Source organism: Hordeum vulgare, chromosome 1H (assembly GCF_904849725.1).
Source record: "Hordeum vulgare subsp. vulgare chromosome 1H, MorexV3_pseudomolecules_assembly, whole genome shotgun sequence".
NCBI lineage: Eukaryota > Viridiplantae > Streptophyta > Magnoliopsida > Poales > Poaceae > Hordeum > Hordeum vulgare.
The window spans coordinates 8,971,043-9,043,131 of NC_058518.1; the positions used below are offsets into that span (position 1 = coordinate 8,971,043).

Here is a 72,089-nt window from a genome sequence, read left to right on the forward strand (position 1 = left end):
GCTTAAAATAGAGGTTTGTGACTCCTCGATTCATCCATCTCATGGTCATCGAAAGAAATCCGTCAATGAGGTTGATCAAATCTTCTTGACAAAACTTTTTCGAATCGCAAAAGGGAAAGGAGAATTTTCGAATAGTCACTAGGTTACCTCAATGGGGATGTGTATTTCCCCAACAAGCAAGTCATACTTCATCTTGACAGTAGGTATAGAGCATTCAAAGCTCCCAATAAGAATCTATGAAGTTTTTCCGATAGCATTGATGCAATGTACTCGATATTGTTTCTTCGGAAAGTGCATCGTGTTCTCATTACCGTTGACATGGAAAGTGACATTGCCTTTGTTGCAATCTATAACAGCCCCTGCGGTGTTTAAAATGGGTCTTCCAAGAATGACCGCCATGGCATCATCCGCGGGAATATCCAGGATAACAAAGTCCGTTAAGATAGTAACATTTGCAACCACAACAGACACATCCTCGCAAATGCCGATACGGAAAGCAACTGATTTGTCGGCCATTTGCAGAGAGATTTCAGTGGGTGTCAACTTATCCAGTTCAAGCCTACGATAAAGAGAGAGAGGCATAACACTAACACCGGCTCCAAGGTCGCATAAAGCAGTTCTAACGTAGTTTCCTTTAATGTAGCAAGCTATAGTGGGCATTCCGGGATCACCTAGTTTCTTAGGAGTTCCACCCTTAAAAGTGTAATTGGCAAGCATGGTGGAGATCTCAAGATCAGGTATCTTCCGTTTATTAGTCACAACATTCTTCATGTACTTAGCATATGGAGACATTTTAAGCATATCTGTCAACCTCATCTGCAGAAAGATGGGTCTAATCATTTCAACGAAGCTCTCAAAATCCTCATCATCCTTTCTCTTGGATGGCTTGGGAGGAAAGGGCATAAGTTTCTGAACCCATGTCTCCCTTTATTTACCATGCTTCCTAGCAGCGAAGTCGTTCTTATCGTATCTCTTATTCTTAGGTTGTGGGTTATCAAGATCAACCGTAGGTTCAATCTCCACATCCTTATCATTGCTAGGTTGAGCATCATTATGAACATCACTATTGATATTATCATTAGGCTCATTTTCATCACGAGATTGTGTTTCCGCATCAGACGCAGAAACATCATTTGGGTTCCCAGGTGTAACAACGACCGGTGAACTAGCGTGTAGGTTCCTATCATCCTTCTTCTTCTTCCTAGGATGACTAGGTGTTTCAGCATTGACTCCTTGAGAATCTTGCTCAATTCTCTTAGGATGGCCCTAAGGATACAAAGGTTCCTGAGTCATTCTGCCTCCTCTAGTAACAACTCTAACAGAATTGTCATTCAAGTCATTGAGCAAGTCATTCTGAGCCTTAAGTACTTGTCCTACCTGAGTAGTAACCATAGAGGCATGTTTACTCAGAAGTTTAAGATCATTGACATTTCTGTCCTCACAAGCACTTAAATGACTAAGCATACGAGCATTCTGTTCCAATTGTCTGCTAACATAATCATTGAAACTTTGTTGTTTGGCAACAAAGTTATCAAACTCATCAAGGCATAGGCTAGCAAGTTTGTCAAAAGGAATATCACTCTCATCGAATCTATGCAGAGAATTTACTTCTACTACCTGTATTGGGTTATCGAGACCATGGATCTCTTCGATAGGTGGTAGATTTTTGACATCTTCAGATTTAATGCCTTTCTCTTTCATATATTTCTTGTCTTCTTGCATATCTTCGGGACTAAGAAATAGGATACCTCTTTTCTTCGGAGTTGGCTTAGGAGGTGGTTCGGGAATATTCCAAGCATTATCATTGATCAAGATGTTAATCAGTAGAATCTCAGCTTGTTCTACAGTTCGTTCCCCAAAAACACAACCGGCACAACTATCTAGGTGGTCTCTAGAAGCATCGGTAAGTCCATTATAGAAGATATCAAGTATTTCATTCTTCTCAAGAGGGTGATCAGGCAAAGCATTCAGCAGCTGGACGAGCCTCCCCAAGCTTGTGGGAGACTCTCTTCTTCAATTTGAGCAAAGTTGTATATTTACTGCAAGGCAGCTTGCTTCTTATGGGTAGGGAAATATTTCTCAGAGAAGTAGTAGACCAAATCCTGGCGACTACGCACACATCCAGGAGCAAGAGAAGTGAACTAGGCTTTAGCATCATCCTTTAGCGAGAAAGGAAACATCTTAAGGATATAGTAGCGGCGTATCTTTTCCTCACTAGTGAAGAGGGTGGCTATATCGTTCAGTTTGGTAAGATGGGCTACAACCGTTTCAGGCTCATAGCCGTGAAAAGGATCGGATTCAACCAGAGGGATTAACTCAGGATCGACAGAGAATTCATAATCCTTATCAGTGACAAAGATAGGCGAAGTAGCAAACTTTGGGTCGTATTTCATCCTAGCGTTCAGAGAATTTTCTTTCCACTTGAGCAGTAATTTCTCAACATCATAGCTATCCTTACACGCAAGAAAATCCTCAGCTATGTCCCCCTCCATAACATAACCTTCTGGTATATCAGGCAATTCTTATCTAGGAGAGCTAGGTCTAACAAGAGTAAAAGCAGGTTCTATCTCAATAGTATCAACAGTTTCAGAAGCATCATAAGCATCAACAGTAACTCTAGCAATGTGAGCATCAAGGAATGCACCTAGTGGCATATCAGGCAAAGCAGCATCATAAACAGTATCAAGCATAGCATCATCAGGCAGAGCAGTATCATAAGCATCATCAGGCAGAGCAGTATCATAAGCATCATCAGGCAAAGCAGTATCTTAAGCATCATCAGGCAAAGCAGTATCATAAGCATCATCAGGCAAAGCAGTATCATAAGCATCATGGATAGCAGAAGTAGCATCATCAAGCACAGGCGACATATCAAATTTCTAGCAGGAGGTGGTGTCGCAAACTTACTCATAACTAAAGGTGAATCAAGTGCAGAGCTAGATGGCAGTTCCTTACCTGTCCTCGTAGTTGAGTGCAAGACTTTAGTTCTTGGATCTTTTAGATTCCTCATAGTGATCAGCAGATATAAATCCCAAGTCACTCAGAGAATATAGCTATGCCTCCCCGGCAACGGCGCGAGAAAAATGTCTGTTGACGGATTACTATTCCTATCTTGATGCTTGCAACGGCGCCAGAAATAGGTCCTGATAACCCACCAGTGTATGGGATTGAGGCAGTTTTCGAGGGTAGAGTATTCAACCCAAATTTGTTGATTCGACACATGGGGAAGCCAAAGAATATTCTCAAGTATTGGCAGTTGAGTTGTCAATTCAACCACACCTGAAAGATTTAGTATCTTCAAGCAAAGTATCAGTAGCAAGGTGGTACGGTAGCAACGGTAGCTGGTAACAGCAGCAGCAGCAGGTAACAACAGTAACAACAGTAGCAAGTAACAGCAGTGGCAAGTGTGACAACAGTAGCAATAGGGTAACAGTAGCAGCGGTGACAGCAGTAGCAACAGAGTAACAATAGCAGCAGTGACAATAGTAGCGGCAATGTAACGTAGCAAGGACCAGTAGGAAAAACTCGTAGGCACTGGATCGGTGATTGTACTGGATGGCATTCATCAAGCAACAGTTATAACACGGAGAGATATGTAACTAGCTCCAGTTCGTCAATGTAATGTAGGCATGTATTCCGTATGTAGTCATACGTGCTTAGGGAAAAGAACTTGCATGACATCTATTGTCCATCCCACCCGTGGCAGCGGGGTCCAAATGGAAACTACGGGATATTAAGGTTCTTCTTTTAATAAAGAACCGGACCAACACATTAACACTTGGTGAATACATGAACTCCTCATACTATGGTCATCATCGGGAGTGGTTCCGGTTATTGTCACTCCGGGGTTGCCGGGTCATAACACATAGTAGGTGACTACAACTTGCAAGATCGGATCTAAAACACACATATATTGGCGACAACATAATAATTTCAGATCTGAAATCATGGCACCCGGGCCCTAGTGACAAGCATTAAGCATGGCAAAGTAGTAGCAACATCAATCTCAGAACATAGTGGATACTAGAGATCAATCCCCGTCAATACTAACTCGATTACATGATAGATCTCATCCAACCCATCACCGTCCAGCAAGCATATGAATAGATTACTCACGAACGGTGAAGAGCATCATGGAATTGGTGATGAGGAAGGTTGATGATGATGATGGCGACGATCTCCCCTCTCCGGAGCCCAAAACGGACTCCAGATCTGCCCTCGAGGGGAAGAACGGGAGGTGGCGGCGCCTCCGTATCGTAACACGTGATGAACTCTTCTCCTTGATTTTTTTCCGTACGGAAGGGAATAAATACAGCTGGAATTGGAGGCGGCGGAGCTCTGTGGGCCCCACAAGCCTGGTAGGCGCGGCCAGGGGGGGCGCTGTCACGCCCAAGATGCGATCCTATCCTCAATTTGGCACGAGGGCCTCGTCAGGGATAGAAGCGCATCTCATCGTGTCGCCAGAATGGATATCGTTACAAGTACATGGACTGAAAAGAAGAGATATATAAAGAGTTGGCTTACACTCGCCACAAGCTACATCAGAGTCACATCAGTACATTACATAATCATCAAGAGTAAGAGCAGGGTCCGACTACGGACGAAAACAAACGACAAAAGAAGAAAGACGTCCATCCTTGCTATCCCAGGCTGCCGGCCTGGAACCCATCCTAGATCGATGAAGAAGAAGAAGAAGCAACTCCAAATGAACAATCAACGCGCTCGCGTCAAGTAACCTTTACCTGTACCTGCAACTGGTGTTGTAGTAATCTGTGAGCCACAGGGGACTCAGCAATCTCATTTCCAAAGGTATCAAGACTAGCAAAGCTTAATGGGTGAGGTATGGTTAAGCGGTGAGGTTGCAGCAGCGACTAAGCATATATTTGGTGGCTAACTTACGAGTACCAGAAATAAAAGGGGGAAGATCTACGCATAACGGACGTGAACTACAGATGATCAAATGAATGATCCTGAACACCTACCTACGTCAGACATAACCCCACTGTGTCCTCGATCGGAGAAGGAACTCACGAAAGAGACAGTCACGGTTACGCACACAGTTGGCAAGTTTCAATTAAATTAACTTCAAGTTATCTAGAACCAGTGTTAAACAAAGTTTCCACGTTGCCACATAACCGCGGGCACGGCTTTCCGAAAAGATTTAACCCTGCAGGGGTGCTCCATCTAGTCCATCACAAATTACCACAACCACATAGAAATCCTCAATCACGAAGCTCGCGATCTCGTCGGATTCCCTAGTGGAAAACCTCAACTCTGAGATTACCCAAAGCATCACCGGAATCCCGATGCACAAGATATCTCGTCAAAGGTAAAACTAATCCAGCAAGGCCACCCGACGTGTCGACGATCCCGATAGGAGTCGCGTACCTCGTTCTCAGGACACGACGGATGAGCGATGGTTACCACGCCAAACGCCGAGTTGACCCGGGTAGCGTTAATAAGCTGCTCTGTTTTGGACCAACACTCATGAGGAGCACTGGCCCGGGGGTTGATTAAAATAGTCCGCGGGTGCCGGCGGGACCCTATGCAATTTTATTAGGTGATTAGGCAAATGTAGTACCAATGTTGGGCCTTGCCAGACCAGCTTTAATCTAAAACAAATTATCAAGGGGGTCCCCATAACAACCCCGATCGTGTTAGGAGCGTTCGATTATGGAACATAACACCGGTGGCCGGTAACTAAGGGGGCAAAGGTGGAACAAAACACCAGGCTAGAAAGGCCGAGCCTTCCACCTTTTACCAAGTATATAGGTGCATTAAATTAAATAGCAATTAATATGGTGATATAACAAGGAACCCATGCTTTCGCATGGAAGCATCTGCACCTGCAACTAGCAACGCTACACAGGGTTAAGCAAGCAGTAACATAGACAATCATGTTGGAATTATGCCCTAGAGGCAATAATAAATATAGTTATTATTATAATTCCTGTATCAAGATAATAGTTTATTATCCATGCTATAATTGTATTGAATGAAGACTCATTTACATGTGTGGATACATAGACAAAAACACCGTCCCTAGCATGCCTCTAGTTGGCTAGCCAGTTGATCGATGATAGTCAGTGTCTTCTGATTATGAATAAGGAGTTGTTGCTTGATAACTGGATCACGTCATTGGGAGAATCACGTGATGGACTAGACCCAAACTAATAGACGTAGCATGTTGATCGTGTCATTTTGTTGCTACTGTTTTCTGCGTGTCAAGTATTTATTCCTATGACCATGAGATCATATAACTCACTGACACCGGAGGAATGCTTTGTGTGTATCAAACGTTGCAACGTAACTGGGTGACTATAAAGATGCTCTACAGGTATCTCCGAAGGTGTTAGTTGAGTTAGTATGGATCAAGACTGGGATTTGTCACTCCGTGTGACGGAGAGGTATCTCGGGGCCCACTCGGTAATACAACATCACACACAATCCTTGCAAGCAATGTAACTTAGTGTAAGTTGCGGGATCTTGTATTACGGAACGAGTAAAGAGACTTGCCGGTAAACGACATTGAAATAGGTATGCGGATACTAACGATCGAATCTCGGGCAAGTAACATACCGAAGGACAAAGGGAATGACATACGGGATTATATGAACCCTTGGCACTGAGGTTCAAACGATAAGATCTTCGTAGAATATGTAGGATCCAATATGGGCATCCAGGTCCCGCTATTGGATATTGACCGAGGAGTCTCTCGGGTCATGTCTACATAGTTCTCGAACCCGCAGGGTCTGCACACTTAAGGTTCGACGTTGTTTTATGCGTATTTGAGTTATATGGTTGGTTACCGAATGTTGTTCGGAGTCCCGGATGAGATCACGGACGTCACGAGGGTTTCCGGAATGGTCCGGAAACGAAGATTGATATAAAGGATGACCTCATTTGATTACCGGAAGGTTTTCGGAGTTACCGGGAATGTACCGGGAATGACGAATGGGTTCCGGGAGTTCACCGGGGGGGGGGGGGGCAACCCACCCCGGGGAAGCCCATAGGCCTTGAGGGTGGCACACCATCCCTTAGTGGGCTGGTGGGACTGCCCAAAAGGGCCCTATGCGCCTAGGAAAGAAAATCAAAGAGAAAAGAAAAAAAAAAGAGGAGGTGGGAAGGGAAGGAAGGACTCCCACCCACCAAACCAAGTCCAACTCGGTTTGGGGGGGAGAGACCTTCCCCCCTTGGCTCGACCTTCCCCCCTTGGGGCTCCTTGAGCCCCAAGGAAAGGTCCCCTCCTTCCCACCTATATATACGGAGGTTTTAGGGCTGATTTGAGACGACTTTTCCACGGCAGCCCGACCACATACCTCCACGGTTTTTCCTCTAGATCGCGTTTCTACGGAGCTCGGGCGGAGCCCTGCTGAGACAAGGTCATCACCAACCTCCGGAGCGCCGTCACGCTGCCGGAGAACTCTTCTACCTCTCTGTCTCTCTTGCTGGATCAAGAAGGCCGAGATCATCGTCGAGCTGTACGTGTGTTGAACGCGGAGGTGCCATCCGTTCGGTACTAGATCGTGGGACTGATCGCGGGATTGTTCGCGCGGCGGATCGAGGGATGTGAGGACGTTCCACTACATCAACCGCGTTCACTAACGCTTCTGCTTTACGATCTACAAGGGTACGTAGATCACTCATCCCCTCCCGTAGATGGACATCACCATGGTAGGTCTTCGTGCGCGTAGGATAATTTTTGTTTCCCATGCGACGTTCCCCATCAGTGGCATCATGAGCTAGGTTCATGCGTAGATGTCTTCTCGAGTAGAACACAAAAGTTTTTGTGGGCAGTGATGTGCGTTTTGCTTCCCTCCTTAGTCTTTTCTTGATTCCGCGGTATTGTTGGATTGAAGCGGCTTGGACCGACACTACTCGTACGCTTACGAGAGACTGGTTTCATCGCTACGAGTAACCCCGTTGCTCAAAGATGACTGGCACGTGTCGGTTTCTCCAACTTTAGTTGAATCGGCTTTGACCGAGGAGGTCCTTGGATGAGGTTAAATAGCAACTCATATATGTCCGTCGTGGTGTTTGCGTAAGTAAGATGCGATCCTACTAGATACCCATGGTCACCACGTAAAATATGCAACAACAAAATTAGAGGACGTCTAACTTGTTTTGCAGGGTATGCTTGTGATGTGATATGGCCAACGATGTGATGTGATATATTGGATGTATGAGATGATCATGTTGTAATTGAAAATATCGACTTGCACGTCGATGGTACGGCAACCGGCAGGAGCCATAGGGTTGTCTTTATACTAACGTTTGTGCTTGCAGATGCGTTAATATTTTGCTAGGATGTAGCTTTAGTAGTAATAGCATGAGTAGCACGACAACCCCGATGGCAACACGTTGATGGAGATCATGGTGTGGCGCCGGTGACAAGAAGATCGTGCCGGTGCTTTGGTGATGGAGATCAAGAAGCACGTGATGATGGCCATATCATGTCACTTATGAATTGCATGTGATGTTAATCCTTTTATGCACCTTATTTTGCTTAGAACGACGGTAGCATTATGAGGTGATCTCTCACTAAAATTTCAAGACGAAATTGTGTTCTCCCCGACTGTGCACCGTTGCTACAGTTCGTCGTTTCGAGACACCACGTGATGATCGGGTGTGATAGACTCAACGTTCACATACAACGGGTGCAAAACAGTTGCGCACGCGGAACACTCGGGTTAAGCTTGACGAGCCTAGCATGTGCAGACATGGCCTCGGAACACATGAGACCGAAAGGTCGATCATGAATCATATAGATGATATGATTAGCATAGGGATGCTTACCACTGAAACTATACTCAACTCACGTGATGATCGGACTTGAGCTAGTATAAGTGGATCATGAACCACTCAAATGACTAGAGAGATGTACTTTTTGAGTGAGAGTTTAGCGAATAATTTGATTAAGTTAAACTCTAATTATCTCGAACATAGTCTAAGTCCACTTTGAATATATTTGTGTTGTAGATCATGGCTCACGCTACAGTCATCCTGAATTTTAATACGTTCCTAGAGAAAGCTAGGTTGAAAGATGATGGAAGCAACTTTGTAGACTGGGCTCGTAATCTTAAGCTAATCTTACAAGCTGGGAAGAAGGATTATGTCCTTAATGCTGCGCTAGGAGATGAACCACCCGCTACGGCTGATCAGGATGTTAAGAACGCTTGGTTAGCATGTAAGGAGGACTACTCAATAGTTCAATGTGCAGTCTTGTATGGCTTAGAACCGGGACTTCAACGTCGCTTTGAGCGTCATGGAGCATTTGAGATGTTCCAGGAGTTGAAGTTTATCTTTCAGAAGAACGCCCGGATCGAGAGGTATGAGACCTCCAATAAATTCTATGCTTGCAAGATGGAGGAAAACTCGTCTGTCAGTGAACATGTGCTCAAAATGTCTGGGTACTCAAACCGTCTAGCTGAGCTGGGGATTGAACTCCCGCAAGAGGCTATCACTGACAGAATCCTTCAATCACTGCCGCCAAGCTATAAAGGCTTTGTGTTGAACTACAACATGCAAGGGATGAACAAGTCTCCCGGCGAGTTGTTTGCGATGCTGAAAGTCGCAGAGTGTGAACTCCGTAAAGAGCATCAAGTGTTGATGGTGAATAAGACCACTAGTTTCAAGAGAAACGGCAAAGGCAAGAAGGGTAATTCGAAGAAGAGCGGCAAGCCTGTTGCCAATCCGACGAAGAAACCCAAAGCTGGACCTAAGCCTGAAACGGAGTGTTACTATTGCAAGGGTATGGGTCACTGGAAGCGCAATTGCCCCAAGTATCTGGCAGATAAGAAGGCGGCCAAAGAAAAGTCAGGTATATTTGATATACATGTTATTGATGTGTACTTAACCGGCTCTCGTAGTAGTGCCTGGGTATTCGATACCGGTTCTGTTGCTCATATTTGCAACTCAAAACAGGAACTGTGGAATAGACGAAGGCTGGCGAAAGATGAAGTGACGCTGCGCGTAGGAAATGGTTCCAAGGTTGATGCAATCGTCGTCGGCACAGTTTCACTTCAGTTACCATCAGGATTAGTGATGAACTTAAATCATTGTTATTTAGTGCCTGCATTGAGCATGAACATTATATCTGGATCTTGTTTATTGCGAGACGGTTACTCTTTTAAGTCAGAGAATAATGGTTGTTCTATTTCTATGAGTAACATCTTTTATGGTCATGCACCTAATGTGAGAGGATTGTTCATATTGAATCTTGATAGCGATACGCATATACATAACATTGAGACCAAAAGAGTTAGAGTTAACAATGATAGCGCCATATTTTTGTGGCACTGCCGCTTAGGTCATATTGGTGTAAAGCGCATGAAGAAACTCCATGCTGATGGACTTTTGGAGTCACTTGACTTTGATTCACTTGACACGTGCGAACCATGCCTCATGGGCAAGATGACTAAGACTCCGTTCTCCGGAACAATGGAGTGTGCAAGTGACTTGTTGGAAATCATACATACCGATGTGTGTGGTCCGATGAGCGTGGAGGCACGCGGCGGATATCGTTATTTTCTCACCTTCACTGACGATTTGAGTAGATATGGTTATGTCTACTTGATGAAGCACAAGTCTGAAACATTTGAAAAGTTCAAGCAATTTCAGAGTGAAGTGGAAAATCATCGTAACAAGAAGATCAAGTTCCTACGGTCTGATCGTGGGGGTGAATATCTGAGTTTCGAGTTCGGTACTCACTTAAGACAATGTGGAATTGTTTCACAGTTAACACCGCCTAGAACACCACAGCGTAATGGTGTGTCCGAACGTCGTAATCGTACTCTATTAGAGATGGTGCGATCTATGATGTCTCTTACTGATTTGTCGTTATCGTTTTGGGGTTATGCATTAGAAACAACTGCATTCACTTTAAATAGGGCACAATAAAAATCCGTTGAGACGACACCATACGAACTGTGGTATGGCAAAAGGCCAAAGTTGTCGTTTCTTAAAGTTTGGGGATGTGATGCTTATGTCAAAAAGCTTCAGCCTGAAAAGCTAGAACCCAAAGCGGAAAAGTGCGTCTTCATAGGTTACCCAAAAGAGATAGTTGGGTACACCTTCTATCTCAAATCCGAGGGCAAAGTGTTTGTTGCTAAAAACGGAGCTTTTCAAGAGAAGGAGTTTCTCTCGAGAGAATTGAGTGGGAGGAAGATAGAACTTGATGAGGTTGTCGAACCTCTCATCCCTCTGGATGGTGGCGCAGGGCAAGGGGAAACCTCTGTCGTTGCGACGCCGGTTGAGGAGGAAGTTAATGATGATGATCATGAAACTCCAGTTCAAGTTTCTGTCGAACCACGCAGGTCGAAGAGACCACGTGCTGCACCAGAGTGGTACGGTAATCCCATCTTATCAATCATGTTGTTAGACAACAATGAACCTGCAAATTATGAAGAAGCAATGGTGGGCCCAGATTCCAACAAATGGCTAGAAGCCATGAATTCCGAGATAGGATCCATGTATGAGAACAAAGTGTGGACTTTGGAGGTACTACCTGAGGGCCGCAAGGCTATTCAGAACAAAGGGATTTTTAAGAGGAAGACGGACGCTCACGGCAATGTGACCGTTTATAAAGCTCGACTTGTGGCAAAGGGTTTTTCACAAGTTCAAGGAGTTGACTACGATGAGACATTCTCACCCGTAGCGATGTTTAAGTCCGTCAGAATCATGTTAGCAATAGCTGCATTTTTCGATTATGAAATCTGGCAGATGGATGTCAAAACGGTGTTCCTTAACGGTTATCTTAAGGAAGAGTTGTATATGATACAACCCGAAGGTTTTGTCGATCCTAAGAATGCTAACAAGGTGTGCAAGCTCCAGCGATCCATTTATGGACTGGTGCAAGCATCTCGGAGTTGGAACGAACGCTTTGATGAGGTGATCAAAGCATTTGGGTTTATACAAGTGGTTGGAGAATCTTGTATTTACAAGAAAGTGAGTGGGAGCACTGTGGCGTTTCTAATATTATATGTGGATGACATATTACTGATTGGAAACAACGTAGAGTTTTTGGAGAGCATAAAGGGTTACTTGAATAAAAGTTTCTCTATGAAGGACCTAGGAGAAGCTGCTTACATTCTAGGCATTAAGATCTATAGGGATAGATCAAAACGCCTGATAGGACTTTCACAAAGCACATACCTTGATAAAGTTTTGAAGAGGTTCAAAATGGAACAATCCAAGAAAGGGTTCTTGCCAGTTTTACAAGGTACGAGATTGAGTAAGACTCAGTGCCCAGCAACTGATGAAGATAGAGAGCATATGCGCTCTGTCCCCTATGCTTCAGCCATAGGTTCTATCATGTAAGCAATGTTGTGCACTAGACCGGATGTTAGCCTGGCCATAAGTATGGCAGGTAGGTTCCAGAGTAATCCAGGAGTGGATCACTGGACAGCGGTCAAGAATATCCTGAAGTACCTGAAAAGGACTAAGGAGATGTTTCTCGTGTATGGAGGTGACGAAGAGCTCGCCGTAAAAGGTTACGTCTATGCAAGCTTTGACACAGATCCGGACGACTCTAAGTCGCAAACCGGATACATATTTATTCTTAATGGGGGTGCGGTAAGCTGGTGCAGTTCCAAGCAAAGCATCGTAGCAGATTCTACATGTGAAGCGGAGTACATGGCTGCCTCGGAGGCGGCTAAGGAGGGTGTCTGGATGAAGCAATTCATGACGGATCTTGGAGTGGTGCCAAGCGCACTGAATCCAATAACCTTGTTCTGTGACAACACGGGTGCCATTGCCTTAGCAAAGGAACCGCGATTTCACAAGAAGACCAGACACATCAAACGACGCTTTAACTTCATCCGCGACTACGTCGAGGGAGAGGACGTAAATATATGCAAAGTGCACACGGATCTGAATGTAGTAGACCCGCTGACTAAACCTCTTCCACGGCCAAAGCATGATCAACACCAGAACTGTATGGGTGTTAGATTTATTACAATGTAATTCACATGATGATGTGAGGGCTAGATTATTGACTCTAGTGCAAGTGGGAGACTGTTGGAATTATGCCCTAGAGGCAATAATAAATATAGTTATTATTATAATTCATGTATCAAGATAATCGTTTATTATCCATGCTATAATTGTATTGAATAAAGACTCATTTACATGTGTGGATACATAGACAAAACACCATCCCTAGCAAGCCTCTAGTTGGCTAGCCAGTTGATCAAAGATAGTCAATGTCTTCTAATTATGGACAAAGTGTTGTTGCTTGATAACTGGATCACGTCATTAGGAGAATCACGTGATGGACTAGACCCAAACTAATAGACGTAGCATGTTGATCGTGTCATTTTGTTGCTACTGTTTTCTGCGTGTCAAGTATTTATTCCTATGACCATGAGATCATATAACTCACTGACACCGGAGGAATGCTTTGTGTGTATCAAACGTTGCAACGTAACTGGGTGACTATAACGATGCTCTACAGGTATCTCCGAAGGTCTTAGTTGAGTTAGTATGGATCAAACTGGGATTTGTCACTCCGTGTGACGGAGAGGTATCTCGGGGCCCACTCGGTAATACAACATCACACACAAGCCTTGCAAGCAATGTAACTTAGTGTAAGTTGCGGGATCTTGTATTACGGAACGAGTAAAGAGAGTTGCCGGTAAACGAGATTGAAATAGGTATGCGGATACTAACGATCGAATCTCGGGCAAGTAACATACCGAAGGACAAAGGGAATGACATACGGGATTATATGAACCCTTGGCACTGAGGTTCAAACGATAAGATCTTCGTAGAATATGTAGGATCCAATATGGGCATCCAGGTCCCGCTATTGGATATTGACCGAGGAGTCTCTCGGGTCATGTCTACATAGTTCTCGAACCCGCAGGGTCTGCACACTTAAGGTTCGACGTTGTTTTATGCGTATTTGAGTTATATGGTTGGTTACCGAATGTTGTTCGGAGTCCCGGATGAGATCACGGACGTCACGAGGGTTTCCGGAATGGTTCGGAAACGAAGATTGATATATAGGATGACCTCATTTGATTACCGGAAGGTTTTCGGAGTTACCGGGAATGTACCGGGAATGACGAATGGGTTCCGGGAGTTCACCGGGGGGGGCAACCCTTCCCGGGGAAGCCCATAGGCCTTGAGGGTGGCACACCAGCCCTTAGTGGGCTGGTGGGACAGCCCAAAAGGGCCCTATGCGCCTAGGAAAGAAAATCAAAGAGAAAAGAAAAAAAAGAGGAGGTGGGAAGGGAAGGAAGGACTCCCACCCACCAAACCAAGTCCAACTCGGTTGGCGGGGGGAGCCTTCCCCCTTGGACTCGGCCGACCCCCTTGGGGCTCCTTGAGCCCCAAGGCAAGGTCCCCTCCCTCCCACCTATATATACGGAGGTTTTAGGGCTGATTTGAGACGACTTTTCCACGGCAGCCCGACCACATACCTCCACGGTTTTTCCTCTAGATCGCGTTTCTGCGGAGCTCGGGCGGAGCCCTGCTGAGACAAGGTCATCACCAACCTCCGGAGCGCCGTCACGCTGCCGGAGAACTCTTCTACCTCTCTGTCTCTCTTGCTGGATCAAGAAGGCCGAGATCATCATCGAGCTGTACGTGTGCTGAACGCGGAGGTGCCATCCGTTCGGTACTAGATCGTGGGACTGATCGCGGGATTGTTCGCGGGGCGGATCGAGGGACGTGAGGACGTTCCACTACATCAACCGCGTTCACTAACGCTTCTGCTGTACGATCTACAAGGATACGTAGATCACTCATCCCCTCTCGTAGATGGACATCACCATGATAGGTCTTCGTGTGCGTAGGATAATTTTTGTTTCCCATGCGACGTTCCCCATCAAATCAGTGGTTTGCTAGGTTGACCAGGTTGAAGGTTTCATGGCATTGTTGAGAAGGCTGATATTTAACATGTGGTAGGCAACGAGACACAATCGATTGAAGTGATAAAACTAGCATGGCAATGATAGTAATGGTATATGGGGAAATGATCATCTTGCCTGAGATCCCGCATGGAAGAAGAATGCCTCCGTGAAGCAGACGAACCGACGTAGTCGAACGGGTCATCAAATCCGACACGCTTGCGGAACTCTATCGAGACGAAGCAGACCGGAAACACAAATCAACACACGATATTCACCACACGAAGCACAACACATATGATGCATGAATAGTTCAATACATGCAAGTCACGGCATGACGATTCACACAATCAAACACTACACATTAAGTGAAGTTCAATATGCATCGAGTTGCATATTGACGAAACTCCACGTTAATTATTTAGTTCTATCCCGATTAGATACACGGCAATATTAAGTGTGATTAAACATGGCAAGAGGTGAAGCCTAACTATTCTTCCTATCTAGGCATTTTAAATGAGGTCGGAAATGACATATAGCACCTCCGGGACGACCTCACATGTTAATTTACAATTCTGTCCAGATCTGAATTAACACCTTTAATTAGTTGTTAAACAGCAAAACAAATAGGTTCATGTGATTATACGCGTCAAGGCAAGCAATCTACACGTAAAGAACATCTCCAACGGAGCTACGTATCAAAAGATACAAGCACCGCAAGATATGATGGCATGAATGCACTATGTGTTCAACGTCGGTCACGAGCACTTCAAAACATTCAAGCAGCAAGAGAAAATGAAACTACACGAGATTCTAAGCAAGTTACATGTAGGACACGATCAAATCGGAGCTACGGTTCAACAACTACGAGCAAAACAAGAAATGACTACGATCTGCCAAAATCAGCCACATAGCATTTTCTACGCCCCACAACTACGAGCTACACAACTCCGATATGCTCAAGCAAGGCATGGCACGGAAGAGGGCAAGAAGCAGTACTACGAACAACTAACAACAAATAGCATGGCAGCAAGGAACACTAGGGAAAGAAGTCACAAAATGGCTTCCCACACACTATTTCAGACTTGGAGAAAATTACACCTCCTGAAAGTGCAGTTTTCGATCTGAAGCAATATTGACAGCAGAAAAACCCATAGCTACAGGACTCAAAATGGCATGAAAATTTACAGCATGCTAGAGAAACACAAGGGGTACAACTAACTCCATTGGACCAACCTCAAAAGAGCTACAGATCACAAGATGCAAGCAAGACAAGACAGCAACAAAATATAACAGATTCCAGACTTAGAAATATTTCAGCTCCTCTAAAACAGCACTATTTCTAGCAACTTGAGAGCAAGAAAAACACACCTAAACATGCATTTCTATTGCAACCAAAAATACCAGCGGCTAAACAAAACATCCAAGATCAACTCTCTAGTTGACAACTCCGTCAAACGATGCACGGAATAAATCCTACGAATTAAACAAAAGGGCAACTTAGCAAAATATCTCGCGAACTAACTTACTCGAAATCTAAAACTAATTGCACAGAAAAATCCATGGGATTTTTCTACCCCGGAAACATATAAAATATGTGGGGTTTGCAACACAAAATAATGCCGCACATAAATGCGAGATAATCCCCTATATACGGGAAAATAAGCTACCGGCAAATCCTTACATGCAAAAATACAATTGGCCTCACTAAAATACATGGAAAAATGGTCCATAAACCCTAGGCATTTCTAAAGCGGCATACGATCAATCCGGACTTGCACGAAAATTAAATACGGGGCGTGCCCTATTGAAACAGCACACAAAACTAGGCGTTTGGCACGTTAAACTTCGTCAAATGATTATGCAAGTTGAAAATCCGCAATCTACGCGAAATTCTACCCGAGATACATATCTAAATCTTCACGATCCGACTTACGGATAATATTCTACGGGCATTCGAAGATACGTTATTTACTGAAATTAAATAAATCCGAAAACTAAAATAAAATCTACCGGGCCTAATTCTACTGCAGATGGGTCTACAATACACGGGCGCGGGATAGCAAAAGGCGCACAGGGGCGCCGGATAGAAGGGCTCACCTGCGTGGCCTATTGGGTCGGCCTCGTGCAGCAGGGGTGGGGGGCCTCGGCCTGGTGGAACGAGCTGGGCCTCGGCGGGGCGGATGCTGGGCCGGCGCGGGGCCCACGGGGGCGCTGGAGCGGTTGCGCCTCGTCGTTCTCGTCGGCTCGTCGACCTCGGGGCATGGCGGCGGCGGTTCTGGCAGCAGGAGGTGGGCACGGGGAGGAACCGGCATAGGAGGCGAAGGGACCCCAGCCCGGACCGGATCGGGCCGGCGGTCGGCGGCGGAGCACGCGACGGCCGGCGGCGAAGCACGCCGGGCGGGGGAGCGACGGGATCCGGCCAGCGAGGCGCGGCCGCAGGCCGGCTCGACGGGAGGCGCAGGATTTGGCGCCAGCGGCGGCGGCGGACGCTTGGCAGGATGCGGCGGCTGGCGGCGAGGAAGGCACGAGGCGTGGGAGACGGGGGCTGGCTCGAGATGGCTTGCTGCCATGGGTGGAGCTCGGGAGGAGCTGCGGGCATGGGAGGGCTCCTGTGGTCGCCCGGACAATGTCCGGCGGCCATGGACAATGTCCGGTAGGGCTAGGAAACGAAAATTTAGGCCTCTAATTGTGGATCCGAGGGCTGAAAATGAAGGGGAGGAGTGGATTTCGGGATTGGAAGAGGTGGGGCTTGAAGTTGGAGTTTTTGTAGGGGGGTGGCTGCAATTTTACATGGGGGAAAACCTAGAGAGTGAGAGAGGTCTGTCTAGGGGGGTGGAGCTTATATAGGGTTGACCTGTGGTGGGGCGGACCTCGTCCGTCCGATCGCGATCCGATGACCACGAACGGAGGAAGTGGCTAGGTGGCACTACTGACCTGTGTAGATGGGCTATGTAGGGGTGAGAGGGAAATAGCGCGGCGCGGCAACAAGATTTAAAATACCGAAACACGTCCGACGGTAGACCGAATACGGTGTCGCTACGGTCGACCGTTCGGGTACCAGACGGACTCTGATCGCGACGAAATTCGACAGGCGGCCTGGCTATATTAAAGTAGGACCACACGTCAAATCTCAACCCGATCAGAGAAAGTTTTACGCACACTTTAAAAACAGAGTTACGACGGTGCCGCGGGCGCGTGCGTGTGCGGTCGGACTCAGAACGGACAACGACGAGAACCGGCAACTAACAACGGATGCAAGTTTTAAAACTGGCGGCAACGGAGATGCTGATGCAATGCTGATGATGCGCATGATGTGATGATGATGCAACAAATAAAATAAGCCACAGGACGAAAACAGAAAGGAAAGGGAATCTTCTGGAACGTCGGCATCGGACAGTCACAGGCGCCTCCTGGGCTTGTGGCCCACTGGCTCACCTCCTCCGATTGATTCTTGCGCAGGTATTTTTCATATATTCCACAAAAATTCCTCGTAAATTTTAGGTCATTCCGAGAACTTTTATTTCTGCACAAAAACAACACCATGGCAATTCTGCTGAAAACAACGTGAGTCCGGGTTAGTTCCATTCAAATCATGCAAGTTAGAGTCCAAAACAAGGGCAAAAGAGTTTGGTAAAGTAGATACGATGGAGACGTATCAGAGGCTCATCAATGGAATATGCAAACCAAGTTCTATAGTGTAAGGGTCCCATATAGTTATGCATGGGTGATAATCTCTATGGAGTACAAATATAGCAAAGGAGTACGAGTGTGGATCTTTCAAAAGGAATAGTAGTGTTGCCCACTTCTCTCTTTTTATTTCTTTATTTCTTTTTCTTTTATTTTTGTGTGGCCTCTTTGGATCTTTCTATTTATATCTCATTTGTCCTCTTTGGGATCTTTTTTTGTCCTCTTTGGGATCTTTCCCTCACTTAAGGGCAACACTCTATGTTTTACATGAATAAAAACAAGATCATCACACTTTATAAGAAGTATTCAACATAAAGACAAGTGAAAACTATCATGATGTGTGCAAATGTATGCCTTTGCTAGTGTAGCAGGATATGCAATGATACTAGCGCATCATGTAGCAATAATATGGGCAAGGCCTAACTATCATGCGGCTCCTCGATCAAGCAAAAAGCATGTATGACATGAAGATCAAGTCATGAGATGGTGGATGTTGCAAGGCAATGTATCTTGGAAAGGCTATGGAAATGCCTTAATAGGTAGGTATGGTGGCTGTTTTGAGGAAAGATATAATGAGGCTTATGAATGACAGAGCGTATCATGTCATGGGTTTGGATGCACCGGGCAAGTTTGCACCAACTCTCAAGATGAGAAAGGGCAATGCACGGTACCGAAGAGGCTAGCAAAATATGGATGGTGGAAGTGCCAACAATGGAATACTCACACTAGCCCGAAGAACTCATACACTTATTATCATTAACTCTCTATCTAGTCAGGAGATTCACAAAGAGACAAGTACCCCGAGGAGGAGTGTTTGGGGGTTTGGTTATCCTTGCGCATCCTCGACCCATGGTAACGTGAGGATATTCTATATATTCCAACCCCTCCAGAGGTTAGCGATCAATTTAGTAGCTAGAGTTCTCAACTAATTTTTAATTTTTAAAAAACACACGAATTTCCCAAAATACGAAACCTAACACTAATAGGCTCAAGCTCTTGGCACCAATAGTCCAAACATTACTCAAATCAATACCTCAAAACTATTGCAAGTTACTACTATACTTAAATAGCAATCTTAATTACCTACTCATGCAAGACACACAACTCACTGCAACGAGCCAACTCTCTAGACAAGATAAGAATGATAACTCAAGAGAGTTCCAAAAGCAACCTAAATAAAAGCTCTTAAAAAGATAAGCATGAAAACTAAGAGCTAAGCATGACAACAACTACGGAAAGATAAAGAACACACAAAAAGGATAAGCATGAAAACCTATGTTGTGTTCTAGAGTGGAATGGAGCGTGTTTCTCTCCCAAGCAAGTAAGGCTAGGTTCCAAATTTTTATGAACAGCAAGCAAAACTAAAAAAACTAAAAAGTAAATAGCGGGACGCTCCAAGCATAGCACATAACATGTGAAGGGATAAAAATATAGCATGGAGATGGACGAACTGATGATTGTTGATAGAGAAAGGGATGCTCGGGGGCATCCCCAAGCTTACACGCTTGAGTCTCCTTGAATATTTCTTGGGGTGCATGGGGGCATCCCCAAGCTTGAGCGCTTGAGACTCATGTATCTTCTTTCATCATCTCCCATCGCATACGTGAAAACTCCCTTCATACGAAACTCATCATAAGCTGATTAGAGTGGTTAGTGCCCTTAATAAAATAATTTATAACCTGATGGAAATAAAGATTTTCTTGAATTGATACTGTTTCTCAAGATTGCCAAGAGGTTTTTTCAAATAAAAAGTAAGCTTAGGATTTGCAAAACAATGAAAACGCAAAACATGGCAGAATCTGTGAAAAACAGAATGCAGGTAGTAAATAATTTCTTCGGGGCACTTCTACAACTCAAATAAAAACACTCAGAACAGATGACAGAAAGGCAATTATATAGAGCATGTTGTCAAAACAATTCAAATAAAAAATATGATCTGGTGATTTTTGGCGAATTTTTCCGTTAAGAAGACATAATCTGTTTCTGGAGAGTATGTCACAATTTTTGAACTTTCTTGCAATTAGAGGCTAAAACTTGGCACAAAGCTTAAAAATAAAGATACAATGATGTTTCTACAGTAGTAACACACATGAAGACCACTAAAAATTGAAAGTAAAAACTCAAAGTAAAGATTACAAGGGTTGTCTCCCTAGAGCTGTTTCTTTATATCCATAAAGATAGGCTTAAGATTTTCATGATGCTCTCGTAGGGATAAGAGTTGTAGAACAAAAGAGAGCATCAAGAAGCATATACCAAACAAATTTAAGTCTAAAGAGAGGGAACTTGATATTATTAGTGGGATAAGAGTTGTAGGGATAATAGGAATATTGCAATAGAATAAGAGTTGTAGGGATAATAGGAATATTGCAATATAATAATTCATTGAAGCACAAAGCAATAAGCATAGGAAGGCAGAACAAGTGCAGCTTCAAAACCTTCAACACAAAGAGAGGGAACTTGATATTATTGAAATATCTATAAGCATATGTTCCCTTCTCATAATAATTTTCATTGGGATCATGAATAAACTCAACAATATAAGTATCACATAAAGCATTGCTACCATGATCCACATGCAAAAAGGTACTCTTACTCTCCACATAAGCATAATCTTTCTCATTGGTAATAGTGGGAGTAGGACTATCATAAACAACTTGAACACCATAGATTCATTGTGTATTGGGGAGATGGTGTTCAACAAGGGAGTAATTCCCTCCATGATTATGACCAGTTTCATATGGATAATTTCTCCTTATGTCATAGGTATCTTTTCAATTACTATAGATAGGAGTTATAACATCATCATGGTAGAGAAGAGCATTATTATTGCTAGCAACTATATTTGTAAACATGTTGTCTTTATTCTTACTAGCAAAATAATTATCAATTATCACATCACCAATGGGTAAAGGACTTGCAATCCTATCATCCCCAAGCTTAGAGCTTTACATATCATCATTTTCAGAGTTGGTACCAAAAATATTTTCAAGATCATAAGTAGCACTATCATCATCTTCCCAATCACAATTAGTAACATGCATATCATAATCAAAATCATCTTCAATAGTACCTACAAACTTATCATCAAGATAATGAATGCAGTCAAGCTCAGCATCCTTCATAAATTTACGTTTGTTAGGATACAAGTTGATGCGAGGAGTATGCTCAGGCCAGCTTGATACCCATTGTTCTTCCTTCTTGTCCCTCTTCCTCCTCTTCTTTTTCTTCTTCTTCACCTTAGGAGGGAGTGGTTGGAGAGGAAGCTTCTCAACATATTTTGGTTTATCATTAGAAACAGTAGGGGAAACTTGGGAGAAACTCTCCTTTTTATTAGTGGAAACATAAGAGACATATGTATGCTTTGGTAAAATTCCCTCCTTTATAATCTTACTTATGTAATCATTTTCATGGCAATTAACAACACAATAGAGATGACATCTTTGCAAAGTGTTGTTTATTCCTAAGGCATTATCATCTAGCCAAGAAGTTTTTTCTGATAACTCTTCACACATCAAAAATAACATAAGTTCATCATAAAGAACAGAAGTGATCATGTTATCACACAACTGGTTAATAGTTATGTTTTGAAAGTACATTCATTGAAAATTAAAGTGGCCCTCTATACCACAAAGTTCACAAGTAAAAGGATAAATGTCACAAAATTCTCTAGCAATTTCATTTAAATCTCTAACCCAAGTGATTGTTCTTTCATGCCTATGTTGCTTATATTACTTCTCTTATTCAATCATAGGCCTTTCACAAGGTCTATCCACTCCACACACATTAACATGCTTATATAAAACTTCATTTTCAGGAATTGGATCATGCATGTTGCAATTATCATTAACATTTTCATTTTCTTTGCAAATCTCTTTAAAAGGTTCATGATGCTTGATCCAATTATCCTTAGGCATATTAAGATGTGAAGCAAAAGATTTGAGGAAATCAACAAGGAGTTGAGAATCAAGCCCAAACTTAGCACTAAACTTATTAAAACTTGCAGTTTCAACAAAGGCCTTAATGCAATCATACTCATAATTTATACTTGACTACTTAACCACATAGCTAATGTAGAAGACCTCAGCCCCAAGGAGGAACTACTCCCGCTTCATGGAGGGAGGAAGCAACGTCGATGGAGATGAATCCGAGAGCACTTCCCCGTCCCGGCAGGGTGCCGGCACAGGAATTCTGTCCCCCAAAACTTGTCGGCGATAGCGGCGGAGATCGGAATTGCTTCTGGAGAAAAGGGTTCTGGAATCAGGATTTCCTCCAGGGGGGGGGGGTAAATATAGGCCAAAGGAGGGAACCAGAGGGCGTGGGACGCACCCAGGCGGCCTCCCTGCGCGGCCTGGGGGTAGGCCGCGCCCACAGGTCGCCTGGGTAGCCCTTGGCCCCCCTCTGGCCCATCTTCGGTGATTTGGAAGCTTCCGGTATGCTGATTTTTATATATTTTTCTCGGGATTTTTGGGGTTGTGGAAAATTGGGTAAAAGCCCCTGTAAAATAGACATCAGCAAACAAGAACTGGGACTGGGTACACTGAGTTAGTAGGTTAGTCCAAATATGTGTAAAATGATATAAAAGTGTAGCAAAACATATAACAATGTCACCCAAAAGAGCATGGAACAAGCAGAAATTGTAGATATGTTTGGGACGTATCAGCTACCACATTCGTTAACAAGTCAATCTTCAACCTTGAAGAAAATGACAACACTAAATATGCTGATGACTTTTCTCCAACCTATTGCTTCATGGCAAAAGGTTCAAAGGTACCGAATGATAGTTCCTCCTCTGACTCTAGTGACTATGAGCCTGAAGATTATAAAAAACCCAGTTATAGTAAAATTGCCAACATTGCCACGAAGCAACAAAGTGCCATAAAAAATCTTCAAAATTTGCTAGACAGAAGCGATGATCCGTTGAATGATGAAATGAATCATACTCAAGTCCTCATTGAAGACATGAAAAGTCTCTGGTATAGATTTGATAGTCTTCAAGATCGTTATGGCACACTCTTGTCTGATCATGAGAAACTTTCCTATAAATTTCTTCAAAGGAAGCTTGATCTTGAGAAGTTGAAGATGTCTCATGATGATATTCGAATGGAAAACGATTTATTGATTGCTCAACAGATCAGTGTTGTTCAGGTTGAATTCACTCCACCATGTCAGAAATGCATCGAGCGTGAAACTGCTAATTCTTCACCTGAATCATCAAATGCTTCTATCACTACAAATTCTTCAACTGTTCCTGTGGTATTGATAACCCACAAGTATAGGGGATCGCAACAGTTTTCGAGGGTAGAGTATTCAACACAAATTTATTGATTCGACACAAGGGGATCCAAATAATATTCTCGAGTATTCGCAGTTGAGTTGTCAATTGAACCACACCTGAAAGACTTAGTATCTATAGCAGAGTTTCAGTAGCAAAGTAGTGTGATAGTAACGGTAGCAACGGTAACAGTAGCAGTAGTAACAAGTGTGACAGTAGTAGCGGTAAAGTAACTTAGCAAGGACCAGTGTAGGAAAAGCTTGTAGGCATTGGATCGGTGATGGATAATTATGTTGGATGTTCATCATGTAACAGTTATAACATAGGGTGATATGCAACTAGCTCCAGTTCGTCAATGTAATGTAGGCATGTATTCCGTATTTAGTCATACGTGCTTATGGAAAAGAACTTGTATGACATCTTTTGTCCATCCCTCCCGTGGCAGTGGGGTCCTAATGGAAACTAAGGGATATTAAGGTCTACTTTTAATAGAGAACCGAAACAAAGCATTAGCACATAGTGAATACATGAACTCCTCATACTATGGTCATCTCCGGCAGTGGTTCCGGCTATTGTCACTCCGGGGTTGCCGGGTCATAACACATAGTAGGTGACTACAACTTGCAAGATATGATCGAGAACACACATATATTGAGGAAAACATAATAGGTTCAGATCTGAAATCATGGCACTCGCGCCCTAGTGACAAGCATTAAGCATAGAAAAATAGTAGCAACATCAATCTTAGAACATAGTGGATACTAGGGATCAAACCCCATCAAAACTAACTCGATTACATGATAAATCTCATCCAACCCATCATCGTCCAGCAAGCCTATGATGGGATTACTCACGAACAATGAAGAGCATCATGGAATTGGCGATGGAGGATGGTTGATGATGATGACGACGTCGATTTCCCCTCTCCGTAGCCCAGAACGGACTCCAGATCTGCCCTCCCATGGAAGAACAGGCGGTGGCGGCGGCTCCGTATCGTGAAACGCGATGAACTCTTCTCTCCTAATTTTTTTATGGGCGAGAGAGACTATGTAGAGTTGGAGTTTGAGTCTGCGGAGCCACGAGGGCCTCGCAAGCCTGCCAGGCGCGCCCTAGGGGGGGGGGCTCCTGGGCTCGTGAGCTCCCCCCTCCGTGGCTTCGGGTAATTCTTGGGCCAGTATTTTTCATATATTCCATAAAAAATCATCGTAAGTTTCCAGGTCATTCCGAAAACTTTTATTTCTGCACAAAAACAACACCATGACAATTCTGCTGAAAACAACGTCAGTCCAGGTTAGTTCCATTTAAATCATGCAAATTAGAGTCCAAAACAAGGGCAAAAGAGTTTGGAAAAGTAGATACGATGGAGACGTATCAACTCCCCCAAGCTTAATGCCTTGCTTGTCCTCAAGCAATTCAGTTGACAAACTGAAAGAGACAAAAGAAAAACTTTTACGAACTCTGTTTGATCTTGTTGTTGTAATTATGTCTAACTCATATTCGGATTTTCAACAAGATCATGAGCAAACCACATAAGCAATAACATTTAGGTCTCATGGTGTACTCATATCAATGGCATAATCAACTAGCGAGCAATAATAATAAGTTTCAAACGTCAACACTTCAATCAAAACAAACATGAAACAATATGAAGAGATGGTATCTCGCTAGCCCTTTCTGAGACCGCAAAACATAAATGCAGAGCACCTTCAAAGACCAAGGGCTGACTGAACATTGTATTTCATGGCAAAGAAGATCCAGTCATAGTCATACTCAATATCAATTAATAGCAAAGCATAAAAATGACAGAGGTGCTTTATAATTGGATCCTTTTATAAGAAGGAGATGACTCGACAGAAATGTAAATAGATAGGCCTTTCGCAGAGCGAAGCATTGATTTGCAGAGGTGCCAGAGCTCAAGCTTTAAAGACAAAGATAAATAAATTTGAGTGGCATGCTTTCATTGTCAACGCGATGACCAAGAGTTTTCACCATCTTCCATGTTACACAAATTATAGGCGGTTCCCAAACAGAAAAGTAAAGTTTTAACTCCCCCACCACCGATCGATCACACTCCACGAAACCTTATCTTAAGAGAAGGATCTCGGGTGGAATACGCCAAATCCCGCCGCCGCCGCCGCCGTTGGCCTGGGCCGCGAGGGCAGGGAGCGGCCAGGCCGCGGGGAGGAGGAGGAGCAGCTCGCCACGCCAGGGCGCCGCCGCATTCCGTGCCAAGATTCGCGCGGCGGGTGAGGGGGCTATGCAGGAGCTGGCGGTCCTGGCTGCATTGGGCGGCGAGAGTTGCCTCCTGCGAGGGTTCCGCGGGGGCGTGAGGAGGGTTGGGAGGTGGGAGGTGGAGGTTTGAAGGAGGGAGCAGTGCTGCTGGAGGCGGAGGAGCGCCATGCGGGCAGGAGCTTGAGCTGCTCCGTGCAAGGATAGAAGGAGGTGGAGCTCTCCGCGCCCCGGGATTCTCTATCCGAACGAAACGTTTTCCTCGTTAGTTACTTATAAAAAGATACTGCGGGTCAATTACTTGAAAAGACAGAGACTTTTTTGTAAAATATCCACGACGTACGGCAGAAGCAGTAGCTGCTTTATTATTAGGAAAGATGTTGTTTTTTTAATCAAGTGGCTTCTGTGCTAGCTAATTTTTATATTACTATGATAAATCTTTTTTTAGTTGGTTGGACGAGCCTTCTGACTGTGTAGTTAGTACGGTCGTAAACTTATATCTCCGTAATAATAAAGCACGTATTGCTTCTGTCGTACGTCATCGACACTTTTGCACAAAAGCCCCTCCACTTTTAGGTATTCAACCCGCAGTCCCTTCATAAGTGGATCTGACGGGAGCTGGGAAACGAAACTCACCTCCCGTGCGGCGGCGACCCTGTCCCGACGGCTGTTGGCCCGACCCACGGCCCTTGCGCCCACCACACGCGGCGCCCGGGCGCGGGGGGCGGGATGGTGCTGGAGCTGGACGCGACGGGGGCGTCGCTGGCGACCGGGGAGGGCGTGGGCGCGCTCAAGCGACGGCTGGAGGAGGCCATGTCCGAGACCGAGTGGGCGCCCTTCCAACCCGGCACCTCCTACTTCGCGCAGCCTCGGCCCGCGGGCGCCGCCCTGGGCCTGCTCGAGCTCGTCACCCGCGACGGCGGGATCGGGGTGCTCCTGCCCATGCTCTCCGACAACGAGGCCCGCACCGTCGCCTCCTCCTCCTGCGGCTACCCCTGCTCCGTCTACTTCATCAACGGTGAGCGCCGTCCCCAGATCCCCCATTTCCTCCCTTCCCTTCCTTCCCCCCTCTCCAAGTAATAACAATAATAAAATAAATAAACAAGTCCAGAAACGCCTCAGAATAGGCACAAGGACAGGCTGTAGAATCCATAACAAAGCAATTACATCAGGTAGATAAATCTATGTTCTTTTTTTGCTTTGAGCTGCATTGATTTATTGGTAAACGGGGAGAGGCAGGTGAGCTGTCAGTACATCTTGGCCACCATGTACTTGGCCACCATTGATTTATAAACAAGACGAATAGATATGCAGACTAAGCTCCATAGCAAAGGAATTTCGATAGTACATGCCATGTTTATGCTCACTGTTGAATAAACTATATATAACTATTATGCGATACTTGAACCATAGAAGCAATTCGTGCCTTGCAGTCAATTTATAAAAGGGTAAGATGTATCACAATATCTTTGACTTGTGTTCTTTGTGATGTCAAGTGTGAAAATAGAATATATATATAATCTTTAAATTATCTTTGCTTTTTTTTTTTTATGTCTCTGCCTTACTCTTCATGTGTATGTGCTCGCTGTGTTTACCTGCATCTGATGAGAATTTGCATTTTTAACTTTAACATAGATATTTAGTAAAATCAGATATAAAAACTGGTGCACAATGACACATGAATCGGTTATTTTATTTTTATTTTTTTACCGCGGGTATTTGTGTTGGTTTTAATTTCAATGACCACGAAGAGGGCTAAAAGAAAAACGTGCTAACACCTTTCAACTTGGGCCTTAGCCCAGCCCAAAGCAGCAGCGATATGATGCACGAACAAAGAGGAAAAGAGTTATTCCCCTCAGGAAGTCTCGAGCGCGGTGACTAGGTTAGCCTCGGCCTCGGCGGCGATTTGTGTGATTCGTGGAGACGGTGGTTTGGGATTCATGGCGCATCTAGAGGAGGAGGAGGAGGAGGAGGAGGAGGAGGAGGAGGAGTTCATGGACATGGAGCCCCTCTTCTTCAGTGAGGCGTACGTGGCGAAGATGGTTGCGGAGGCGCGGGAGGAGAAAGAGAGATGTCGGCGGGAGGAAGAGGAGAAGATGCGGAAGGAGGAGGAGTACCGGCGGAGACGCGAGGCACACGAAGCGGTCATGCACTCCATCGTCCAGCACGATCCCAAGGTCGACCATAACGTCTACACCCGGTTCTTTCTCAGGGATTTCTCCGTCTTCGACATCGATGAAGAGTGTAAGAATTCATCCATGTTTGTTCTTTTCCATGTTCTAAATTTCTCATGTATGGGAACTGAATTACGTTACAGTTGGATGCCATGTTCTAAATCTCTCATGTATGGGAACTGAATTACGTTACCTGTACAATCGTCTGTTGAGAGATTCCTCTACATGCCATGTTTATTATGTAATAATATGTTCATTTATTTATTTTTGATGAAGAATCATTTGACAACATGAATCAGGCCAAAATGTAATTAACTTGGTACAAATGGTGAGTTGATAGCTTTCTCTTCAAGTTAATTCGGAAGTGAAATAAGAATATTACGAGGTTTAACTCAGTGGGAAAGAACACAAATTGGGCTGTTTATTGTGATGAAATAATTTGATAGATTTATTTTGCTCATTCATTGCAGCATCTGTCCCTCCAATGCGATACACTGATAGTATCTATGAAGATGAATTTGGGCTAGAAGACTCTGCAAACATCCTCTCCGTCAGCATAGTCTCCTCAGATGTAGGCTTCCCAGTCAATGTCTATGGCCGTGTCATTGCCAGAGACAGCATTGACTACAAGTGCATTTATCTCTTTCACCGCAATAGAGATGAGTGCCAGCATCTCAACGAGGTACATCCTTGCTTCTAAGTTCGTTTCAATCAGGTTTCGTTTTATTCATATCAACTGTTACTTAGATATCTAAATGGAGTCATAGTACTGGTGGTTGTAAATCCACATAGTCATCTGCATATAAATGGAGGAGCTTTTATATCATGCTTTCAATCTTCATTTCAAGAAGCGTTTGGATGAGCATACTCTAATCCCTTGTGCAATTCTTTTCACAGGATGGAATGCTGATTTTAACTGGCCCAAGTCGAGGTCTAGTGCTGGTTGATTTCATCTATCTAGAGATAGATCTTAAAATCAGGGAAGATGGAGTGTCTCCAGACAGGTCATTTAGCAAGGGTCTAATAAGTATTGATGGCCGAGTACTGTCTAGAGAGAAAGATGTCGTGGTTACAAGTGAAACCCTTGAGAGCTGGCTCAGCACTATCGAAGTGAGATTCACAACTGTCCTGAGCGCAGTCGAGTGCACCTTTGAAATCAAGCTCATTGAGGGGCTTTTTAAAGGAAATATAACAGTTGGCATCGCGGATAAAGCTCGCAGTCTGGACATTGAACAAGCCACTGTGATTCATGATAGCACAGCAGATGGCGTTGTTACAAGTGATGAAAGTGGAGTTATCAAACTCCAGCGAAGTGTTATTACTATCTGTCTGGAAAGAAATGTCATGTTTCACATAAATAATGAGGCAGCTGGTGTTTGTGCTGAACGAACCTTTGCTTTCACTCCACGCCGCACTGGTGCAGATGAAGAAAAAATTACGTGTGGTGCTGGGAAGTTCGGATTCAGGGTTGTCTGGTCCTTGATGGACTTTAGGCTGTAATCCCGTGACTTGGTAAACTTAGTTTAGATGTAATATGAAGTGATGCAATGATGTAGTGAACCAAGTTAATCGTGAGGTAATGATGCGGTGCACTAAGTTATACTATTGTTATTAAGTAACATGATGGATTATAAGTAATGAGTGGCAAACTAAGTTATTATATATTATGGTGGCGTGTTATACCGAATTTGTTGGTTTTATTTTTTCGCATATAAGTAAATAAAGCAGATTAGAACATTTGGTGTTTTGTTAGACATGTATTAGGCGGAAATATGAACATTTTACACTGTCAAGGGACTTCTCTACCATATTTATCTTTGCTTTGTATTCATTGCTCATGGTTACGTTATTATCTAAATCTCCTGAAAATTTAAATATGTGGAAGAGATGACTTTGCATTGCATTTGTTTGCTGTTATTCTGAACTAACTTGTGAAGCACAACCTGGGTTCAACTAAGAAGGCAGGAGACGCCTTCATGTTATCAGTCCTGAACCACATGTTTGTTGGGAAGTAGTCACTAGTGGGGACGGAGCCTTTAGCCCCGGCCCGTAAGGGGCTTTAGTCCCGGTTCACCAATCGGGACTAAAGGGGCGGGACTAAAGGCCAAACCTTTCGTCCCGGCCCTCTTACAAGCCGGGACTAAAGGTGCTCCACGTGGGCGCCTCGTAGCGCCCCCAGGGGCAGGCCCTTTAGTCCCGGTTCGTTACACGGACCGGGACTAAAGATTTTCAGATTTTGCTGTTTTCTGGTTTTTTTTGAATGAAATCATTTTTGGGTTTTAGGGTTTTAGGGTTTAGGTGTTCGGGAGATTAACGTGATGCCTCGTTTGGTGTTCGGGAATTAGTTTTCATATAATTTAAATAGAAATAATTATGCACATATATATAAGATTAACTTATCTTACAAGCGAGCATATATATACAATTATATGGAGATCTGAATTATCGGGACTAGAGCCCGTCTATTCGATTACATGGACGAACATCAGTAATGGCCCCTAGCTACACTAAATCGTCCTTTGTCATCTATAGCTTCCGTCCTCACAAAGGTCGCAAGCTCCTCTGCAACAGCAATCGCGCATTGCTCTGGTAGGACCTTCGTCGTCATGGCCGTGTGCTATATAAGAAGACGAGATGAATATGAATATCAATCATGATAACAAAGAATGACGGGTAAAAATAGAGGTGTGAATGTTCATTGCTTACGTCGAATTTGTGATCCTTGTGCTTAGAGGTAAACGTGCGAATGGTCTCGCAAACATAGTATCCGCATATATGCGTTCCCCGTGGCTGCTGGTCGCACTTTACGAGAATAGAATATATATAATCAAAATAATAATCTAGCATCATAAATGTATTGAAAATAGAAGTATATCATACTACTACTTATCCGAGCCGTTCTAAAGGTCAGCTTCTCAGGAAAGTTACCGGGAGTCACGCACTTGAACCGCTTCCAAACCCTGCCCGACAAGGATAATGATTTGCTAAGTTTTTCATTAATTGATATATCAGAAAATCATCGAAAGAGACCGATAGAGCGCAAGAATGATTGAAATTACCCTTGGAGCATGTCCTGCAGGCTTTGGAACTGTTCCAAGGGTCTCGATAATGGGTCGAAGGCATCAACTCTTCCCTTATCAATTTGAATGTCCAACAGAATCCAATGGAAGCTGCACATGTATATATATATATGTGTGTTAGTAACTTATCAATTACAGTTATAAGTGAATGGACACAACAGAGTAAAGACCCTCACCTGAAGTTGTATGGAAACAGTATGTGGTCATAGAAATTTTGATCTCATAGAAACCTTAGAAGGTTTTCCTCCGTCTCCTTGGGATAATCAGTTAGCGTCGCTATATGTATTTTATCTGGGTCAATAAACCCAATATTTAGGATGCTCTTACTTTTACAATCCAGAATCTTCATTCTGCATAATAGAGTACAAGTTATATATAGACAATGAATTGAAATAACTAAACAAGTTATATGTAGGCAACGAATTGAAAAACTTACAGACAATAGCAACTCATAAGCGATTTGTCGAGGGCGTCGCCATTGTACATCTGGAAGAGGTCATCAAAGTCGATATGGATTTCTTCGGAGCAGCCGTAGTACTCCCGTGGGACACTCAGCACGATCATCGTTCTCCCATTCTTTGATTCACTTAAGTACCATTGATGCAAGTAACGCATATTTGTTGGAAGATCATCTTTGCTGACCAAAGGCTCTCCCATAACAAACTGTGGCTTAGGGGCTACCACAGCCTTGGGTATCCTGTCGTCTTGGGAAGCCAGCAAATCTTCAACCGAGACACCACATTCAGCCGCCAACTCCTTTGCTCTTTCAAAAGCTAGCCCCTGGACCGGAGGGGGAACATTCTCGGTTAACACCTTGAGGGGTGGGATCGACTATTTGGCCTGTTGTCCAAGCTGAGGAACGTCTGATTTTTTCTTGCTTGTAGTTGAACTTGATTTGCTCCCACCTGCACTTGCACGTGATCTGCTCTTTTTCACTTCCTTCTGCAATGTGCGTGTATAGTCATCAGGCGTTTTCCTCGGGGGTACGATTATAAGGTCTGATAGGAAGATTAGCATGACGTACCTTTGGGAGGGGCGACCGTTTGCACTTTGGGGGGCTCCGTGGCTTAGGAATCGTCGGCGGAGCGTTCTTGGTGGCACGCTCCTGCTTAGTATCCGGAGCGGGCGGCGGCGGAGACGGACGACCCAAGTCCGGCGGCGGTGATCGAGATGGACTCGTGTTGTGCTGGCCGACGTCATGTGGAGGGCTTGGAGGTGATATGCTCTTTTTCACTTCCTTCTGCAATGTGCGTGTATAGTCATCAGGCTTATGGTGTAAGTCATACTGTGATGGAAGGGTTATGAAGTCTTTTACCCATGCTATTTGCTTCTCGGTGTATTCCGGGCGGGGCTCGGGTTCCTTCTTTTTCATCTGCGCATCATGATGTTCCTTTGCTATCCTTGCGTTTTCCTCGGGGGTACGATCATAAGGTCTGATAGGAAGATTAGCATGACGTACCTTTGGGAGGGGCGACCGTTTGCGCTTTGGGGGGCTCCGTGGCTTAGGAATCGTCGGCGGAGCGTTCTTGGTGGCACGCTCCCGCTTAGTATCCGGAGCGGGCGGCGGCGGAGACGGACGACCCAAGTCCGGCGGCGGTGATCGAGATGGACTCGTGTTGTGCTGGCCGACGTCATGTGGAGGGTTTGGAGGTGATCTGCTCTTTTTCACTTCCTTCTGTAATGTGCGTGTATAGTCATCAGGCTTATGGTGTAAGTCATACTGTGATGGAAGGGTCGTGAAGTATTTTGCAAATGCTATTTGCTTCTCGGTGTATTCCGGGCGGGGCTCGGGTTCCTTCTTTTTCATCTGCGCATCATGATGTTCCTTTGCTATCCTGGCGTTTTCCTCGGGGGTACGATCATAAGGTCTGATAGGAAGATTAGCATGACGTACCTTTGGGAGGGGTGACAGTTTGCGCTTTGGAGGGCTCCGTGGCTTAGGAATCGTCGGCGGAGCGTTCTTGGTGGCACGCTCCCGCTTAGTATCCGGAGCGGGCGGCGGCAGAGACGGACGACCCAAGTCCGACGGCGGTGATCGAGATGGACTAATGTTGTGCTGGCCGATGTCATGTGGAGGGCTTGGAGGTAATGGAGGTGTAGGTGACCTGCGACGACTCAGAGGCGGTGTTGTCCTTCGGGCCGAGCCTGGAAGCTTGATGTAGTTCTTGTCCCATAGGATGACTCGACCCAGTTCTTCTCCGAGTGTCCTCTCATCTTTGGGTCCAGCTATGTCGAGCTCCATATCATGAAACCCCGTCATGATTTCATCCACCCCGACTTTAGCAAAGCCAGCTGGAATCTCATGGCCATGCCAGCGTGCATCAGGGCCAGAAGGTAAAGCTTGTCCGACGGCCACCTTCATGGATATGTTCTTGAATTTCTGATGGAGTTCACATGATGTTGACTCCTTGATTCCATCCACGGGGTAGCCGGGATCACCCTCTATCATTCTTCGTGCATCGTCGGGCGGGGCCTCAGATTCAGCCACGCTGCTTTTCCGCTTAGATGGGGCGCCGGTAATATCAATTGCACGATCTTCCTGACGCGGTACTCCTCTAAGCTCATCAATCTGCTTCTGTTGCTCGTTAATCCTGGCAAGCAACTGGTTGAACTTGTCAGTCTCCTCATCCTGCTGCCGCTTCTTTGCTCTCTCTCGGCTTCTGTAAGTGTCTTGGTCTCTGGCAAACCCAAGCCACCACAGGTAAGAAGGACCGAAGCCTCGCGTTCGTCCTCCATGTTCGTCATTGCCGAGGACCAGTGTGAGCAAATCTTTATCTCTATCTGCAGTGAACTTTCTTTTTCCCACCTTGATTTCTTTCACTATCCTTTTCCAATTCTCCCTGGGTATCCTAAGACCGTCACTGCAGATGAGGTCCCCTGTTTTTTCGTCGTACGACCCACCATGCGCAAGGAACCAATTTCTTGCTCTCAATTCCCACTCATCACGGAGTGGTTCAGGTACGATGCCTTTATCTAGCAGATCTTGCTCTTTCTTATCCCACTTTGGGATGGCAGTCTCATAGCCCCCTGGCCCAAGCTTGTGGTGATATTTCTTCTTGTCGGCATTTATCTTGTTCTTTTCTGATAATGCCTGGGCATCTTCTGACTCCTTGTACTCTTGAAATGCCTTCCAGTGATTCGCCTGCTTGGCTAGATACCCCTCGAATACTGGCACTTTCTTTGTCTTCAGATAGTTTTTCCATAGCTTCTTCTTCCAGCTACGGAACAGTTCGGCCATCTTCTTTAGAGTCCACTGCTTGACTTTGGCCCTCAGTTTGTCTGCGGCGTCTTCATTCTCACATTCTGGCAGGTTGAAATGTGACATGAGATCATTCCAAAGATTATCTTTGTACCTTTCGGCGACATAGTCACTATCGGCTGCCCCTTTGCGCTTGTTCCACTCCCGAACGCTGATCGGGACGTGATCCCTAACGAGAACTCCGCATTGCTTCTTGAATGTGTCAGCAGCATTCTTAGGAAGCTTGGGTTCGCCCGTAGGCATTATCACCTCAAAGGTGTAATGCGCCCGTGCATCGTCGGGCCTCGTTTCGTAGCTTTGCTTGATGTGGAGGCCTAAGAGGGAGAAACATTCGTCAAATGAATGTATATGTATACAATATAGAGCTATCTCCAATATTTTTCACATATTACAAGTGATTGTCGAACTTCATATGTATACCTCGCCGGACTTTATTATTTCTTCACCGGCTTCTCCATCAGTGGAGCTATCACCTTCTCCGTCATTGGACCTATCTCCTGCCCCATCGGCTTCATCTTCGTGTCGCTCGACCTCCATTCCATATCCGGAGTCGTTTAGATATGACGACGGAGATTCAGCTGGTTCAACGTCGGGGTCGTCTTTGATTATATCTTCGAGAAGTTCTTCCTCTTCGAGGTTCCTGATATGTGGATCCATAGTTCTGCAAAAAACGGACATTTGGTTAACTAATAAACTAACAAACTGTATAAGAGGGGTTGGAAACTTCGAAGTGTCGTTTTATATAGGAGGACCTTTAGTCCCGGGTCTTGGCTAGAACCTAAACTCTAAAATACCAGCCGGGCGGAGCCCAGTCCCGGACACTTAAGCATATACAATAGCAAAATTAAACTAGTTCTATTAATTTTCTTGCTATTAACACTTAAGCATATACAATAGCAAAAGTAAACTATTAACACTTAAGCATATACAATAGCAAAATTAAGCAATAATCTAAGAAACACTATTAACACTTAAGCATATACACTATACAATAGCAAAATTAAATGACAAAAAAAATATTTCTTCTTCTTGTAACCCTAAACTAATTTTTCCTCTTCTTCCATTTCTCCTCTTCTTCTACTTCTTCTTCTACTTCTACTTCTCCTCTTCTTCTACTACTTCTCCTCTCCTCTTCTTCTATTTTTCCTCTTCTTCTCCTCTCCTCCTCTTCTTATTCTCCTTTTTCTTCTTTTCTTCTCCTCCTCTTCTTATTTTCCTTTTTCCTAATTCTACATATTACTAACCCTAATAATCTAGCACAAACCTAATAACAATAGGAATTAAATGACAAAAAAATCTTTTTCTTCTTTTCTTCCCTTTTTCTTCCTTTCTTCTCCTTTTTCTTCCTTTCTTCTCCTTTTTCTTCCTTTCTTCCCTTTTTCTTCTTTTCTTCTCTTTTTTCTTCTTTTCTTCTCCTTTTTCTTCTTTTCTTCTCCTTCCCTTTTTCTTCCTTTCTTCTCCTTTTTCTTCCTTTCTTCTCCTTTTTCTTCCTTTCTTCTCCTTTTTCTTCTTTTCTTCTACTTCTTCTTCCTTTGTTCTCCTTTTTCTTCTTTTCTTCTCCTTTTTCTTCTTTTCTTCTGATGGCCGGATTGTTGGGGAGAAGGGGGCGTGGGGCTTACCGGCCGGAGGTGTCGAGGATGCGCGGCGAGGAGGACGGCGGTGTGCGGCGAGGAGGGCGGCGCGCGGCGAGGAGGAGGGCGGCGGCGAGCAGGACGACGGCGACAGCGGCGAGCAGGACGACGGCGACGGCGGCGAGCAGGACGGCGGGTAGCCTGACGGCGTCGTCGAGTTCGTCGCAAGCTGTGCCGCGCCGGGCAGGAGAACGAGAGGAAGAAGAAGAGAAATGGACGATTTGGGTTCGAAATTTTCTAACTCCCGCTTATACAGGTGGATCTTTAGTCCCGGTTCCGGGCTCGATCCGGGACTAAAGACCCCTTTAGTCCCGGGTGGAGCCACGACCCAGGACTAAAGGCCCTTTTTCGGCAGACCAAAAGGCGGGAAGCAGGGGCCTTTAGTCCCGGGGCGTGGCTCGAACCGGGACTAAAGACACCCTTTAGTCCCGGGTGGAGCCACGACCCGGGACTAAAGGCCCCTTTTCGGCAGACCAGAAGGCGGGAAGCAGGGGCCTTTAGTCCCGGGGCGTGACAAGAACCGGGACTAAAGTGTTGCCTATATAAACCCTCGCCCCTGCCCACCATATCCCCTGTTTTTTAGTTGTTGAAGTGTGACCATGCCATGCTCTTGCCACTCTAGTTCATGCACATGACGTGTTTGATGAAATGCCCGAGCCACTCTACTTAAGCTTTCTCCTCTCCAAGCTCGACCTCCAAGCTCCATTTTCCTTAATATTTGTCTAGGTTTGGCCGTGCACCAACACACAAGTGTTTTAAAAGGTTAGCTACTTCATCCTTTCATTTGTCACTGCTAGTGTAGCTCATTTCAAATGCTCAAATTAACTTCTTAGAGTCTGCACATGCGTAGGGTGTCGTCCCGTGCCCGTCCTCACCATTGTCGATCGGCCCGTGCCGATCTCGTCGCGAGCACCACCGTGGCGAGCCTCTTGTTCTTATCTTCTTTTTAAAATAAAAAAATCTTACTTGTATGATTTAGATACATACTTGTATAAATTACTCACTTTCATTATTTTTTGTTATTATATAGTGCGATGGTTTTGGTATCCGCCTCCGTCGGCCCTCGTCCTGTCTACGATTCGGATGTGGTATATATTATCTTTTATAACTATTTGTTTTATTTAGTGTTTATGACAATTATGACGACCAACGTGACATATATTTTTTTAATCTAGGAGGTATGTGAACTGGAAATTCCCACCCACATAAAAATTCTTGTCGAGAAGTTAAATTTGGTTGAAAAAGAAAACAAATACTTGAAGAAAAATTGAAAATAATTGAGGATAAGAATATGGAACTGGAGTTGCATGTCGCCGATGTCATCGATGATCGCAAGATGAAGATCGAAGCGATGCGGTTGAAGATGGATGCAATACGCTTGAAGATGGATGAAATGCGCTTGAAGATTAGGAATATTAGAAAATATGTCATTGATAAAGAGGCTTGGTATCATTATGCTGTTGGGTCAATTGTTACCTTAGTTGCGATTTTGATCGCGTTTGTTGTTGCATTTGAATGTTTTACATAGTTGTATGTTGTTTTATGAGAGAACTTTATGTATTTATTTTTTGCAATAATAACATTTGATCACTACTGTTCTTTGGCTTTAATGTGATGATGAACTTGTATTAATTAATTTGGTCATATGTTCTGCAATGGTTTTTTGATATATTTAATTTCATAATAGAGATGAATCGTCAATGATAATATTTAATTCCATACTTTTTGTGTGTTCAAAATGCACCATTCAAAGGCACATCACAAAATTTCAACAATTTCTGACTTCATTTGGTATATTTCGTGCATTTACTTATTTTTTTGAGCTAGTTGACCCTGAAATTGAAAAGCACTACAAATGAACTCTGAAAATGTTGAAAGTTGGAATACTATCATCATTTCACCCACATAGGATGTGTTAAAAAGTTGAGAGGGCTACGACAAAAACCGGATGCACTTCGTCTACAAAACGAACAATCTCTCTCGAAGTATCAGGGTTTCGAACGAGAACTCATCTCTTACAAAGGGATTTCATTTTTTTGAACTTATTTGAACTCCATACTTTTTGTGTGTTCAAAATGCACCATTCAAAGGCACATCATAAAATTTCAACAATTTCTGACTTCATTTGGTATTCTTCGTGCATTTACTTAATTTTTTTTGAGCTAGTTGACCCTGAAATAGAAAAGCACTACAAATGAACTATGAAAATGTTGAAAGTTGGCATGCTATCATCATTTCACCCACATAGCATGTGTTAAAAAGTTGAGAGGGCTACGACAAAAACTGGATGCACTTCGTGTACAAAACGGACAATCTCTCTCGAAGTATCAGGGTTTCGAACGAGAACTCATATCTTACAAAGGGATTTCATTTTTTTGAACTTATTTGAACTCCATACCTTTTGTGTGTTCAAAATGCACCATTCAAAGGCACATCTCAAAATTTCAACAATTTCTGACTTCATTTGGTATATTTCGTGCATTTACTTTTTTTTGAGCTAGTTGACCCTGAAATTGAAAAGCACTACAAATGAACTCTGAAAAAGTTGAAAGTTGGCATGCTATCATCATTTCATCCACATAGCATGTGTTAAAAAGTTGAGAGGGCTACGACAAAAACTGGATGCACTTCGTGTACAAAACGGACAATCTCTCTCGAAGTATCAGGGTTTCGAACGAGAACTCATCTCTTACATGGATACTATGAAACTGAAAAGTGTTTGAAATTTAGTACATTCCATACATGCATTACATAAAAGGTTTAATATATTATTACATTATTGCACCAGTATTCCTATCTATTATTTTTGTTTTCTTCTGGGTCGTAGCCATGGAGAATCTTCATCATTCAGTAGGATGCTTGGGTCAGTTTTCACTTTGAAGGGCGGAATTTCATGAAACTTATTATAATCTTCTGACATGTCTGTCTTGTCATCTACTCCCACGATGTTTCTTTTCCCTGAAAGAACTATGTGGCGTTTTGGCTCATTGGAACGTATCTTCTTTGCTGATTTCTTTTTCTCGTTTTTGTAGACATGTCCTTCACATAGAAAACCTGAGCGACATCATTGGCTAGGACAAATGGTTCATCCATCTACGCAAGATTGTTGAGATCCACTGTTGTCATGCCGTACTTTTGGTCTACAACTACCCCACCTCCTGTCAGCTTCACCCATTTGCACCGAAACAAAGGGATCTTAAAAGTAGGTCCATAGTCAAGTTCCCATATCTCCTCTATGTACCCGTCATATGTTTCCAAACAGTGCCCATTCTTGTCTGTTGCATCAAAGCGGACACCACTATTTTGGTTGGTGCTCTTTTTATCTTGGTAAACCGTCTAAAATGTATTCCCATTTATCTCATACCCTTGGAAAGTACATATAGTCGAAGATGGTGGCCTGGCCAAACAGTACAGCTCATCTCCAACGGTGTCGTCATTCATGAGATGTGTCTGTAACCAACTGCCAAAAGTCTTCTCGTGTTCCCCTTTAATCCAAGAGTCAGCCTTCCCCGGGTTTTCGGAGCGTAGAATATTCTTGTGTCTCACGATATACGGAGCCACCACGGTGGAATTGTGTAGAACTGTGTAGTGTGCTTGAGAGAAAGAATGCCCGTCCATACATACTTTTGCTTTCCTTCCTAGTGTGCCTTTTCCTGTCAGCCTACCCTCATACCGACATTCAGGAACACCAATCGGCTTAATGTCAGGAAGAAAGTACACACAAAACTCAATGACCTCCTCTGTTCCATAGCCCTTGGAGATGCTTCCTTCTGGCCTAGCACGGTTACGAACATATTTCTTTAAGACTCCCATGAACCTCTCGAAGGGGAACATATTGTGTAGAAACACAGGACCGAGAATTCTAATCTCTTCGACTAGGTGAACTAGGAGGTGTGTCATTATATTGAAGAAGGATGGCGGGAACAACAACTCAAAGCTGACCAGACATTGGACCACATCAATCTGTAACCCTGATAGACTTTCTCGATCGATTACCTTCTGAGAAATTGCATTGAGGAATGCACATACCTTCACAATTGCCAGGCGAAAATTTTCCGGTAGAATTCCCCTCAATGCAACCGGAAGCAATTGCGTCATAAGAACGTGGCAGTCATGAGACTTTAGGTTTTGGAATTTTTTGTCTTTCATATTTACGATTCCCTTTATATTCGACGAGAAGCCAGTCGGGACCTTGATACTGAAAAGGACTTCAAAGAAGATTTCCTTCTCTTCCTTAGTAAGAGCGTAGCTGGCACGCCCTTGAAACTGCCCTGGATGCATGCCATCTCTTCCTTTATGACGTTCCTAGTCCTCCCGTGCTTCCGGTGTATCTTTTGACTTCCCATACAAGCCCAGGAAGCCTAGAATATTCACGCAGAGATTCTTCGTCAGGTGCATCACGTCGATTGCCGAGCGGACCTCATGGACTTCCTAGTAGGGTAGCTCCCAAAATATAGATTTCTTCTTCCACATGGGTACGCACTCATCAGGTCCGTTAGGAACAGGTTGGCTGCCAGGACCCTTTCCAAAGATTACTTCTAAATCTTTGACCATATCTAATACTTCAGCACCAGTACGGATGACAGGCTTCCCCCGGGGTTCTGCCTTGCCATTGAAATGCTTGCCTTTTTTCTTTAAGGGATGCTTGGGCGGAAGAAAATGACGATTGTACGGATACACATTCTTCCTACATTTGTCCAGATATATACTTTCTGTCTGATCCAAACAGTGTGTGGATGCATTGTATCCCTTGTTTGACTGTCCTGAAATGTTACTAAGAGCAGGCCAATCATTGATGGTTACGAAAAGCAACGCTCGAAGGTCAAATTCCTCTTGTTTGTGCTCGTCCCACACACGTACACCTGGTTCGGCCCACAGTTGTAAAAGTTCATCAACTAATGGCCTTAGGTACACATCAATATCGTTGCCGGGTTGCTTTGGACCTTGGATAAGCACTGGCATCATAATGAACTTCCGCTTCATGCACAACCAAGGAGGAAGGTTGTAGATACATAGAGTAACGGGCCAGGTGCTGTGACTGCAACTCTGCTCCCCAAAAGGATTCATGCCATCTGTACTCAGACCTAATCATAAGTTCCTTGCGTCAGCTGCAAATCTCGGGAACTCTCTCTCGATTTTTCTCCACTGCTGACCATCAGCGGTGTGCCTCAACTTATCGTCTTTCATACGATCTTCCATCTGCCATCGCAACAACTTCGCATGATCTTTATTTCTGAACAGACGTTTCAACCGTGGTATTATAGGAGCATACCACATCACCTTGGCAGGAACCCTCTTCCTGGGTGGCTCGCCCTCAATATCACCAGGGTCATCTTTTCTGATCTTATACCGCAATGCAGTGCATACCGGGCATTTATCCATATTCTCGTACTTCTCACCACAGTAGAGGATGCAGTCATTAGGGCATGCATGTATCTTCTGCACGTCTAATCCTAGAGGACAGACAAGCTTCTTTGCTTCGTACGTGCTGGTGGGCAATTCGTTCTTTCTTGGAAGCATCTTCTTCATCAGTACCAGCAACTTTTCGAATGACGAGTCAGTCACACTGGTCTCTGCCTGCCACTTCAGCAATTCCAGTGTGCTACCCAGCTTCTTCTGGCCATCTTCACAAGTTGGGTACAACAATTTGTTGTGATCCTGTAACATCTGCTCGAACTGCAACCTCTCCTTTTCTGTGTCGCAACCTCGCAGTGCATCAGAAATGACCCCGCCAAGATCATCAGCGGGCTCATCTGGTTCCCGTTCTTCATCCTGATCTTCTTCTTCATTGTCTTCCATTGCGGTATCAGCATACTCAGGGAACATAGATAGGTAGTTGTCATCATCGTTCTCTTCTTCTTCATCGTCGTCTTCCATCATAACCCCTCTTTCTCCATGCTTGGTCCAAACAATATAGCCCGACATAAAACCGGACCGAAGCAGGAGGCTCTGAATGACTCTTGAGGAAGTGTAATCCTTCTCATTCCAACATTCAACACATGGACAAAACTGTTGGGGAACGTCGCATGGGAAACAAAAATTTTCCTACGTGCACGTAGACCTATCATGGTGATTTCCATCTACGAGAGGGGATGTGTGATCTACGTACCCTTGTAAACCGTACAGCAGAAGCGTTAGTGAACGCGGTTGATGTAGTGGAACGTCCTCACGTCCCTCGATCCGCCCCACGAACCGTCCCGCGATCAGTCCCACGATCTAGTGCCGAACGGACGGCACCTCCGCGTTCAGCACACGTACAACTCGACGATGATCTCGGCCTTCTTGATCCAGCAAGAGAGATGGAGAGGTAGAAGAATTCTCCGGCAGCGTGACGGCGCTCCGGAGGTTGGTGATGATCTCGTCTCAACAGGGCTCCGCCCGAGCTCCGCAGAAACGCGATCTAGAGGTAAAACCGTGGAGATATGTGGTCGGGCTGTCGTGGCAAAGTTGTGTCAAATCAGCCCTAAAACCTCCGTATATATAGGGGGAGGAGGGGGGAGCCTTTCCTTGGGGTCCAAGGACTCCCAAGGGGTAGGCCGAACCTAAGGGGGGAACCCTCCCCTTCCAAACCGAGTCCAACTAGGTTTGGAAGGAGGAGTCCTTCCCCCTTTTCCCACCTCCTCTTTTTTTTCTTTTCTCATTGATTTTTCTTCCTATGGCGCATAGGGCTCTTTTGGACTGTCCCACCAGCCCACTAAGGGCTGGTGCGCCACCCCCAATGCCTATGGGCTTCCCCGGGGTGGGTTGCCCCCCCGGTGAACTCCCGGAACGCATTCGTCATTCCCGGTACATTCCCGATAACTCCGAAAACCTTCCGGTAATCAAATGAGGTCATCCTATATATCAATCTTCGTTTCCGGACCATTCTGGAAACCCTCGTGACGTCTGTGATCTCATCCGGGACTCCGAACAACATTCGGTAACCAACCATATAACTCAAATACGCATAAAACAACGTCGAACCTTAAGTGTGCAGACCCTGCGGGTTCGAGAACTATGTAGACATGACCCGAGAGACTCCTCGGTCAATATCCAATAGGGGGACCTGGATGCCCATATTGGATCCTACATATTCTACGAAGATCTTATCGTTTGAACCTCAGTGCCAAGGAGTCATATAATCCCGTATGTCATTCCCTTTGTCCTTCGGTATGTTACTTGCCCGAGATTCGATCATCAGTATCCGTATACCTATTTCAATCTCGTTTACCGGCAAGTCTCTTTACTCGTTCCGTAATACAAGATCCTGTAACTTACACTAAGTCACATTGCTTGCAAGGCTTGTGTGTGATGTTGTATTACCGAGTGGGCCCCGAGATACCTCTCCGTCACACGGAGTGACAAATCCCAGTCTCGATCCATACTAACTCAACGAACACCTTCGGAGTGTCGGGACCCCGATCCTAAGCCATAGGAATCCAGCCTGTAACACATCGCATCCCTTTGTGGTCTCACGCACGGTTAACTCCACGGCTGCAGCCTTACCTTAGCCGGGACCGTTTGCGTCTTTTGACTCACGTATGCGATAGTGTCGCTAGCAATCCAATGTCAAAGAACCCGGATCGACATGTCTAGTCATAAACCAAAGTGGCAGTACCGCACAAGGACATGCATACATGACCCAACAAAGCAGGTGTCGGTCATCAGCGAACGTAGACGAGTCGTAGCAAGCTACAAGGACTCCATTACGTCGCGTGACATTTCCCCAAAGAGGACAGACACAGCAGCTAAGAAGGACACATGCCGGTCAACCAATGTGTCCGGAGCAGTAGCGAACTACCAAGGCTCATTGGATCACAAAGGGGCATTTCCTTGTAAGGACTGCTACTAAAGTTCACGACTAGGTATTCGAACCCCATACATATCAAGTAAGACACACGTACGCATGGCATACCGATATGTATAGATACATCGATGGCATCACAACATAACCATAAACATACAAGCTTTATTTAAGAGGCTCGGAAGAGCCACACACATAATATTACACATTAAGGTCTCTGGACCCATAATAGCAGTCATACAAATACAAGCCAGCGGAAGAGTTATAAACTGTCTGGGTACAGACAGGGCAACTAGAAGACACATGGCCTGACTATACTATAGAGCCGACGTAGGGCCAGATCGTAGCTGGGACACCAGCTACTCGTCGTCGTCGATGTCTACGAAGAACCCTCCATTAGGGTCATTAGCAACCTCTGCAACATTTATTAAGCAAACATGAGTACGAAGGTACTCAGCAAAACTTTAGGAGAACAAACTACTCATGCAAGGTATCAAAAGGTATTGTGGGGTTTCATGCGGAAAGCCAGCATTTGACTCGTGGCTAGACACTTGCATTTTCAAATAATTTTGACAACTTGATTTCTCGCACACGAGTCCACAAACACCACAACAATACACTATCGTGGAATCATTCCGTCTCCATACGGAAATGCCGTCCATGACACACACGCTTATCTTGACAATTTTATGAGTAGCCATTGAAGTTATATATGAACAACATATGTCTCCAAGTAGTCCATATCCGTGGACGCGGCTATTCGAATAGATCATAACCCTGCAGGGGTGTACTTCGTCACACACGCTCTCGCCACTTATCGCCATGTGCACGTCATGCACCTCGTCAACCTTCAAGCAGAAGCCCAGCGAGGGAGTCGGCCACGGCCGTTAACCATCCTAGTACCTAGTCCAGGTTTATCGCCTATCTAAGAGTAACCCGTACGGAAGTCCGGCCGAGGTTTCCGCCACGGCCTCAAACGATGTGCGCAGGGTTCCCAAGCCCACCATCCGGGTGCCACTTGGTACACCGTGCCACTGCCTACCGCATCACGGCCCACCTCTCAGGTCAGCACCATGCACGGCCTCCAACATTACTATAAACACCAGAAACTACTTGCAACTCCTGGACCGAGTACTACGCGATTAATAGGCCGAGCGGGGTCATATTTCAGGGCCCAGCATGTGATAGTATCTAGTCTTGGATTACATACACGGAACTCAGTTCCTAAGGACGGTTTCAATGAAACAACTATTGGAATTATGCCCTAGAGGCAATAATAAATATAGTTATTATTATAATTCCTGTATCAAGATAATAGTTTATTATCCATGCTATAATTGTATTGAATGAAGACTCATTTACATGTGTGGATACATAGACAAAAACACCGTCCCTAGCATGCCTCTAGTTGGCTAGCCAGTTGATCGATGATAGTCAGTGTCTTCTGATTATGAATAAGGAGTTGTTGCTTGATAACTGGATCACGTCATTGGGAGAATCACGTGATGGACTAGACCCAAACTAATAGACGTAGCATGTTGATCGTGTCATTTTGTTGCTACTGTTTTCTGCGTGTCAAGTATTTATTCGTATGACCATGAGATCATATAACTCAGTGACACCGGAGGAATGCTTTGTGTGTATCAAACGTCGCAACGTAACTGGGTGACTATAAAGATGCTCTACAGGTATCTCCGAAGGTGTTAGTTGAGTTAGTATGGATCAAGACTGGGATTTGTCACTCCGTGTGACGGAGAGGTATCTCGGGGCCCACTCGGTAATACAACATCACACATAAGCCTTGCAAGCAATGTAACTTAGTGTAAGTTGCGGGATCTTGTATTACGGAACGAGTAAAGAGACTTGCCGGTAAACGAGATTGAAATAGGTATGCGGATACTGACGATCGAATCTCGGGCAAGTAACATACCGAAGGACAAAGGGAATGACATACGGGATTATACGAATCCTTGGCACTGAGGTTCAAACGATAAGATCTTCGTAGAATATGTAGGATCCAATATGGGCATCCAGGTCCCGCTATTGGATATTGACCGAGGAGTCTCTCGGGTCATGTCTACATAGTTCTCGAACCCGCAGGGTCTGCACACTTAAGGTTCGACGTTGTTTTATGCGTATTTGAGTTATATGGTTGGTTACCGAATGTTGTTCGGAGTCCCGGATGAGATCACGGACATCATGAGGGTTTCCGGAATGGTCCGGAAACGAAGATTGATATATAGGATGACCTCATTTGATTACCGGAAGGTTTTTGGAGTTACCGGGAATGTACCGGGAATGACGAATGGGTTCCGGGAGTTCACCGGGGGGGCAACCCACCCCGGGGAAGCCCATAGGCCTTGGGGGAGACACACCAGCCCTTAGTGGGCTGGTGGGACAGCCCACAAGTGCCCTATGCGCCAAGGAGAAGAAAATCAAGAGAGAAAAAAAAAGGAGGAGGTGGGAAGGAAGGGGGACTCCCTCCCACCAAACCTAGTCCAACTCGGTTTGGGGGGAGAGTCCTCCCCCTTGGTCTCGGCCGACCCCCTTGGGGCTCCTTGAGCCCCAAGGCAAGGCCCCCTCCCTCCCACCTATATATACGGAGGTTTTAGGGCTGATTTGAGACGATTTTTCCACGGCAGCCCGAACACATACCTCCACGGTTTTTCCTCTAGATCGCGTTTTTGCGGAGCTCGGGCGGAGCCCTGCTGAGACAAGGTCATCACCAACCTCCGGAGCGCCGTCACGCTGCTGGAGAACTCTTCTACCTCTCCGTCTCTCTTGCTGGATCAAGAAGGCCGAGATCATCGTCGAGCTGTACGTGTGCTGAACACGGAGGTGCCGTCCGTTCGGTACTAGATCGTGGGACTGATCGCGGGATTGTTCGCGGGGTGGATCGAGGGACGTGAGGACGTTCCACTACATCAACCGCGTTCTCTAATGCTTCTGCTGTACGATCTACAAGGGTACGTAGATCACTCATCCCCTCTCGTAGATGGACATCACCATGATAGGTCTTCGTGCGCGTAGGAAAATTTTTGTTTCCCATGCGATGTTACCCAACAGTGGCATCATGAGCTAGGTTCATGCGTAGATGTCTTCTCGAGTAGAACACAAAAGTTTTTGTGGGCGGCGAAGTGCGTTTTGCTGCCCTCCTTAGTCTTTTCTTGATTCCGCGGTATTGTTGGATTGAAGCGGCTTGGACCGACATTACTCGTATGCTTACGAGAGACTGGTTTCATCGTTACGAGTAACCCCCTTTGCTCAAAGATGACTGGCAAGTGTCGGTTTCTCCAACTTTAGTTGAATCGGATTTGACCGAGGATGTCCTTGGATGAGGTTAAATAGCAACTCATATATCTCCGTTGTGGTGTTTGCGTAAGTAAGATGCGATCCTACTAGATACCCATGGTCACCACGTAAAACATGCAACAACAAAATTAGAGGACGCCTAACTTGTTTTTGCAGGGTATGATTGTGATGTGATATGGCCAACGATGTGATGTGATATATTGGATGTATGAGATGATCATGTTGTAATAGAAATATCGACTTGCACGTCGATGGTACGGCAACCGGCAGGAGCCATAGGGTTGTCTTTATACTAACATATGTGCTTGCAGATGCGTTTACTATTTTGCTAGGATGTAGCTTTAGTAGTAATAGCATAAGTAGCACGACAACCCCGATGGCAACACGTTGATGGATGATCATGGTGTGGCACCGGTGACAAGAAGATCGTGCCGGTGCTTTGGTGATGGAGATCTAGAAGCACGTGATGATGGCCATATCATGTCACTTATGAATTGCATGTGATGTTAATCCTTTTTTTGCACCTTATTTTGCTTAGAACGACGGTAGCATTATGAGGTGATCTCTCACTAAAATTTCAAGACGAAATTGTGTTCTCCCCGACTGTGCACCGTTGCTACAATTCGTCGTTTCGAGACACCACGTGATGATCGGGTGTGATAGACTCAACGTTCACATACAACGGGTGCAAAACAGTTGCGCACGCGGAACACTCGGGTTAAGCTTGACAAGCCTAGCATGTGCAGACATGGCCTCGGAACACATGAGACCGAAAGGTCAATCATGAATCATATAGTTGATATGATTAGCATAGGGATGCTTACCACTGAAACTATACTCAACTCACGTGATGATCGGACTTGAGCTAGTGTAAGTGGATCATGAACCACTCAAATGACTAGAGAGATGTACTTTTTGAGTGGGAGTTTAGCGAATAATTTGATTAAGTTAAACTCTAATTATCTTGAACATAGTCTAAGTCCACTTTGAATATATTTGTGTTGTAGATCATGGCTCACGCGAGTGTCATCCTGAATTTTAATACGTTCCTAGAGAAAGCTAAGTTGAAAGATGTTGGAAGCAACTTTGTAGACTGGGCTCGTAATCTTAAGCTAATCTTACAAGCTGGGAAGAAGGATTATGTCTTTAATGCTGCGCTAGGAGATGAACCACCCGCTACGGCTGATCAGGATGTTAAGAACGCTTGGTTAGCACGTAAGGAGGACTACTCAATAGTTCAATGTGCAGTCTTGTATGGCTTAGAACCGGGACTTCAACGTCACTTTGAGCGTCATGGAGCATTTGAGATGTTCCAGGAGTTGAAGTTTATCTTTCAGAAGAACGCCCGGATCGAGAGGTATGAGACCTCCGATAAATTCTATGCTTGCAAGATGGTGGAAAACTCGTCTGTCAGTGAACATTTGCTCAAAATGTCTGGGTACTCAAACCGTCTAGCTGAACTGGGGATTGAACTCCCGCAAGAGGCTATCACTGACAGAATCCTTCAATCACTGCCGCCAAGCTATAAAGGCTTTGTGTTGAACTACAACATGCAAGGGATGAACAAATCTCCCGGCGAGTTGTTTGCGATGCTGAAAGTCGCAGAGTCTGAACTTCGTAAAGAGCATCAAGTGTTGATGGTGAGCAAGACCACTAGTTTCAAGAGAAACGGCAAAGGCAAGAAGGGCAATTCGAAGAAGAGCGGCAAGCCTGTTGCCAATCCGCCGAAGAAACCCAAGGCTGGACCTAAGCCTGAAACGGAGTGCTACTATTGCAAGGGTATGGGTCACTGGAAGCGCAATTGCCCCAAGTATCTGGCAGATAAGAAGGCGGGCAAAGAAAAATCAGGTATATTTGATATACATGTTATTGATGTGTACTTAACCGGCTCTCGTAGTAGTGCCTGGGTATTCGATACCGGTTCTGTTGCTCATATTTGCAACTCGAAACATCAACTGCGGAATAGACGAAGGCTGGCGAAAGACGAAGTGACGATGCGCGTAGGAAATGGTTCCAAGGTTGATGCAATCGCCGTCGGCACAGTGTCACTTCAGCTACCATCGGGATTAGTGATGAACTTAAATCATTGTTATTTAGTGCCTGCGTTGAGCATGAACATTATATCTGGATCTTGTTTATTGCGAGACGGTTACTCTTTTAAGTCTGAGAATAATGGTTGTTCTATTTCTATGAGTAACATCTTTTATGGTCATGCACCGAATGTGAGAGGATTGTTCATATTGAATCTTGATAGCGATACGCATATACATAACATTGAGACCAAAAGAGTTAGAGTAAACAATGATAGCGCCATATTTTTGTGGCACTGCCGCTTGGGTCATATTGGTGTAAAGCGCATGAAGAAACTCCATGCTGATGGGCTTTTGGAGTCACTTGAGTTTGATTCACTTGACACGTGCGAACCATGCCTCATGGGCAAGATGACTAAGACTCCGTTCTCCGGAACAATGGAGCGTGCAAGTGACTTGTTGGAAATCATACATACCGATGTGTGTGGTCCAATGAGCGTGGAGGCACGCGGCGGATATCGTTATTTCCTCACCTTCACTGACGACTTAAGTAGATATGGTTATGTCTACTTGATGAAGCACAAGTCTGAAACATTTGAAAAGTTCAAGCAATTTCAGAGTGAAGTGGAAAATCATCATAACAAGAAGATCAAGTTCCTACGGTCTGATCGTGGGGGTGAATATCTGAGTTTCGAGTTTGGTACTCACTTAAGACAATGTGGAATTGTTTCGCAGTTAACACCGCCTGGAACACCACAGCGTAATGGTGTGTCCGAACGTCGTAATCGTACTTTGTTAGAGATGGTGCGATCTATGATGTCTCTTACTGATTTGCCGTTATCATTTTGGGGTTATGCATTAGAAACAGCTGCATTCACTTTAAATAGGGCACCATCAAAATCCGTTGAGACGACACCATATGAACTGTGGTATGGCAAAAGGCCAAAGTTGTCGTTTCTTAAAGTTTGGGGATGTGATGCTTATGTCAAAAAGCTTCAGCCTGAAAAGCTGGAACCCAAAGCGGAAAAATGCGTCTTCATAGGTTACCCAGAAGAGACAGTTGGGTACACCTTCTATCTCAAATCCGAGGGCAAAGTGTTTGTTGCTAAGAACGGAACTTTTCTCGAGAAGGAGTTTCTCTCGAGAGAATTGAGTGGGAGGAAGATAGAACTTGACGAGGTTGTCGAACCTCTCATCCCTCTGGATGGTGGCGCAGGGCAAGGGGAAACCTCTGTCATTGCGACGCCGGTTGAGGAGGAAGTTAATGATGATGATCATGAAACTCCAGTTCAAGTTTCTGTTGAACCCCGCAGGTCGACGAGATCACGCACTGCTCCAGAGTGGTACGGTAATCCCGTCTTATCAATCATGTTGTTAGACAACAATGAACCTGCAAATTATGAAGAAGCAATGGTGGGCCCAGATTCCAACAAATGGCTAGAAGCCATGAAATCCGAGATAGGATCCATGTATGAGAACAAAGTGTGGACTTTGGAGATACTGCCTGAGGGCCGCAAGGCTATTCAGAACAAATGGATCTTTAAGAAGAAGACGGACGCCGACGGTAATGTGGCCGTTTATAAAGCTCGACTTGTGGCAAAGGGTTTTTCACAAGTTCCAGGAGTTGACTACGATGAGACCTTCTCACCCGTAGCGATGCTTAAGTCCGTCAGAATCATGTTAGCAATAGCTGCATTTTTCGATTATGAAATCTGGCAGATGGATGTCAAAACGGCGTTCCTTAACGGTTTCCTTAAGGAAGAGTTGTATATGATGCAACCCGAAGGTTTTGTCGATCCTGAAAATGCTGACAAGGTGTGCAAGCTCCAGCGATCCATTTATGGACTGGTGCAAGCGTCTCGGAGTTGGAACAAACGCTTTGATGAGGTGATCAAAGCATTTGGGTTTATACAAGTGGTTGGAGAATCTTGTATTTACAAGAAAGTGAGTGGGAGCTCTGTGGCGTTTCTAATATTATATGTGGATAACATATTACTGATTGGAAACAATGTAGAGCTTTTGGAGAGCATAAAAGGTTACTTGAATAAAAGTTTCTCTATGAAGGACCTAGGAGAAGCTGCTTACATTCTAGGCATTAAGATCTATAGGGATAGATCAAAACGCCTGATAGGACTTTCACAAAGCACATACCTTGATAAAGTTTTGAAGAGGTTCAAAATGGAACAGTCCAAGAAAGGGTTCTTGCCAGTTTTACAAGGTACGAGATTGAGTAAGACTCAGTGCCCAGCAACTGATGAAGATAGAGAGCATATGCGCTTCGTCCCCTATGCTTCAGCCATAGGTTCTATCATGTATGCGATGCTGTGCACTAGCCCGGATGTTAGCGTGGCCATAAGTATGGCAGGTAGGTTCCAGAGTAATCCAGGAGTGGATCACTGGACAGCGGTCAAGAATATCCTGAAGTACCTGAAAAGGACTAAGGAGATGTTTCTCGTGTATGGAGGTGACAAAGAGCTCGCCGTAAAAGGTTACGTCGATGCAAGCTTTGACAAAGATCCGGACGACTCTAAGTCGCAAACCGGATACGTATTTATTCTTAATGGGGGTGCTGTAAGCTGGTGCAGTTCCAAGCAAAGCGTCGTAGCAGATTCTACATGTGAAGCAGAGTACATGGCTGCCTCGGAGGCGGCCAAGGAGGGTGTCTAGATGAAGCAGTTCATGACGGATCTTGGAGTGGTGCCAAGTGCACTGGATCCAATAACCTTGTTTTGTGACAACACTGGTGCCATTGCCCTGGCAAAGGAACCAAGGTTTCACAAGAAGACCAGACACATCAAACGACGCTTCAACCTCATCCGCGACTACGTCGAGGAGGAGGACGTAAATATATGCAAGGTGCACACGGATCTGAATGTAGCAGACCCGCTGACTAAACCTCTTCCACGGCCAAAACATGATCGACACCAGAACTGTATGGGTGTTAGATTTATTACAATGTAATTCACATGGTGATGTGAGGGCTAGATTATTGACTCTAGTGCAAGTGGGAGACTGTTGGAATTATGCCCTAGAGGCAATAATAAATATATAGTTATTATTATAATTCCTGTATCAAGATAATAGTTTATTATCCATGCTATAATTGTAATGAATGAAGACTCATTTACATGTGTGGATACATAGACAAAACACCGTCCCTAGCATGCCTCTAGTTGGCTAGCCAGTTGATCGATGATAGTCAGTGTCTTCTGATTATGAACAAGGTGTTGTTGCTCGATAACTGGATCACGTCATTGGGAGAATCACGTGATGGACTAGACCCAAACTAATAGACGTAGCATGTTGATCGTGTCATTTTGTTGCTACTGTTTTCTGCGTGTCAAGTATTTATTCCCATGACCATGAGATCATATAACTCACTGACACCGGAGGAATGCTTTGTGTGTATCAAACATCGCAACGTAACTGGGTGACTATAAAGATGCTCTACAGGTATCTCCAAAGGTGTTAGTTTGGTTAGTATGGATCAAGACTGGGATTTGTCACTCCGTGTGACGGAGAGGTATCTCGGGGCCCACTCGGTAATACAACATCACACACAAGCCTTGCAAGCAATGTAACTTAGTGTAAGTTGCGGGATCTTGTATTACGGAACGAGTAAAGAGACTTGCCGGTAAACGAGATTGAAATAGGTATGCGGATACTGACGATCGAATCTCGGGCAAGTAACATACCGAAGGACAAAGGGAATGACATACGGGATTATACGAATCCTTGGCACTGAGGTTCAAACGATAAGATCTTCGTAGAATATGTAGGATCCAATATGGGCATCCAGGTCCCGCTATTGGATATTGACCGAGGAGTCTCTCGGGTCATGTCTACATAGTTCTCGAACCCGCAGGGTCTGCACACTTAAGGTTCGACGTTGTTTTATGCGTATTTGAGTTATATGGTTGGTTACCGAATGTTGTTCGGAGTCCCGGATGAGATCACAGACGTCACGAGGGTTTCCGGAATGGTCCGGAAACGAAGATTGATATATAGGATGACCTCATTTGATTACCGGAAGGTTTTCGGAGTTACCGGGAATGTACCGGGAATGACGAATGGGTTCCGGGAGTTCACCGGGGGGGGGCAACCCACCCCGGGGAAGCCCATAGGCTTTGGGGAGACACACCAGCCCTTAGTGGGCTGGTGGGACAGCCCCAAGGGGGCCTATGCGCCAAGAAAAAGAAATCAAAGGAAAAGAAAAAAAAAGAGGGAGGAAGTGGGAAGGGAGGGGGACTCCTCCCACCAAACCAAGTCCAACTCGGTTTGGGGGGGGAGTCCTCCCCCCCTTGGCTCGGCCGACCCCTTGAGGGTCCCTTGGACCCCAAGGCAAGGTCCCCCTCCCTCCTCCTATATATATGGAGCAATTAGGGCTGATTTGAGACGACTTTCTCACGGCTGCCCGACCACATACCTCCATAGTTTTTCCTCTAGATCGCGTTTCTGCGGAGCTCGGGCGGAGCCTTGCTGAGACAAGATCATCACCAACCTCCGGAGCGCCATCACACTGCCGGAGAACTCTTCTACCTCTCCGTCTCTCTTGCTAGATCAAGAAGGCCGAGATCATCGTCGAGCTGTACGTGTGCTGAACGCGGAGGTGCCGTCCGTTCGGTACTAGATCGTGGGACTGATCGCGGGATTGTTCGCGGGGCGGATCGAGGGACGTGAGGACGTTCCACTACATCAACCGCGTTCTCTAACGCTTCTGCTGTACGATCTACAAGGGTGCGTAGATCACTCATCCCCTCTCGTAGATGGACATCACCATGATAGGTCTTCGTGCGCGTAGGAAATTTTTTGTTTCCCATGCGACGTTCCCCAACAGTTAGCATGCATGAAATGTCATGTTATGGTACTGATTTGTAATTAGGTCAGTGTGTGATCATTGCATTCATAATGAAATTTGAATATTTTTCCAAATTCCATTTAAAAAGTAATTATAAGAATTGAATTATTCCTTATTTCACATTTTAGGGTTCTGTAACTTTTTCAAACATGGTTGAAAATAGCATAATCAGAATCCTTGACTTTTTCTGATACTTTTTCATATATAAATTATTTTCATTGGAGTTACAGATTAATTTCTATGATTTTTACAAATTTTAGCAATTTCCTGAATTAGTTTTATACTGGAAATTCTATTTATTGCATCAGACTGACATCAGCAGGTCAGCCGACCTGTTCAGGTCAAACCTGACAGGGGGGGCCCACTGGTCAGCCTCTCTGAGACTAATCCCGCGCTGACCAGTCCTAATTGAGGTTTGACTTGGCCTTGGGCCCACTTATCAGCGAGTGATTAAGCCCTGAGATGCTGGGTTAGCTTTGCCACGTCGACCCCCACCGGAGGGTGGTCGCCGGTGACCAGGCCCGCGGCGGAGGGCTCGCCGGAGGCGACCTAAACGGCGCTGCACAACACCAAAACGAACGCGGTTTGTAGCTACGGCACGCTGGCGAAGTGGCCGATCTGGCAGGGGCATCAGGGGAGGCTAGGGTCGCCGGAAGAGGCGCCGGCGAAGATCCGGAGCGGCGGCCGAAGCTTGGCCTTCTATGAGAGACGGCTCTACGGCACGGGGAGGGCAGCTGGAGGGCTCGACACGCTCCTGGAGGCTCCAGGAGCTCGAATCCTAGCTCGAGCGTGTGGATCGGACACCACAGCGACGACGACGACATGGCCGGCGGCGAGGAGCTCTCGGCCTTGGTGGGGAACTAGGCTATGATGCACGGGAGAGCGTGGGGCAAGAGGGGAAACGACGACGAGCTCACGGCGGTTCCGATGGTGCTGTTGAGGGGCTCGGGGATGCGCCGGAGGGAGCGAATCGACGGGAGAGTTCCGGCGGCCGGAGGTGGAAGACGACGGCGTTGGGGGCGATGCAGAGCTTGGGGAAGCTTCGGCTTCTGCAGAGATGACCAAGGCGACGAGGCGGAGCTAACAGACTACTCGGAGGCGGGTTCCCATGGCTAGAGGTGCTGCGGCTCGAGCTCGAGCTCGGCTCCAATGGCGGCAGCAGGGAGGAGGGCAAGATCCGAGAGGTGAGGAAGAACGGTGCTGGGGAATGGATAGGGGAGGCCTCGGGGGCTTATCCCCGGCCTTGCCAGCGCGAGGCGGCGGCCAGGCAGGAGCACAGGTGCGTGGCCGCGCCGGAGGAGGCGGCGGCCACCTCCTGCTGCCTACTGGCGCGAGGGAGGGGACGAGCGAGGGAGATGGGCCGGGCCAGGCTAGGCGACAGGTAAGGGTTTCCCATTTTTTTTTCTGTTTTTGTTTTTCTGTTTTGCTAACTATTGTTTTGCTAATTATTTCAGGTCCAAAACAAAAATAAAAAACTATTTTAGACCTCCTGAAATAATGTTATAATATTCCCAACCATTTCCAAAGTTTTCAACATTTTTGAAAATTTATAGTTTCTGATTTCAAATTTAAAACTTGAAACCAGTAGCCTTTTGCATTTATTTAAAATGCTTAAAGTGTCAAGAAAATAGTTTTCTCCAATGCTCATTTACTTTCATGATTTATCAGAAAGTTTGAACATTTCTTGAGGCCATTTTGGGTTCATTGATTTTGACTACTTTGAGATTTCCTTTATTTAAAGTAGTAGCTAGGGTTTTGAGTTTTTCCTTTTCCACTATCTTGTTTTTGTTGAAACTTCTTAGATGCAATGCAAAGAAGACATGAGCACAAGACTAACTTGCTTAAGGGTTAGGGATGTGACAACTCACCCCCACTCAAAGGAATCTCGTCCCTCGATTTAGAAGTCGTCGGGAATAACGCAGGATACTCAAGTCGGAGACGATCCTCTCTTTCCCAAGTTGCCTCCTTTTTAGAATGATTTGACCATTGAACTTTAAGAAACTTGAGGTTTCAATGTCGAGTGGTACGCTCAGCTTGATCAAGAATACGTACGGGGTATTCTCGGTATGAAAGGTTATCTTGGAGATCAAGCGTTTCGTGGTCCACTTCACGGATAGGATCCGAAAAGCAACGCCTGAGTTGCGAGACATGGAAAACATCATGAACCTTGGAAAGATGCGGAGGAAGTTCCAACTGGTAGGCAACTTCTCCTCGTTTGGCAAGAATGCGAAAAGGACCAATGTAACGAGGAGCCAATTTGCCCTTGATACCGAAACGATGGGTACCCTTCAAAGGTGTAACCCGAAGGTAAGCCTTCTCGTCAACTTCAAAGGTCACAGCCTTATGATGACGATCATATTGGCTCTTTTGATGAGACTGGGCTGTTTTCAACTTTTCGCGAATAATGCGAACCTGCTCTTCTGCATCCTGGATCACTTCCGGGCCAAAGAGTTGCCTCTCTCCGGTTTCTGACCAATTAAGAGGTGTTCGACATCTTCGTCCATAGAGAACTTCAAAAGGGGCTTTGCCCAAGCTCGATTGGTAACTATTGTTATAAGCGAATTCGGCGAATGGAAGGCACTTCTCCCAATTCATACCGAACGAAATAACACAAGCTCGGAGCATATCTTCTAGGATTTGATTCACTCTTTCTACTTGACCACTTGACTGGGGATGGAAAGCAGTGCTAAAAGATAAGTGAGTCCCCATGGCATTCTGAAAACTTTCCCAGAAGCGAGAAGTAAAGATACTTCCACGGTCCGAGTTAATCTCCAGGGGAACACCATGAAGAGACACTATTCGAGAGATATATAATTCTGCTAGCTGGCTAGCTGTTATACTCTCACGAACAGGAAGAAAATGAGCCACTTTGGAAAGACGGTCAATGACCACAAAGATAGCATTATTTCCTTTCTTGGTCTTGGGAAATCCGGTAATGAAATCCATGCTAACTTTATCCCATTTCCATTCAGGAATAGCTAGAGGTTGAAGGGTGCCAGCAGGCCTTTGATGTTCTGCCTTAACTCGACGACAAACATCGCAGTTAGCAACGAACTCAGCAATTTCTCTCTTCATCCTAGTCCACCAGAACCTCTGGCGTAGGTCCTGATACATCTTAGTACTACCGGGATGAATGGTGAGAGGAGAATCATGAGCCTCCTTAAGGATTAACTGCCTTAGATGTGGGTTCTTAGGAACCACTAAACGATTCTGGAAGAACACAACACCTTGATCGTTCATGGAAAATTCTTTAGCGTTTTCGCTAGAAATATTCTCCTTGATCCGTGATATACCCTTGTCACGCTTTTGGCCAGCTATAATTTGATCCTTAAGAGTAGGCTTCGCCACCAGGGTAGAAAGGAATCCTTGAGGAACAATATGAAGATTCAACTTCCGAAAGTCCTCATGGAGATGTGGTTGACCTTGTTGTAGCATCAAATTGTTACAATAAGATTTTCGACTTAGTGCATCGGCCATAACATTGGCCTTCCCCGGGGTGTAAGTTATCCCTAAGTCGTAATCCGAGATCAACTCAACCCACCGTCTTTGCCTGAGGTTCAAATCCGGTTGGGTGAAGATATATTTCAGACTTTGGTGATCAGTGAATATTTCGCAACGATTACCCAGAAGGTAATGTCGCTAGGTTTTTAGTGCATGGACCACAGCTGCAAGCTCAGGGTCATGTGTGGGATAATTATCCTCATGTGGACGCAACTGTCGAGATGCGTATGCGATCACATGACGATCTTGCATGAGAATGCAACCTAATCCTTGTCGCGAGGCGTCGCAATAGATAACAAAGTCCTTAGAAAAATCTGGTGGTAGCAACACAGGTGCGGAAGTCAGGCGTCTTTTCAGTTCCTGAAAACTATGCTCACACTGTGGTGTCCACTCGAACTTTTTATCTTTCTTGAGGAGTTCAGTTAGAGGCTTGGCAACCTTGGAGAAATTCTCGACAAAGCGGCGACAATAGCTCGCTAGACCAAGAAGACTCCTAACTTGCTTAACCGATTCAGGTTGAGTCCAATCAAGGACAGCTTGAACTCTCTCGGGATTGACAGCAATACCCTTACCAGAGATTACGTGTCCTAGATAGGTCACTTATGGTAACCAGAATTCACATTTTGAAAATTTGGCATAAAGGCGATGCTCTCGAAGTTTCATCAATACCAGCCTTAGATGCTCGGCATGTTCTTGTTCATTCTTCGAGTAGATGAGAATATCATCGAGGTATACCAGGACGAATTTATCCAAATACTCCATGAAGATTGAATTCATCAGCCGAGAGAAGGTGGCTGGGGCATTGGTTAAACCGAAGGACATAACGGTGTACTCATATTGGCCATAACGAGTAACAAAAGCCGTTTTTGGAATGTCCCCGTTCTTAATCTTGATTTGATGGTATCCCAACCTCAAATCCATTTTGGAGAAGACTGAGGATCCAGCAAGCTGATCGTACAGATCGTTGATCCTGGGGAGCGGATACTTGTTCTTTATGGTGACCAGGTTAACTGGTCGGTAATCTACAACCATCCGATCCGTTCCGTCTTTCTTCTTGACAAAGAGGACAGGACAAGCCCAAGGAGAAGAGCTAGGACGAATGAAACCTTTGTTCAAGGCCTCATCTAGTTGCTTCTTAAGTTCGGCTAGCTCCAGGGGTGCCATCTTATAAGGTCTTCTGGCTATTCGAACAGTTCCCGGAACAAGATCTATCACAAACTCTACATCTATGTCAGGTGGAATTCCTGGCAGTTCCTCTGGAAAAACATCCGGGAAGTCACGGACTACTGGAATGTCTTCAAGTTCCGGAAGAGGGTTGGCATTTAGGGAATAGAGTTGGCATTTGGCAACTCGAGTGGAGACATTTACTATCTCACCCGAGGGATGGGTAAGTTGGACATTTCTAGAGTGAGTATCAATCTTGGCATAGTGAGCTGACATCCAGTCCATGCCCAAGATGATATTAATATCCGAAGATTTCAATGCTATCAATGAGGCTAGAAAAACTAGCCTGTCTACTAGAATTTCATTGTCATAGGTTATCCTAGAGGTTTGCCATTTACTACCAGGGGTTTGGACAACCAATGGGATTGGCATATCACAAAAAGACATGTTATGCAACTGTGCATAACTTTCTGAAATGAAGGAATGAGAAGACCCAGTGTCAAAGAGAACGGACGCTGGGTGATGATTAACAAGAAGCGTACCCAGCATGACGTCGGGATCCTCTACGGCTTCTTCTGCTGACACATAGTTCACACGGCCACGTGCAGGAGTTGGCTTCACGTAGAAAGCTTTGCGCGACTTGGCTTGCCCGACTGACTTTCCGGGTTGCTTGGCACCCACATTCTGAGGACACTCACGGGAATAATGCCCTGGTGCTCCACACTTGTAGCATATCACCTGGTTGGCACGTGGTGTAGCATTGCTAGCTGGACCACCATAAGCTTTTGCTGGAGGGTTGGCCTGATTCGTCTGAGGTGCCACGTAGGATGGCCTCGGAGTGTATCTTGGCGGCAGAGAACTGTTTGGAACCCACAGCCAGCGTATTGGAAACGCGGAACCAGAAGACGAGCCAAAATCACGGGAGTGCTTCCTTGTGGCTTCGAAGTCAGTATGACCAGTCTCCGCACTGGTCGCCTTGTTGACTAGGGCTTGATAACTTGCACACTCATGGAGGCGCAGGTCACGACGGAGCTCAGGGCTCAGACCCTTACGAAACCTTGCTTGCTTCTTGGCGTCAGTAGACACCTCCTCTGTTGCATAGCGGGCGAGGTTACCGAACTCGCGGCTATAGGCATCCACAGACAACTTGCCCTGAGTAAAGGCACAGAACTCCTCTCTCTTTCTGTCCATAAGGCCCTCTGGAATATGGTGCAGATGAAAAGCTGCACTGAAGTCTGCCCATGTGGCCACTGGTTCAGCGGGACGCATAGCTTCAAAATTCTCCCACCACAGATTGGCAGGTCCTTCCAGGAAATACGACGCAAAGGTCACCTTGTCGGCCTCAGACACATTCGCAGAGCGAATCTTGCGTGAGATGCTGCACAGCCAGTCATCAGCGTCGAGGGGATCGACGGAATGATGAAACTTTGGAGGATTCAGCTTCACAAAGTCATTGAGGGACACTACGGCATTCCTAGACTGTCGAGCCGTATTCTGCTCAATACGCTCTAGCAGTCGGTTGGTCTCCCTTTTGTTTCTTTCTGCCTCAAGCATCACTTCTACCAGAGAAGGTGGGTGAGGCAGGTCTTCCTGCGACGCTTGACTACCCTCACCTTGCTCCTGAGCAGGGGAACGGTTCAACCTGGTGAACACCATCCTGACAAACAAACTCATAGCTTAGACCAACATCATATCAATACTAGCTATGGATTAAGAATGTACTGAGCACACGGAATGCGGAAATTAATATCCGAACAGCATGGTAACAAGCAACTGCTATATATACACCATGGTTCATACACACCCTTACATAGTTTAGTACACCCTTAATCGAAGAGCAAACTACTGAAATTGTGAAACTACTCATCGGAGGCTTACAAGCTTCCTATACATTATTTATCTAGGCCTCCGGAATTCATTTCACATTACAAGCATACTTCACAAATCACGCAGGACTGTGAACGTACGGCTACTACCATACTATCCTTCCGCTCACAGCTCAGGCATCTGCATAGAACATCTCATAGAGATTACCTCCATGGCCTGGAAGCTCAACCTGCGGATCAGGAAACACTCTAGCCTGAGATCCCTGGGATCCATAAGGACACGGATGTGGCTTTGGTCCCCTGACTGGTGGTAAGAGGGGTCCTCGAAGAGGTGTGACTCCTCCTATAGCTGGCCAGTCAACGTGAGCTGGAAGATGGGTCCTAACAGGGTTCAGCATCTCCATCTCTCCATACCCTGTCTGGACTACCGGTGCCAGCTGCGTCAAAGCCGTCCACAGACGGGCACGGGTAGCATAAAGCTCCATGCGGAGAGCACGAGCATCCCTGTCTCTGTTCTCTAGCATCTCAACAGTGGACTGCAGTAGTGGATCCTCCATAGAAGAATCAAAATAGACTCCACTGAGGTATCCCTCTTCACCAGGCTGAGAGGCCGGAACATAGCAGAACTCTGAATTCTGCAGCAGTGCATGTCTCGCTCTCATAATGGTCAGCATTGAATAGGCAGCATCCTGTACTGCCATGTCAACGGTGACCCCCAACCCATAGGACCAATGGATTGGCTTCTCCGCTCCAGGGTAGTCTGGGAATACCCTAACAGTGCAGATGTACTGGCTCTGGTTGAAGTCTCGGTACTGTTCCTCCACTGTGTACTCGGAGTACCAGCGGTAACCGCACACCGACATCACCCTGACCAGCATGGTCGTATGACCCGGTACATCAATGCACCTGGTCAGACGTACCACCTGACGAGAAGGACGGCCAGGCATCTGTAATAGAGAGTAATGCAAAAGCATTAGAGCTCTGAATGCAAAATTGGGCAGCATAACGGCTGTAAATGCTCAAAAACAAATTTTGAGACAACCCAAAAATGGAATAACGTAACCACTCAACTATCAAGTTCAACTCTCTGATCATCAAACTTACTTCCCTTTTCCTAGGAAATGACAGAAACCCCATATCTCTTGACCCGTAGTCCTATAATCTACCGATCAGAAACACGAGCCTAGGAGAAGATGAGTAACCTAGTCCTTAATTCCCGCAGAAAAGACGAGGATGACCAGAATAGAATAACTTGAGAAGAGAACAAAAGTCTTACGTTCCCTTCCACAAACAATTCCCTTATATATCTAAAGCAATTCTAGACTTAACTTCGACCAGTTTGGCTTAGTAATCCTACAGTCAGTCAAGCTCTGATACCAACACTGTCGGGACCCCGATCCTAAGCCATAGGAATCCAGCCTGTAACACATTGCATCCCTTTGTGGTCTCACGCACGGTTAACTCCACGGCTGCAGCCTTACCTTAGCCGGGACCGTTTGCGTCTTTTGACTCACGTATGCGATAGTGTCGCTAGCAATCCAATGTCAAAGAACCCGGATCGACATGTCTAGTCATAAACCAAAGTGGCAGTACCGCACAAGGACAGGCATACATGACCCAACAAAGCAGGTGTCGGTCATCAGCGAACGTAGACGAGTCGTAGCAAGCTACAAGGACTCCATTACGTCGCGTGACATTTCCCCAAAGAGGACAACCATAGCAGCTAAGAAGGACACATGCCGGTCAACCAATGTGTCCGGAGCAGTAGCGAACTACCAAGGCTCATTGGATCACAAAGGGGCATTTCCTTGTAAGGACTGCTACTAAAGTTCACGACTAGGTATTCGAACCCCATACATATCGAGTAAGACACACGTACGCATGGCATACCGATATGTATAGATACATCGATGGCATCACAACATAACCATAAACATACAAGCTTTATTTAAGAGGCTCGGAAGAGCCACACACATAATATTACACATTAAGGTCTCTGGACCCATAATAGCAGTCATACAAATACAAGCCAGCGGAAGAGTTATAAACTGTCTGGGTACAGACATGGCAACTAGAAGGCACATGGCCTGACTATACTACAGAGCCGACGTAGGGCCAGATCGTAGCTGGGACACCAGCTACTCGTCGTCGTCGATGTCTACGAAGAACCCTCCATTAGGGTCATTAGCAACCTCTGCAACATTTATTAAGCAAACATGAGTACGAAGGTACTCAGCAAAACTTTAGGAGAACTAACTACTCATGCAAGGTATCAAAAGGTATTGTGGGGTTTCATGCGGAAAGCCAGCATTTGACTCGTGGCTAGACACTTGCATTTTCAAATAATTTTGACAACTTGATTTCTCGCACACGAGTCCACTAAGACCACAACAATACACTATCGTGGAATCATTCCGTCTCCATACGGAAATGCCGTCCACGACACTCACGCTTATCTTGACAATTTTATGAGTAGCCATTGAAGTTATATATGAACAACATATGTCTCCAAGTAGTCCATATCCGCGGACGCGGCTATTCGAATAGATCATAACCCTGCAGGGGTGTACTTCGTCACACACGCTCTCGCCACTTATCGCCATGTGCACGTCATGCACCTCGGCAACCTTCAAGCGGAAGCCCAGCGAGGGAGTCGGCCACGACCGTTAACCACCCTAGTACCTAGTCCAGGTTTATCGCCTATCTGAGAGTAACCCGTACGGAAGTCCGGCCGAGGTTTCCGCCACGGCCTCAAACGATGTGCGCAGGGTTCCCAAGCCCACCATCCGGGTGCCACTTGGTACACCGTGCCACTGCCTACCGCATCACGGCCCACCTCTCAGGTCAGCACCATGCACGGTCTCCAGCATTACTATAAACACCAGAAACTACTTGCAACTCCTGGACCGAGTACTACGCGATTAATAGGCCGAGCGGGGTCATATTTCAGGGCCCAGCATGTGGTAGTATCTAGTCTTGGATTACATACACGGAACTCAGTTCCTAAGGATGGTTCCAATGAAACAACCCGCCATGTACTCCTACACAGCCTTTCACCGGTACCTTTACCAAATCAAATTCAACACACAACCTTTGCTTACAGAACACATTCCACATTTCTGTTCATCTCCCAGATGACAGACCATACACAACTCTAAGCATAGCATGCATAGCAGCATAAGGCACATCATAGCTCAAGCAACTACCAGGTATGCTAGGTTGTAAGGTTCGGCTATTTACTGTGACAAGATTAGGTCATGCAAATGAAGTGGGTTCAATTAACGTGGCAAAAACAGTTGAAGCATTTGATCCTAATGCAATAAATAAGTGCAGGAGCAGGAACATGGGAATTATCGGGATGATCGAAGGGGTTGCTTGCCTTGTTGCTCAGAGGAGGAACGATATCCGTCAGACGGATATTCGGTGGAATCCGGGGGTGCGGAGCCTACCGAAATGAATGGCAACATTCAATAACAATCATATGCACTCAAAATGATGCATGAGCATGGCATGAGAATGCAAGGTGATAAGTTATTAGTTCCAACATGTATTAGGTTTAGAGTTGATTTGAATCACATTCGAATAGCGATTCAATCGGGGTATTCTCGGATACCGGTTTAATTGATTCGACCTGATGCTTAGATCAACTTGATGTTAGCATGCATGAAATGTCATGTTATGGTACTGATTTGTAATTAGGTCAGTGTGTGATCATTGCATTCATAATGAAATTTGAATATTTTTCCAAATTCCATTTAAAAAGTAATTATAAGAATTGAATTATTCCTTATTTCACATTTTAGGGTTCTGTAACTTTTTCAAACATGGTTGAAAATAGCATAATCAGAATCCTTGACTTTTTCTGATACTTTTTCATATATAAATTATTTTCATTGGAGTTACAGATTAATTTCTATGATTTTTACAAATTTTAGCAATTTCCTGAATTAGTTTTATACTGGAAATTCTATTTATTGCATCAGACTGACGTCAGCAGCTCAGCCGACCTGTTCAGGTCAAACCTGACAGGGGGGGCCCACTGGTCAGCCTCTCTGAGACTAATCCCGCGCTGACCAGTCCTAATTGAGGTTTGACTTGGCCTTGGGCCCACTTGTCAGCGAGTGATTAAGCCCTGAGATGCTGGGTTAGCTTTGCCACGTCGACCCCCACCGGAGGGTGGTCGTCGGCGACCAGGCCCGCGGCGGAGGGCTCGCCGGAGGCGACCTAAACGGCGCTTTCACAGCACCAAAACGAACGCGGTTTGCAGCTACGGCACGCTGGCGAAGTGGCCGATCTGGCAGGGGCATCAGGGGAGGCTAGGGTCGCCGGAAGAGGAGCCGGCGACGAGCCGGAGCGGCGGCCGAAGCTCGGCCTTCTATGAGAGACGGCTCTAGGGAACGGGGAGGGCAGCTGGAGGGCTCGACACGCTCCTGGAGGCTCCAGGAGCTCGAATCCTAGCTCGAGCGTGTGGATCGGACACCACAGCGACGACGACGACATGGCCGGCGGCGAGGAGCTCTCGGCCTTGGTGGGGAACTAGGCTACGATGCACGGGAGAGCGTGGGGCAAGAGGGGAAACAACGACGAGCTCACGGCGGTTCCGATGGTGCTGTTGAGGGGCTCGGGGATGCGCCGGAGGGAGCGAATCGATGGGAGAGGTCCGGTGGCCGGAGGTGGAAGACGACGGCGTTGGGGGCGATGCAGAGCTTGGGGAAGCTTCGGCTTCTGCAGAGATGACCAGGGCGACGAGGCGGAGCTAACAGACTACTCGGAGGCGGGTTCCCATGGCTAGAGGTGCTGCAGCTCGAGCTCGAGCTCGGCTCCAATGGCGGCAACAGGGAGGAGGGCAAGATCCGAGAGGTGAGGAAGAACGGTGCTGGGGAATGGATAGGGGAGGCCTCGGGGGCTTATCCCCGGCCTTGCCAGCGCGAGGTGGCGGCCACGCAGGCGCACAGGTGCGTGGCCGCGCCGGAGGAGGCGGCGGCCACCTCCTGCTGCCTACTGGCGCGAGGGAGGGGACGAGCGAGGGAGATGGGCCGGGCCAGGCTAGGCGACAGGTAAGGGTTTCCCATTTTTTTTTTCTGTTTTTGTTTTTCTGTTTTGCTAACTATTGTTTTGCTAATTATTTCAGGTCCAAAACAAAAATAAAAAACTATTTTAGACCTCCTGAAATAATGTTATAATATTCCCAACCATTTCCAAAGTTTTCAACATTTTTGAAAATTTATAGTTTCTGATTTCAAATTTAAAACTTGAAACCAGTAGCCTTTTGCATTTATTTAAAATGCTTAAAGTGTCAAGAAAATAGTTTTCTCCAATGCTCATTTACTTTCATGATTTATCAGAAAGTTTGAACATTTCTTGAGGCCATTTTGGGTTCATTGATTTTGACTACTTTGAGATTTCCTTTATTTAAAGTAGTAGCTAGGGTTTTGAGTTTTTCCTTTGCCACTATCTTGTTTTTGTTGAAACTTCTTAGATGCAATGCAAAGAAGACATGAGCACAAGACTAACTTGCTTAAGGGTTAGGGATATGACACGGAGATACCTGTAGAGCATCTTTATAGTCACCCAGTTACGTTGCGACGTTTGATACACACAAAGCATTCCTCCGGTGTCCGTGAGTTATATGATCTCATGGTCATAGGAACAAATACTTGACACGCAGAAAATAGTAGCAACAAAATGACACGATCAATATGCTACGTCTATTAGTTTGGGTCTAGTCCATCACATGATTCTCCTAATGACTTGATCCCGTTATCAAGTGACAACACTTGCCTATGGTCAGGAAACCTTGACCATCTTTGATCAACGAGCTAGTCAACTAGAGGCTTACTAGGGACAGTGTTTTGTCTATGTATCCACACATGCACTGTGTTTCCAATCAATACAATTATAGCATGGATAATAAACGGTTATCATGAACTAAGAAATATAATAATAACTAATTTATTATTGCCTCTGGGGCATATTTCCAACAGTCTCCCACTTGCACTAGAGTCAATAATCTAGTTCACATCACCATGTGATTTCAATGAATCCAACACCCATATAGTTCTGGGGTCTGGTCACGTCTTGCTCGTGAGAGAGGTTTTAGTCAACGGTTCTGAAACTTTCAGATCCGTGCGTTCTTTACAAATCTTTATGTCATCTTATAGATGTTGCTACTACGTGCTATCCGGAAATGCTCCAAATATTTACTCTACTATACGAATCCGTTTCACTACTCATAGTTATTCGGATTAGTGTCAAAGCTTGCATCGACGTAACCTTTTACGACGAACTCTTTAACCACCTCCATAATCGAGAAAAATTCCTTAGTCTATTTAGTTACTAAGGATAACTTTGACCGCTGATCAGTGATTCAATCCTGGATCACTCTGTGTACAGACTTGCTGCAAGGCACACATCAGGTGCGGTACTCAGCATGGCATACTTTAGAGTCTATGGCTAAGGCATAGAAGACGACCTTCGTCTATTCTCTTTATTCTGCCGTGGTCGGGTTTTGAGTCTTACTCAAATTCACACCTTATAACGCAACCAAGAACTCCTTCTTTGCTGATCTACTTTGAACTCCTTCAAAATCTTGTCAAGGCATGCATCTTGTTGAAACTTCCATTAAGCGCTTTCGATCTATCTCCATAGATCTTTGATGCTCAACGTTCAAGTAGCTCAATCCAGGTATTCCTTTAAAAACTCCTTTCAAACAACCTTGTATGCTTTACAGAAATTCTACATTACTTCTGATCCACAATATGTCAACCACATATACTTATCAGAAATTCTATAGTGCTCCCACTCACTTCTTTGGAAATACAAGTTTCTCATAAACCTTGTACAAACCCAAAATCTTTGATCATCTCATCAAAGTGTATATTCCAACTCCGAGATGCTTGCTCCAGTCCATTGAAGGATCACTGGAGCTTGCATACTTGCTAGTATCTTTAGGATCGACAAAACCTCCTGGTTGTATCACATACAATGTTTGCTCAAGGAAACCGTTGAGGAAACAATGTTTTGACATCCTACGTGCAATATTTCATAAATAATGCAGCAACTACTAACATAATTCTAATAGACTTTTAGCATCGCTACGAGTGAGAAAGTCTCATCATAGTCAACTGTTTGATCTTGTCGGAAACATCTTTGCGACAAGTCGAGCTTTTCTTAATAGTGACTTATCACCATCATCGTCTGTCTTCCTTTTAAAGATCCATCTTTACTCAATAGTCCTATGACCATCAAGTAGTTCTTCCAAAGTCTACACTTTGTTTTCATACATGGATCCTCTCTCGGATTTCATGGCTTCTAGCCATTTGTCGGAATCCGGGCCCACCATTGCTTTCTCCATAACTCGTAGGTTCACTGTTGCTCAACAACATGACCTCCAAGACAGGGTTACCGTACCACTCTCCAGTAGTACGCGACCTTGTCAACCTACGAGGCTTGTAGTAACTTGATCCGATGCTCGATGATCACCATCATCAGCTTTCACTTCAATTGGTGTAGGCGCCACAAGAACAACTTCCTGCGCCCTGCTACACACTGGTTGAAGTGATGGTTCAATAACCTCATCAAGTTCTACCACCCTCCCACTCAATTCTTTCGCAAGAAACTTTTCCTCGAGAAAGGATCCGTTTGTAGAAACAAACACTTTGCTTTCGAATCTGAGATAGGAGATGTACCCAACTGTTTTGGATATCCTATGAAGATGCATTTATCCGCTTTGGGTTCGAGCTTATCAGACTGAAACTTTTTCACATAAGTGTCGAAGCCCCAAACTTTCAAGAAACGACAGTTTAGATTTCTCTAAACCTCAATCTATACCGTGTCATCTCAACGGAAATACGCGGTGCCCTATTTCAAGTGAATGCGGTTGTCTCTAATGCATAACCCATAAACGATAGTGGTAATTCGATAAGAGACATCATAGCATTCACCATACCAAATAGTGCATGGCTATGACGTTCAGACACATCATCACACTATGATGTTCTAGGTGGCATGAACTGCGAAACAATTTCCACATTGTCTTAACTGTGTACCAAAACTCGTAACTCTGATATTCATTTCTATGATCATATCGTAGACAGTTTATCCTCTTGTTACGACGAACTTCACTTTGAAATAGAATTGAACTTTTCAATATTTCAGACTTGTGATTCATTAAGTAAATACTCTTGTATCTACTCAAATCGTCATTGAAGTAAGAACATAATGATATCCACTGCGTGCCTCAGCACCAATTGGACTGCATACATCAAAATGTTTCACTTCCAACAAGTTACTATCTTGTTTCATCTCAATGAAAACAAGGCCTTGCTCATGTAGTATGATTTGCATGTCACTAGTGATTCAAAATCAAGTGAGTATAAAGATCCACCAGCATGGAGCCTCTTCATGCAATTTATACCAACATGACTCAAGCGGCAGTGCCACAAGTAAGTGGTACTATCATCATTACCTCGTATCTTTTGGCACCAGTATCATGAACATGTGTAACACTATGATCGAGATTCAATAAACCATTGAAGGTGATTATTCAAGCAAATAGAGTAACCATTATTCTCTTTAAATGAATAATCGTATTGCAATAAACACGATCCAATCATGTTCATGCTTAACGCAAGCACCAAATAACAATTATTTAGGTTTAACACCAATCCCGATGGTAGAGGGAGCGTGCGACGTTTGATCATATCAACCTTGGAAACACTTCCAACACGTATCATCACCTCGCCTTTAGCTACTCTCAGTTTATGTCGTAGCTTTCATTTCGTGTTACTAATCACTTAGCAACCGAACCGGTATCCAATACCCTCATGCTACTAGGAGTACTAGTAAAGTACACATCAACATCATGTATATCAAATATACTTCTTTCGACTTTTGCCAGCCTTCTTATCTACCAAGTATCTAGAGTTGCTCTGCCTCAGTGACTGTTCCCCTCATTATAGAAGCACTTAGTCTCGGGTTTGGGTTTAATCTTGGGTCTCTTCATTAGTGCAACAACGGTTTTGCCGTTTCACGAAGTATCCCTTCTAGCCCTTGCCTTTTCTTGAAACTTAGTGGTTTTACTAACCATCAACTATTGATGCTCCTTCTTGATTTCTACTTTCGCAGTGTCAAACATCGCGAATCACTCAAGGATCATTGTATCTATCCTTGATATGTTATAGTTCATCACGAAGCTCCCACAGCTTGGTGGCAGTGACTTTGGAGAACCATCACTATCTCATCTGGAAGATTAACTCCCACTTGATTCAAGCGATTGTCGTACTCAGACAATCTGAGCACACGCTCAACGATTGAGCTTTTCTCCTTTACTTTGTGGACAAAGAATCTTGTTGGAGGTCTCGTACCTCTTAACAAGGGCACAAGCATGAAATCACAATTTCATCTCTTTAGAACATCTCTTATGTTCCGTGACGTTTCAAAACGTCTTCGGCGCCATGCTTCTAAACCATTAAGTATTTTGTACTGAACTATCGTGCAGTCATCAGAAACGTGTATGTCGGATGTTCACAACATCTACAGACGACGCTCGAGGTGCAGCCCACCGAGTGGTGCATTAAGGACATAAGCCTTCTGCGTAGCAACGAGGACAATCCTTGGTTTTACAGACTTAGTCTGCAAAGTTTGCTACTATCAACTTTCAACTAAATTTTCTCTAGGAACATATAAAAAACAGTAGAGCTATAGCGCAAGCTACATCGTAATTCGTAAAGACCATTAGACTATGTTCATGACAATTAGTTCAATTAATCATATTACTTAAGAACTCCCACTCAAAAAGTACATCTCTCTAGTCATTTGAGTGGTACATGATCCAAATCCACTATCTCAAGTCCGATCATCACGTGAGTCGAGAATAGTTTCAGTGGTAAGCATCTCTATGCTAATCATATCAACTATACGATTCATGCTCGACCTTTCGTCTCATGTGTTCCGAGGCCATGTCTGCACATGCTAGGCTCGTCAAGCTTAACCCGAGTGTTCTGCGTGTGCAACTGTTTTGCACCCGTTGTATGTAAACGTTGAGTCTATCACACCCGATCATCACGTGGTGTCTCGAAATGAAGAACTGTAGCAACGGTGCACAGTCGGGGAGAACACAATTTCGTCTTGAAATTTTAGTGAGAGATCACCTCATAATGCTACCGTCGTTCTAAGCAAAATAAGGTGCATAAAACCGTGGAGATATGTTGTCGGGCTGCCGTGGCAAAGTTGTGTCAAATCAGCCCTAAAACCTCCGTATATATAGGGGGAGGAGGGGGAGCCTTGGCTTGGGGTCCAAGGACTCCCAAGGGGTCGGCCGAACCTAAGGGGAGAACCCTCCCCTTCCAAACCGAGTCCAACTAGGTTTGGAAGGAGGAGTCCTTCCCCCTTTTCCCACCTCCTCTTTTGTTTTCTCTTTGATTTTTCTTCCTATGGTGCATAGGGCTCTTTTGGGCTGTCCCACCAGCCCACTAAGGGCTGGTGTGCCACCCTCAAGGCCTATGGGCTTCCCCGGGAAGGGTTGCCCCCCCCGGTGAACTCCCGGAACCCATTCGTCATTCCCGGTACATTCCCGGTAACTCCGAAAACCTTCCGGTAATCAAATGAGGTCATCCTATATATCAATCTTCGTTTCCGAACCATTCCGGAAACCCTCGTGACGTCCGTGATCTCATCCGGGACTCAGAACAACATTCGGTAACCAACAATATAACTCAAATACGCATAAAACAACGTCGAACCTTAAGTGTGCAGACCCTGTGGGTTCGAGAACTATGTAGACATGACCCAAGAGACTCCTCGGTCAATATCCAATAGCGGGACCTGGATGCCCATGTTGGATCCTACATATTCTACGAAGATCTTATCGTTTGAACCTCAGTGCCAAGGAGTCATATAATCCCGTATGTCATTCCCTTTGTCCTTCGGTATGTTACTTGCCCGAGATTCGATCGTCAGTATCCGTATACCTATTTCAATCTCGTTTACCGGCAAGTCTCTTTACTCGTTCCGTAATACAAGACCACGTAACTTACACTAAGTCACATTGCTTGCAAGGCTTGTGTGTGATGTTGTATTACTGAGTGGGCCCCGAGATACCTCTCCGTCACACGGAGTGACAAATCCCAGTTTCGATCCATACTAACTCAACGAACACCTTCGGAGATACCTGTAGAGCATCTTTATAGTCACCCAGTTACGTTGCGACGTTTGATACACACAAAGCATTCCTCCGGTGTCCGTGAGTTATATGATCTCATGGTCATAGGAACAAATACTTGACACGCAGAAAACAGTAGCAACAAAATGACATGATCAATATGCTACGTCTATTAGTTTGGGTCTAGTCCATCACATGATTCTCCTAATGATGTGATCCCGTTATCAAGTGACAACACTTGCCTATGGTCTGGAAACCTTGACCATC

The 72,089-nt window shown here is 45.2% G+C and overlaps 1 protein-coding gene and 1 pseudogene across 1 annotated transcript; both read left to right on the forward strand.

Moving 5' to 3' along the window:
• Positions 1-26,472: 26,472 nt before the first annotated feature.
• LOC123395179 lies at positions 26,473-27,123 on the forward strand (annotated as a pseudogene).
• An 896-nt stretch (positions 27,124-28,019) lies between these two features.
• Positions 28,020-29,904, forward strand: LOC123404276. Its single transcript, XM_045098205.1, has 3 exons — positions 28,020-28,287; positions 28,688-28,899; positions 29,115-29,904. The coding sequence occupies exons 1-3, from the start codon at positions 28,038-28,040 to the stop codon at positions 29,715-29,717; spliced, it is 1,065 nt and encodes a 354-aa protein (XP_044954140.1). The 5' UTR covers positions 28,020-28,037; the 3' UTR covers positions 29,718-29,904.
• Positions 29,905-72,089: the final 42,185 nt, after the last annotated feature.

Excerpts from the sequence above, each read along its gene's own strand:
- LOC123404276 (XM_045098205.1), top strand. The coding sequence starts at position 28,038 with ATGGACATGGAGCCCCTCTTCTTCAGTGAGGCGTACGTGGCGAAGATG. Across the intron at positions 28,288-28,687 it reads CTTCGACATCGATGAAGAGT|CATCTGTCCCTCCAATGCGA; the intron begins GTAAGAATTCAT and ends CATTCATTGCAG. Across the intron at positions 28,900-29,114 it reads AGTGCCAGCATCTCAACGAG|GATGGAATGCTGATTTTAAC; the intron begins GTACATCCTTGC and ends TTCTTTTCACAG.